Here is a 65,376-nt window from a genome sequence, read left to right on the forward strand (position 1 = left end):
GTGGGGCCTGGGATCGGGGGAAATGGGGACACGGGGGCTGTTCCCCCATCTAGTGCCCCAACGCCCCCTCGGGCTCCTAAAGTCACTGCACGGGGGCAAAGGGACCCAGAGCTGGGGAAGGAACCCAGGAGTCCTGGCTCTCAGCCCCCCCATGTTCTAACCACTCCCCTCCCACTGCCAGGAAAGGGACCCAGGAGTCCTGCCCCGCTCACCGGCGTCCACCTTGGCGGAGGAGATGAATTTGTCAAGCTGGCAGCGCAGAAAGTCCCGCTCCTCCTCCAGGTCCTCGATGCGCTTCTGCAGCCAGGAGTTGCGCTCCAGGGCCATGTGCAGCTGGGTCTTCATGCTGCTCATCAGCGCCAGGGCAGGCGGGGGCGGCTCCGGCAGCTCTGCAGGGGTTGGGGGGAGTGGCATGGGCAGGGAGCACCACCTGACCCCCCCGGAACTCCCCCATCCGAAATGGGACTTTTCCCCATCCCCCCGACAGAGCCCTGACCCTCACTGGCTCCACCCCACCTGCCACTCAACCCACTGACAGGGCCCCACTGCCCCTGGTGGCCTCCCCCCACCACTATGTCCCCTCCTCTCTTCCCTGGCCCCCCAGGCTCTCCTCCTTCCCCAGCCCCCCCCCAAAAAAATAAGCCCTCCAGGCCTGGATTCCACCCCACATCCCAACTGAACCCCCATCCAAACCTAACACCTCCCATCTCCCTGCTCCCCTGGGAGTGAGGGTACAGGGGAGTCTCTGGGGGTGGGGGCATGGGGTAGAGGTGCGGGGGGTCTGCGGTGCAGGGGGGGGCTACCTTCAAAGTTGCTCTGGGGGGGGCTGAGGCTGTAGAAGATCTGGGGCTCTAGATGGGGTGTCTCCTCGAAGGGGATGGAGATCTCGTAGGCCTCATCGTCCTTCTTCACTGCAGGGAGAGACGTGTCATGGGGGACCCCAGAAGCAGCCCTCCACATGGGAAAGCCCCCCGGAGCCCCTGCCACACCCCCCCGCACAGGCTGGACCCCCCCCTCGACAGGCCCGGCCCAGCCCCTACTCCAACAGGGCAAGGACCCCTCCCCACAACAACCCCCCCTCCATACCCTGGGACTCCCCTATCCCCAGAGAAAGGTCACCCCAAAACCTGACTGCAAGCCACTGCTCCTCCGCCCCGATCATATCCCCAACCGGTTCCCCTGCTCCTCCCCCACAGATACCCCCTCAGCTTTGACATGCCCCAGCTCCCTTTCACCCCCAGAAGTCCCTTCCCCTGAGCCCCAGCTCTGATGTGCCCGTCCCCAATACCCCCCTCTCATCCCTAATGCTCCCCAGCTCTATGGGGGCTTGGCTCCGGGGCACCCCCTGCTGCATGCGCCCTACGTACTCGTCCGCCTCCGGTTATTCCTCTCGGTCATTTTCCTTCCGTCCTGGCGCCCCGGCCTGGCGGGCCCCTGGCTGCCCTCTGGGCACCGCACAGGGACGCTGGCGAGAGAGAGAAGGGAGGTTTTAACCCCGGGCAGCCACTACCCGCCCCAGAGAACCGCCACCCATAACCCCCTGGGCCACCCGCTACCCAGGGCTGGCTCCAGCGTTTTTGCTGACGCAAGCGGCAAAAAAACCAAAAAACCTGGCCCCCCACACGGAGGCGGAGTGATGGTGCGACCGAAGAAGAGTCCCCGCCACTGAATTCCCGCCGCCGCTGAGGGCGGATTGCCGCTCCAGAGCCCGACGTCCTGCCGCCCCTTTACGTTTGCCACCCCAGGCACCTGCTTGGTTCGCTGGTGCCTGGAGCCAGCCCTGCCGCCACCCATAACCCCCCGGAGCAGCCGCCACCCGTAACCCCCCGGGGCAGCTGCCACCCGTAACCCCCCAGGGCAGCCGCCACCCGTAATCCCCCGGGGCAACCGCCACCCGTAACCCCCCGGGGCAGCCGCCACCCGTAATCCCCCGGGGCAACCGCCACCCGTAACCCCCCGGGGCAGCCGCCACCCGTAACCCCCCGGGGCAGCCGCCACCCGTAACCCCCCGGGGCAGCCGCCACCCGTAACCCCCCGGGGCAGCCGCCACCCGTAATCCCCCGGGGCAACCACTACTTGCTCTAGAGAGCTCCTACTTACAACCCCCGGGGCAGCCCCCACCCATAACCCTCTGGGGCACCCACTACCCATAGCATCCTGGGGCAGCCCCCACCCATAGCCCCCTGGGGCAACCACTAATTGCTCTAGAGAGCTCCTACCTACAACCCCCTGGGGCAGCCCCCACCCGTAACCCCCCAGGGCAGCTGCTGCCCATAGCCCCCTGGGGCAGCCCCCGCCCATAGCCCCCTGGGGCAACCACTACTTGCTCTAGAGAGTCCCTACTTACAACCCCCGGGGCAGCCCCCACCCATAACCCCCTGGGGCAGCCGCTGCCCATAGCCCCCCGGGGCAGCCTCCGCCCATAGTCCCCCACAGGCAACTGCTACCCATAACCACCCCCGCCCCCATCCCGGGACAGCTCTTACCCATAACCCCCAGGGGCTGCAGCTATCTATAGCCCCGCGGGGCAACCACTACCTGCCCTAGAGAGCCCCTACCCACAACCCTCCGGGGCAGCCGTTACGCATAACCCCCCGGGACAGCTGCCATCCATAACCCCAGAAAGCCCGGACCCATAGCCACCCAGGTCAGTTGTTACCCATAACCCCAGAAAGACCCTACCCATAGCCTCCTGGGACAGGCAGTACCCACAGCCCCTCAGGGCCTCCCCCATCTGAACCCACCATGCCCCAGAGCTACAGTAGCTGCCTCAGGCTGGCTATGCCCAGAACCAGGTGCCAATCACCCACCAGACTTGGGGAGATCCAAGGGGGCAGGCACAGCCTGGCTCCCCACAACAGGCGCTGTGCTGGGAGAGGCTGAGGTTGCTTGAGAGTGATCCCTCATAGTCCCGGTGGGAACTGCCCTTGGACCCTCCCCGCCAGCCAGCCAGGGACCTACCTGAGACGGACAGGCCGTGGGGCAGCCCAGCTCCGAACCCGTCCTGCGCCACCCACCGGCCAGCCCTGGAGGAGGGAGAAGAGATGCACGTGGTCAGGCTGCTTCTCCGGGAGCAGGACTCGAACCTGCCACTTGCTGAGCCATGCAGACACTGCTGCATGGGATCAGAGGGCAAGGCCAGGAGCAAAGCCACTTTGTGGGGATTCGTGAAAGGAAGGGGAGGGCTGGGGGTCAGGACTCCTGAGTTCTATTCCTAGCTCTGAGAGGGAAGTAAGCTCTAGTGGTTAGAGGACGGGGGACTGGGAGCCAGGACTCCTGGGTTCTATCCCTGGCTCTGGAAGGGGAGTGGGGTTCAGTGGTTACAGTGGGGAGTGGGGAGGCTGGGTTCTACTCCTTAGTTCAACACCTAGTCAGCAGTAAACTTCCCAGGAGGAGAGGCAATAGCTCCAGGCACCCTAGCCCCCTAAGCTGGAGGATAACCCCCTCCAACACACACTATGGGTGCTATGAGACATGGATGAGCATGCGTAATCTCAGCTAGCAGAGTCACACATGTAACAACACACATTGCCAAGGACTCCTGGCCTTGACCACCCACATTGTCCAGAACCCCCCAACTTCCCTATCCCCCCCACACCTGGACCCCCAGAGATCAGCAAGAATTTTAGGACATGGGGGATGGGCATTTCCACCTTGAAGCAGCCAACATCACAGCCCCTCCTACTACAAACACCCCCAGTGTTTCTTCAGTCCCATGCCCCCCACCCAAAATTCAAGACCCCATAGCCCCGAAGTCCTGTACATCAAATCCAGGGCCCCCCATAACCCTCCAGTCCTGTACATCAGATCCAGGACCCCCTAAATCCCCCCAGTCCTGTACATCATATCCAGGGCTCACCAGTCCTGTATATCAGATCCAGCCCCCATAACCCCCCAGTCCTGTCCATCAGATCCAGCCCCCACTCCTAGCCACCCCAGTCCTGTACATAAGACCCAGGGCCCGCCACAGCCCCTCCGTCCTGTACATCAGATCCAGGCACCCCCTAGAATCCCCCAGTCCTGTACCTCAGATCTAGGGCCCGCCTGAACCCCCTAGTCCTGTACATAAAATCCAGGGCCCCCCACATCCCCCCAGTCCTGTACATAAAAGCCAAGGGCCCCCACATCCCCCCAGTCCTGTACATCAGATCCTGGGTCCCCCATTGCTCCCCAAACTTTCAGATCGACTATAACCCCCGCCCACCCTCGTCTAAACTCCTGGTCCCAGCCCTCCCCCCTCCCGATTCCGTCGAGCGCCCCAAAATGCGGGGAAATCGCCCTAAAAATGGCTTCTGTTCCCCTCCCCCCGCCGCTGGGTGTTTTGCTGTGAAGCTGTAATAACTCGGCTGCTCCCAGTCCGGATTGCCGCGGGGGGGTTGCAAAGGAGATGGGGCCGGACGCAAAGCCGGGGGGGATACGTAGTATCCCCCATCCACCCCCACCCCTACCCCCCTAAAATGGATACAAAATAGACCCTCAGCAAAAAGACTTTCCCCCCTGGCCCCAGGGCTGGGGGGGATCGGGGGCGCTGCAAAGGGAGACGGTGCACGGGGGTTCCCGGCGGGGTCTGGGGTCTGCAGAGAACAACCCCCCCCCCCATCCCCACTCACCCAGGTCTGCACGCGAACCCCCAGCAACCAGGCTGCAAAGCCAGCCCCCCCCCTCCCCTGGCAGAGCCAGGGAGCGTCTGCAAAGCGCCGCCGGGGGGGATCGCCCACGCACGCAGGGCAGAGACACGCGTGGGGGTGGGCTGTGCCAGAGGGAGCGGCGGGAGAGACACACACCCCACTAGGGCTCAGCCTCTCCCCCAGCAACTTCCCCTGGGGGGACTGACGGGGGGAGTAAGAGGCTTGGAGAGAGAGGGACCCAGACACCTCCATAGACACCCCTCTAACCTCACCAGGCACAGCCATCAGCCACCCCCAAACCCCCTCCATCAGCTACCCCCGAATCCCTCCATCTGCCATCCCCAACCCCATCCATCAGCCACCTCCAAATCCCTCCATCTGCCCTCCCCTAACCCCCTCCATCATCCATCCATCCATCCACCCCAACCCCCTCCATCATCCCTCCCCCAGCCCCCTTCATCAACCATCCACCCCAACCCCCTCCATCAACCATCCACCCCAACCCCCTACATCAGCCAATCCCAAATCCCCTCCATCGTCCGTCCCTCAACCCCCTCCATCAGCCACCCCAACCCCCTCCATCATGCATCTACCCAACCCCTCCATCAGCTACCCCCAAATCCCTTCCATCATCCCTCCCCATCCCCTTCCATCTGCCAACCCCAAACCCCCTCCATCAGCTACCCCCAAATCCCTTCATCCGCCATCCCCAACCCCATCCATCAGCCACCCCCAATCCCTCCATCCGCCATCCCCAACCCCCTCTATCATCCATCTACCCCAACCCCTCCATTAGCTATCCCCAAATCCCTTCAATCATCCCCCTATCCCTCTCCATCAACCACTCCCAAACCCCCCGCCATCATCCATCCCTCAACTCCCTCCATCAGCCACCCCAACCCCCTCCATCATCCATCAATCCACCCCAACACAACCCCCTCCATCATCCCTCCCCTAACCCCCTCCATCATCCATCCACCCCAACCCCCTCCATCAGCCAACCCCAAACTCCCTCCATCATCCCTCCCCAGCCCACTCCATCATCCATCCCTCAACCCCCTCCATCAGCCACCCTCACACTCTCTCCATCAGCCACCCCAACTCCCTCCATCATCCATCCATCCACTCCAACCCCTTCCATCATCTCTCCCCCAGGCCCCGCCATCATCCATCCACCCCAATCCCCTTCATCATCCCTTCCCCAGCCCACTCCATCATCCATCCCCCATCCCCCTCCATCAACCACCCCAACCCCCTCCATCAGCCAACCCCAAACTCCTTCCATCATCCCTCCCCCAGCCCACTCCATCATCCATCCCTCAACCCTCTCCATCAGCCACCCCCAAACCCCCTCCATCAGCCACCCCAACCCCCTCCATCAGCCACCCCCAAACCCCTTCCATCATCCATCCACCCCAGCCCCTTCCATCAGCCACCCCAGCTCTATCTATCATCCTGAGGTCCCTTCCAACCCTGATATTCTATGATTGGTCCATCCATCCCCAACCCCATCTAACCGGGCGATCCTCTATCCGTCCACACGGGCTGTTTCTCACTTCTTCCCCGCTTCCCATGTTACTTTCCGCCACTGGAAAAGCGCGACTCTTCAGCGACGGCCCCTTCAGGCTCCCGCCCCGCCCAGCCACACTGTCAGGGAGCGAGGCGCAGTTCCCCAGCCGGATGGGAGGCGAAGGGAGACGGATCAGAAAGGATGGGGGGGGCTCATGGCTGGAGGGCAGGGGCTGCTGTCACGCTCAGTGAGTTAATATCCCCCAGCTTCTCCCTCGGGGGGGTCTCAGCTGTCTGCCACCCTTCAAAGGGAAAATGGGGGGAGGTGCCCCTAGCTGGGAGTTAGGGAGCATCTGCAAAGTGTGAGATTATTTAGGGAGCAGCCCTGCCGGTGCCCCTCACTCCCGACCTGCAGCCCCTGCCAGCCCAGCCCTGGGCTCCCCCCACAGCTCTGCCAGTGCCCCCTCACTCCTAACCTGCAGCCCCCTGCTAGCCCCCAAAGCACAATCCCTCAATATCTCTCTGGAGCACACCAGCCATGCAAAGGCAAGACCCCCCCCCCACACACACACACACAGGCAGCCCCTCCCCACTGCCCTGGGGGACCCCAGTGGGGGACTCTCCATTTTGCTGGCCAGTTGAGTCACTCATGATGCCGCTCATGATGGCTTCGTGGTGAGGGACCCCCTGAGCCAGCCAGTCCCCACCCTGGAGCCAGATGGGAGCCAGCACCCTCTAGAGGAGAAAGGCCCTGAGCCCCATTCCCCGCCCCCCTGAGCCACCCTGGGGCCAGTCCCTAGTGGGGAAAGGCCCCATTCCCTGCCCAGGGAGTGGGGAAATAGATGCCTTTGTAAAGAGTTTTTGTAGGGACTACTTTATACCAAGAGGCGGCAGAAGACAGCGGTGGTGGGGCCAGGGGCAGGGATTCCAGACCTGCCAGTACAGGCCCCGCAGCGGCGCTGAGCAGACAAATGTGCCATCCCAACCCGTCCTTAGCCACTAAATATAGAGCCGGGGAATCCGCCACCTGCCACTTATCCCGGCGGGTTAGACCGGTCATGTGACCCGCAAAGAACAGTGACCCCCAATTCCCCCTCCAGCCCCCGCACCAGATATCCAGCCCCCGCCCTGCCACCTTGCATCAGCTCGTGCTGGGGTTTGTTATCTGGGGACCTCCTCTCCCGGAGCTGGGATGTGGCCCCTCTGGAGTGGGGCACGGGGCTGGGTATAAGGGGGTTCAGAGTCACTTGCAAGTGCATGTACAATTGGGGCCTCAAACTCCTCACAAATTCTGCCACCCTTTTCAGCACCTTCTGTAGTTCCAAGGCCAAGCCTCTGTATTTAAATGCTGCCCCAAGGAGACCAGTTAGCCCTCATTAGTCAGGGAGCGGATAAAGGGGTGGGGTAAAGGGGTGGGGGGTCCCTAGTTCCCCTGTCTGACAGCCAGAGGCCCCCATCTCGCCAGGAATAAATCAGTAGGGCTGAAAAGTGTGTGTGTGTGTGTTCCCTGCCACTGGAGGGGCTGGGTCCAGCTCTGTGTTTCAGAGAGAGCCATGCTGCACCAATGGCTACAATCAAAACCACGCTCCCCCATCTGTGTCCTGCCCCCTATAGTGCTCCTGGCTGGAGGAGATTCCCCAGCAGCTCACGAGGCTCTCAGGGCAGGTGGATCTCAGCCTGGTGTTGGTAGAAGCTAAGCTGTTATAAAAGATTCAGGACTCCTGGGCTTTATCTCCAGCTCTGGGAGGGGAGTGGGGTCTAGTGGTTAGAGCAGGGGGTGGGGAGCCAGGACTCCTGGGTTCTATCCCCAGCTCTGGGAGGGAGTCGGGGCTAGTGGTTAGGGTGGAGAGCCAGGACTCCTGGGTTCTATCCCCAGCTCTGGGAGGGAGTCGGGGCTAGTGGTTAGGGTGGAGAGCCAGGACTTCTGGGTTGTATCCCCAGCTTTGGGAGAGGAGCAGCATCTGATGGTTAGAGGAGTGGACTGGGCATCAGCATTTCTGTTTCCTGGGGGATGACTTTGGGCATGTCTCTTCCCCATGCCTCAGTTTCCCCATCTCTAGACCGGGGCTCACAATCTTCTGTAAAGTGTTGGGCGGTGTGTGGATGAGCTGGCCTAGGGCTCAGCAAGGTGACTGATTTATTAACTCTCCGGCGTCACTCCATGCGCAGCACCATCCCTCAACCCTGACGCGAGCGTGCAGAATTAAACCAGAGGCTGAGGTTTCCCCCGGGGTCAGGGCCTTCCTCCCACCACACATCGCCAAGTGAACCTTCCATTTCCGATGATGTGGGGAGCTGCAGCAAATCCCGCCGCTTGGGACAGCCAACCGTGGTGGGAAAATTGTTGGCGATTTTGACAAAATCTACTGGTCATTTTTCAGGGGAGGGAACATGGGATTCTTTTGGTCATTTTTTTAACCCACAATATGTTTTTCATTGATGTATCGTTTTTTTTCCTTCCTACTGTTGCCATCTTTAAATGGTCGGGGTTATCGGTAGGCTCAGCATGCCTGATTTCTCATTCCTTCCTCTGCCGGTGGCCGGCTGGGTCAGCCCCTCTGCTGTTCCCTGCCTCAGTTTCTCCATTTGCATACCAGAGCGTAACAATACTAGTCTGACCATCTAAAGGGCTTGGAGGTCTGGGGATGAAATGCGCCGTCAACTAATACAGGATGTGCTTACATTATGACTAGATTCCATCGGTGCCAGGCCCGGGTCTCAGTGGCTAGGGGATAGGGGATGGTTTTCAGCACCCAAGAGCCGTCTTCAAGGTTGAAAGGGATAAAGTTCTTGCCAATGCACAATGTAAAATGAAGGGCATGGAAAAGTTCAAAAGGCACAAAATCAGCCTATCTATCCATCCTCAGCCACCCCCTCTATCTATTGTGACAAAGTTCCTGCTCTACCTTGGTGGGTCTTGCGCTTATTGGCAGATTTACTCGCCTTGGAGCTTCACAACAGCCCTCAGCTTGGCCATTTTTCTGAACCCACAGTCCAGGACAACTCCTCCGGTGTTGGATCAGGAGTTGGGAGGTTTGGGGGGAACCCGGGTCCGCCCTCTACTCCGGGTTCCAGCCCAGGGCCATGTGGAATGCAGCTGTGTAGAGAGCCTCCTGGAACAGCTGTGCGACAGCTACAACTCCCTGGGCTACTTCCCCATGGCCTCCTCCCAACACCTTCTTTATCCTCACCATAGGACCTTCCTCCTGGGGCCTGACAATGCTTGTACACCTCAGTCCTCCAACAGTCCGCGTTCTCACTCTCAGCTCCTAGTGCCTCTTGCTCCCAGCTCCTCACACGCACACCATGAACTGAAGTGAGCTCCTTTTTAAAACCCAGGTGCCCTGATTAGCCTTCCTTAATTGATTCTAGCAGCTTCTTGATTGTTCTAATCAGCCTGTCTTAATTGTCTCCAGAAGGTTCCTGATTGTTCTGGAACCTTTCCTGTTATCTTACCCAGGAAAAAGGGACCTACTTAGCCTGGGGCTAATATATCTGCCTTCTATTACTCTCCTATAGCCATCTGGCCCTACCCTGTCACACTATCTATCTATCTATCTATCTATCTATCTATCTATCCTTATCCACCCCATCTATCTATCTGTCCCCACACCCCCCCCATCTATCTATTTATCTATTTATCTATCCCCTGTCACCCCCTCTATCTCTCTCTCTCTCTCTCCCCATATGCCTCATCGCTCTGTCTCTGTCTCTCTGGGATATTTCCTTATCTCCTAGCATGGAGACCCGGAGACCCTTCCACATAAAACCGTTTCAATCCTTTCAAAAACGATTTGCAAAAAATATTGATTTTTTTCTCAGCAAAACACTTTCTCGCCCCCCCCATTGTCATTTTTCGACGTCCATATTTTTTTCTCCTCCTCCCTCCCTTGGTTTCCATTTAAATTTGCCTTCCCCCACCTCCGTCGCTAGTTCTGATTGGCTGGATCGGTCACATGGTCAGTATTTTTTTTTTTAAATCAACATTCCCCACAAACTCAATTTTTCCATTTTGGGGGGGAGAATTTTCCCCAAAAGTAAATGTAACCAATTGGATTCAAGGTCAAATATTTGCAGAAACATTTTGAAACATGGTCATTTGTGCAAATCCATCACCCAGCCCCAGGGAAATTGCTGGAAAGCTGGACTCAAAGGATGCGCTAGGTTTCAACACCAACATTATTTTCCTAAGTGGTATGGGCGTTTGAGTTATATAAGTGGGAGCAACTTACTCTGAGTCCATAGAGCTCTGACAGTTAACACCAGCTATGGGCTGACTCCCGAGGTTAAAACAGAGAGTGAAAACTGCTTGTCTTTGTGGCTAACGCCCAGGAACCCAGCTGGTTCTGTGTGTGACCCTGGGCAAGTCGCTGCAGCTCCTTACCTCAGTTTCCCCGTCTCTAAAACAGGGAAAATGATCTTTCCATTGTCTGTTTTGTGGATTCTGAGATCTAGGGGGCACGGAATGTCTCTCACTGTGTGTCTGGGCAGCATCCAGCGCAACGGGGTCCCAATCTCGGTGACTCTGTGTCTGGGCAGCTCCTGGTGCGACGGGGCCCCAATATCGGTGACTCTGTGTCTGAGCAGCGTCTGGAGCGACAGGGCCCCGATCTCCGTGACTCTTACCATACACACTGTAAGGAGAGTGATCACCTTGATTATCACTACAAAAGGTTCCCCCCTCCCTGAGCTCCTGCTGGTAATAGCTCACCGCTGGTAATAGCTCACCTTAAGTGATCACTCTCATTACAGTGTGTATGGTAACACCCATTGTTTCATGTTCCCTATGTATATAAATCTCCCCACTGTATTTTCCACTGAATGTATCCGATGAAGTGAGCTGTAGCTCACGAAAGCTTATGCTCAAATAAATTTGTAGTCTCTAAGGTGCCATAAGTACTCCTTTTTTTTTTGCGAATACAGACTAACACAGCTGCTACTCTGAAACCTGTCATTGTGCAAGGCACTGAATTTAGCCGTATGGAGTGGAAATCTATCAACTTCATGAAAAATCTCATACAGATACAGACAGACATCATCTTCCTTTCCAAATGCAAACAGATGGACATCTTACCAAAAGGATTGAAGGTAAAAAATCCATTACAATCTACATACCACACAGACTATGCTGACAGCTTGTGCCACACACTCTCAAAGAAACTGCGGAACCACCTGATCAACATCCTCTACAGCAAACAGGGAAAGATTAAGAATGAGCTCTCAAAACTGGATACTCTCATAAAAAACCAACCTTCCACACAAACTTCCTCGTGGCTGGACTTTACAAAAACTACACAAGCCATTTACAACACACATTTTGCTTCTCTACAAAAGAAAAAGGACACTAAACTATCTAAACTACTACATGCCACAAGGGGCCACAACAGTGGTTCCCTTAACCCACCCAGCAATATTGTTAATCTATCCAACTATACTCTTAGCCCAGCAGAAGAATCTGTCCTATCTCAGGGCCTCTTCTGCCCCTCCACCCCCACGAACATGATATAGTTCTGTGGTGACCTAGAATCCTATTTTCTACGTCTCCGACTCAAGGAATATTTCCAAAACACCTCTGAACAACATACTAACCCACAGAGACCTTCCTACCAAAACTACAAAAAGAAGGATTCTGAGTGGACTCCTCCTGAAGGTTGAAACAACAGACTGGACTTCTACATAGAGTGCTTCCGCCAACGTGCACGGGCTGAAATTGTGGAAAAGCAGCATCATTTGCCCCATAACCTCAGCCGTGCAGAACACAATGCCATCCACAGCCTCAGAAACAACTCTGACATCATAATCAAAAAGGCTGACAAAGGAGGTGCTGTCGTCATCATGAATAGGTCGGAATATGAACAAGAGGCTGTTAGGCAGTTCTCCAACACCACTGTCTACAAGCCATTACCCTCTGATCCCACTGAGGGTTACCAAAAGAAACTATACCATTTGCTCAAGAAAATCCCTGAAAAAGCACAAGAACAAATCTGCACAGACACACCCCTGGAACCCCGACCTGGGGTATTCTATCTGCTTCCCAAGATCCATAAACCTGGAAATCCTGGACGCCCCATCATCTCAGGCATTGGCACCCTGACAGCAGGATTGTCTTGCTATGTAGACTCCCTCCTCAGGCCCTACACTCCCAGCACTCCCAGCTATCTTCGAGACACCACTGACTTCCTGAGGAAACTACAATCCATCGGTGATCTTCCTGAAAACACCCTTCTGGCCACCATGGATGTAGAAGCCTCTACACCAACATTCCACACAAAGATGGACTACAAGCCGTCAGGAACAGTATCCCCGATAATGTCATGGCTAACCTGGTGGCTGAACTTTGTGACTTTGTCCTCACCCATAACTATTTCACATTTGGGGACAATGTATACCTTCAAGTCAGCAGCACTGCGATGGGTACCCGCATGGCCCCACAGTATGCCAACATTTTTATGGTTTCAGAGTAGCAGCCGTGTTAGTCTGTATTCTCAAAAAGAAAAGGAGTACTTGTGGCACCTTAGAGACTAACAAATTTATTAGAGCATAAGCTTTCGTGAGCTACAGCTCACTTCATCGGATGCATTTGGTGGAAAAAACAGAGTAGAGATTTATATACACACACACAGAGAACATGAAACAATGGGTTTATCATACACACTGTAAGGAGAGTGATCACTTAAGATAAGCCATCACCAACAGCAGGGGGGGGAAGGAGGAAAACCTTTCATGGTGACAAGCAGGTAGGCTAATTCCAGCAGTTAACAAGAATATCAGAGGAACAGTGGGGGGTGGGGTGGGAGGGAGAAATACCATGGGGAAATAGTTTTACTTTGTGTAATGACTCATCCATTCCCAGTCTCTATTCAAGCCTAAGTTAATTGTATCCAGTTTGCAAATTAATTCCAATTCAGCAGTCTCTCGTTGGAGTCTGTTTTTGAAGCTTTTTTGTTGAAGTATAGGCATTGGCACCCTGACAGCAGGATTGTCTGGCTATGTAGACTCCCTCCTCAGGCCCTTCGTTACCAGCACTCCCAGCTATCTTCAAGACACCACCGATTTCCTGAGGAAACTACAGTCCATTGGTGATCTTCCTAAAAACACCATCCTAGCCACTATGGATGTAGAAGCCCTCTACACCAATATTCCACACAAAGATGGACTACAAGCCGTCAGGAACAGTATCCCCGATACTGTCACGGCTAACCTGGTGGCAGAACTTTGTGACTTTGTCCTGACCCATAACTATTTCACATTTGGTGACAATGTATACCTTCAAATCAGCGGCACTGCGATGGGTACCCGCATGGCCCCACAGTATGCCAACATTTTTATGGCTGACTTAGAACAACGCTTCCTCAGCTCTCGTTCCCTAATGCCCCTACTCTACTTGCGCTACATTGATGACATCTTCATCATCTGGACCCATGGAAAAGAAGCTCTTGAGGAATTCCACCATGATTTCAACAATTTCCATCCCACCATCAACCTCAGCCTGGACCAGTCCACACAAGAGATCCACTTCCTGGACACTACGGTGCTAATAAGCGATGGTCACATAAACACCACCCTATATCGGAAACCTACTGACCGCTATTCCTACCTACATGCCTCTAGCTTTCATCCAGATCATACCACTCGATCCATTGTCTACAGCCAAGCGCTACGATATAACCGCATTTGCTCCAACCCCTCAGACAGAGACAAACACCTACAAGATCTCTATCATGCATTCCTACAACTACAGTACCCACCTGCTGAAGTGAAGAAACAGATTGACAGAGCCAGAAGAGTACCCAGAAGTCACCTACTACAGGACAGGCCCAACAAAGAAAACAACAGAACGCCACTCGCCATCACCTTCAGCCCCCAACTAAAACCCCTCCAACGCATCATCAAGGATCTACAACCTATCCTGAAGGACGAGCCATCGCTCTCTCAGATCTTGGGAGATAGACCAGTCCTTGCTTACAGACAGCCCCCCAATCTGAAGCAAATACTCACCAGCAACCACACACCACACAACAGAACCACTAACCCAGGAACCTATCCTTGCAACAAAGCCCGTTGCCAACTCTGTCCACATATCTATTCAGGGGATACCATCATAGGGCCTAATCACATCAGCCACACTATCAGAGGCTCCTTCACCTGCGCATCTACCAATGTGATATATGCCATCATGTGCCAGCAATGCCCCTCTGCCATGTACATTGGCCAAACTGGACAGTCTATACGTAAAAGAATGAATGGACACAAATCAGACGTCAAGAATTATAACATTCAAAAACCAGTTGGAGAACACTTCAATCTCTCTGGTCACTCGATCACAGACCTAAGAGTGGCTATACTTCAACAAAAAAGCTTCAAAAACAGACTCCAACGAGAGACTGCTGAATTGGAATTAATTTGCAAACTGGATACAATTAACTTAGGCTTGAATAGAGACTGGGAATGGATGAGTCATTACACAAAGTAAAACTATTTCCCCATGGTATTTCTCCCTCCCACCCCACCCCCCACTGTTCCTCTGATATTCTTGTTAACTGCTGGAATTAGCCTACCTGCTTGTCACCATGAAAGGTTTTCCTCCTTCCCCCCCCTGCTGTTGGTGATGGCTTATCTTAAGTGATCACTCTCCTTACAGTTTTCAGAGTAGCAGCCCTGTTAGTCTGTATTCGCAAAAAGAAAAGGAGTACGTGTGGCACCTTAGAGACTAACAAATTTATTAGAGCATAAGCTTTCGTGAGCTACAGCTCACTTCATCGGATGCAAATGCATCCGATGAAGTGAGCTGTAGCTCACGAAAGCTTATGCTCTAATAAATTTGTTAGTCTCTAAGGTGCCACACGTACTCCTTTTCTCCTTACAGTGTGTATGATAAACCCATTGTTTCATGTTCTCTGTGTGTGTGTATATAAATCTCTACTCTGTTTTTTCCACCAAATGCATCCGATGAAGTGAGCTGTAGCTCACGAAAGCTTATGCTCTAATAAATTTGTTAGTCTCTAAGGTGCCACAAGTACTCCTTTTCTTTTTAACATTTTTATGGCTGACTTAGAACAACGCTTCCTCAGCTCTCGTCCCCTAATGTCCCTACTCTACTTGCGCTACATTGATGACATCTTCATCATCTGGATCCATGGAAAAGAAGCCCTTGAGGAATTCCACCATGATTTCAACAATTTCCATCCCACCATCAACCTCAGCCTGGACCAGTCCACACAAGAGATCCACTTCCTGGACACTATGGTGCTAATAAGCAATGGTCACATAAACACCACCCTATACCAGAAACCTACTGACCGCTATACTTACCTACATGCCTCCAGCTTTCATCCAGACCACACCACACGATCCATTGTCTACAGCCAAGCTCTACAATATAACCGCATTTGTTCCAACACCTCAGACAGAGATAAACACCTACAAGATCTCTATCAAGCATTCTTACAACTACAATACCCACCTGCTGAAGTGAAGAAACAGATTGACAGAGCCAGAAGAGTACCCAGAAGTCACCTACTACAGGACAAGCCCAACAAAGAAAATAACAGAACCCCACTAGCCATCACCTTTAGCCCCCAACTAAAACCTCTCCAACGCATCATCAATGATCTACAACCTATCCTGAAGGACGACCCATCACTCTCACAGATCTTGGGAGACAGGCCAGTCCTTGCTTACAGACAGCCCCTCAACCTGAAGCAAATAGTCACCAGCAACCATACACCACACAACAGAACCACTAACCCAGGAACCTATCCTTGAAACAAAGCCTGTTGCCTACTGTGTCCACATATCTATTCAGGGGACACCATCATAGGGCCTAATCACATCAGCCACACTATCAGAGGCTCGTTCACCTGCGCATCTACCAATGTGATATATGCCATCATGTGCCAGCAATGCCCCTCTGCCATGTACATTGGTCAAACTGGACAGTCTCTATGTAAAAGAATAAATGGACACAAATCAGATGTCAAGAATTATAACATTCAAAAACCAGTCGGAGAACACTTCAATCTCTTTGGTCACTCGATTACAGACCTAAAAGTTGCAATTCTTCAACAAAAAAGCTTCAAAAACAGACTCCAACGAGAGACTGCTGAATTGGAATTAATTTGCAAACTGGATACAATTAACTTAGGCTTGAATAGAGACTGGGAGTGGATGCGTCATTACACAAAGTAAAACTATTTCCCCTTGTTTATTCCCCCCACCCACCCTCCACTGTTCCTCAGATGTTCTTGTCAACTGCTGGAAATGGCCCACCTTGATTATCACTACAAAAGGTCCCCCCCCCCCCCCCCGCTGGTAATAGCTCACCTTAAGTGATCACTCTCATTACAGTGTGTATGGTAACACCCATTGTTTCATGTTCTCTATGTATATAAATCTCTCCACTGTATTTTCCAGTAAATGTGTCCGATGAAGTGAGCTGTAGCTCACGAAAGCTTATGCTCAAATAAATTTGTTAGTCTCTAAGGTGCCACAAGTCCTCCTTTTCTTGTTGCGAATAAAGACTAACACGGCTGCTACTCTGAAACCTCTCAGATTTCTGGAGACCAAAAGCGTAAAGTTAAAAAACAGTGAGAGTTAAACTCTTCGTTATCACGTTATCCAGCAAAGCAGGTGTTGGGGGCGGGCTGGGTGTGGGTTGATGGTGGGAGGGGGTGGGAGTGGTTCCATCCCATAATATCCCCTGTTAATGGTTTAGCTCTGTGAGTTCATGCACCTACAGGTTCTGCTGCATGGAAAAATTGCCAGGAATAGAAGGGTTAAAATCCCACCTGAGCTACCCCGATCCCCCTCTGCTATTCTATGGGTCAGTTCTGTCTGAGTATGGAATGGACCCCAATAGGTCCAGCTCTGGGAGGGGAGTGGGGTCTAGTGGTTAGAGTGGGGGCAGGCTGGGAAGCAGGACTCCTGGGTTCTCTCCCCAGCTCTGGTGGGGGGGGTCGAGAGTCACTCCCTCCCTAAATTCTCCTATGCCAGGGGCACCATGTCCCTCCCTGTCCGTGCCCCCTACCCGGCCCTGCTGCTGCTGCTGCCTATCTGGTCTTTCCCCCAGCCCCTCCCTCCGCCCCCCAGCTGGCAGCACAAAGGGAGCCACCAGGAAAAGCTTCCGATGAGAAACAGGCAGCCGGTGCCCCTCACTCCTGACCCGCAGGCCCCCCCACTCGGCTGGTGCCCCTCCCGACCCACAAGCCCCCCCCCACTGCTTGGCCAGTGCCCCTCACTCCTGACCCCAGCTCCACACCAATGTCTATCTATCTATCCCCAGCCACCCCATCTATCTATCTATCTATCTACCCCATCCACCCCATCTGTCTAATCTATCTATTCCCAGCCACCCCATCTATCTATCTATCTATCCCCAGCCACACCATCTATCTATCTATCTATCTATCTATCTATCTATCTATCCCCATCCACCCCATCTATCTATCTATCTATCTATCTATCTATCTATCTATCTATCTACGTATCTATCCCCAGCCACCCCATCTATCTATCTATCTATCTATCTATCTATCTATCTATCTATCTATCTATCTATCTATCTATCTATCTATCTATCCCCAGCCACCCCATCTATCTAATCTGTCTATCTGCATCCACACCCTCTATCTATCTATCCATCCCCAGCCACCCCTCTATCTATCTGTCTGCAGGGTGTTTCACCAAGGCTGGGGCCCAGCTTGACTCCCAGCTCTGACACACACAGACTTCCTGTGGGACCGCAGGGAAGTCACTGAATCTCTCCATCCAACCCTTTCCAATTGTAAAAGGGGGAGAAAGTCCAAACTCTGTCTATTTAGACCGATGAAGTGAGCTGTAGCTCATGAAAGCTTATGCTCTAATAAATTTGTTAGTCTCTAAGGTGCCGCAAGTACTCCTTTTCTTTTTGTTATTTAGACCACGGATTCTCAAACTGGGGGTCAGGACCCCTGAGGGAGTCATGAGGTTATTACCGAGTGAAGTTATGAGCTCCACCCCAAATCCCGCTTTGCTTCCAGCATTTATAATGGTGGTAAATATAAAAAAGAGTTTTTAATTGATGGGGGGGGTCACACTCAGAAGTTTGCTGTGTGAAAGGGGTCACCAGTACAAAAGCTTGACAACCACTGGTTTAGACTGTGAGATTGGGGTAGTTTGTGTCTGGGCAGCGCCCGGCGAGACGGGGCCCCAATCTCGGTGATTTTGTGTCTGGGCAGCTCCCGGCGCGATGGGGCCCCAGTCTTGGGGACTCTATGTCTGGACAGTGCCCAGCGAGATGGGGCCCCAATCTCGGTGACTCTGTGTCTGGGCAGCGCCCAGCAAGATGGGGCCCCAATCTCGGTGACTCTGTGTCTGGGCAGCGCCCAGCACAACGGGGCCCCAATCTCGGTGACTGTGCATCTTAGGACCCTTAGGACACCGTGGGCACTGGGCAAACCGCACAGAATGGTGAGATCTAAAGCCCCGTGGGGCAGGGAGTGTCTCTTTGTTCTCTCTGTCCAGCACCTGGCACAATGGGGGTCCTGGGCTACAGGTGGGGAGACTTGCGCTGTAACACTACAGAGAACCACGCTCATAACCATCCTCCCTCGGGTCTTCACTCAGGTGTGACTGTTTAACGGTGAGAGTAATGAACCATTGGCACCAGTTCCCTAGGGCTACAGTGGATTCTCCATCACTGGCCATTTTAAAACCAAGACAGGATGGTTTTCTCCAAGATCGGCTCTAGGAATTATTTTGGGGCAGTTCTCTGGCCTGTGTTATATGTAGTGTCAGGCAAGATGATCACAATGGTTCCTCCTGGCCTGAGAATCTATGAATCCTTGAATCTACAGACAATTCCAGACACGGGGAAAGCTAATGGTCATCCCAAGCTAAAGAGAAGGAGCTATTAAACACCCCTTTGTGTAGTGATAACTGTGGATAATCGGAAGCCCCTGCCCAAGGCACCAGGTTGCATGATGAAGCTAAGCAGAACTACAGTGTATGGGCTGAAGGGATGTCCTGGGACAGGTTGCAGGAGCTAGATGATTGGTTGCTTGCAGCAGAGGGTGTCTTCAGTGTGAGAGACACAGAGAGCCAGCTGAGAGACGGAGAGGGTTGCCCTTGGGGGAGGCACAGACACATTGCTGCTTGGGACACAGGACAGGCTGGAAGCAGGCATGGATTGCTGAGTAAGGAAAGTGCCTGGTGCTGATTGGGTCTGTTGTGTTCAGGGAAACAGGCCTGTGGGGCGCTCTCCTTGGTAAATGAATACATACCATAATACAGCTAAAAAATAACGTACAGTGCCTTGCACAATTGGGTGCCAGGCCATCACTGGGGCTTCTGGGCACTACCATAATACACCTAATAGATAACAATTCAGAAATTTTAAAAAAATGTGGTTTCAATCCAGGTCCTTCTCCATCCTCCAAGCACATAAAAGGAGGGAATCAGAGATGTGAGACATTTCAACTGAAAATTTGTGTGTATGTGTGTTTGTGTGTGAAAAATCCTGAGGTGGGGCACCCCAAACACTGAGCGAAGTCACGTCGGCTTTGATGAATGGGTCGTCAGAAAAACCTCAGAAAACTCCAAAAAATGTCAAAAAGTTTTGACGTAAAAATGTTACTTAAAAATCCAATTAAATAGAAAAAAACCTCCCTTTAAGTTCCAAAAAACCACAACATTTCATTGGCCCCCAAATTATTTTTTTTTCCGACTTTTCGGTCAGACAATTGGAAAAAGAATGTGTTCGGGGGAGGGGTGACGGGCTGGACCCTATGATAAATGAAGTGGGGGGTGGGGGGTAGCTCTCTTTGATGGACACCCAGCCAGCCAGTTAGCTATAAAATCCCTGTTAGTAGCTGTTCTCTACTTGCTTTACCTATAAAGGGTTAAAAAGTCTCACTGCAATGCATAGGTAACAGGAAGGGAGTGGGAACCTGGCCAAACGAGCCAATGGGAAGGCTAGAACTTTTTAAAATTGAAACAAGGTTCCCCTTTTGTCTGTCTGTTGTTCTCCTGGGGATAGGCAGACAGGACAGCAGCTATGCTGTAAGAAGCTTGGGCCAGGTATGAAAAGTCAATAGTATCACACCTAGAAACTACACACTTGAAACCCCGGGTATGAAAGTAGATCAGGAAATGTCTAGGAAAATGCAATTAGGTTTATCCCTTTGATTTCTTTATGGCTTGTGGATTCCTCTGTGCTAACCCCAGGTGCTTTTGTTTTGCTTGTAACCTTTAAGCTGGACCTCAAGAAAGCTATTCTTGGGGCTTAATCCTTGGAGTTGCTCTTTTAAAATCTAGCAATAGCCTGAATTTCAAGATGTATTTTCTTTCTTTTTTTAAAATAAAATTTACCTTTTTTAAGAACAAAATTGGTTTTTTGTGTCTTCAGAGGTTTGTGCACATGTTGTTTGATTAGCTGGTGGCAAAGGCTGATTTCCTTTTTTTCTTTCCTTTCTCGGCCCTTCCCCGGAGGGAGGGGAGTGAAAGGGCTTGAGGGCACCCCACAGGAAGGAATTCCCAAGTGCACCTTCCTGGGCTCTCAAAGGGATTCTGCACTTGGCAGCATCTACCCCTCCAAGGTCAGAGAAAAGCTGTAACCTTGGGAGTTTAATACAAGCCTGGAGTGGTCCGTGTTAATTTTTAAAATCCTTGCGGGCCTCCACCTTCTGCACTTGAAGTGCCAAAGTGGGGAATCAGCCTGGGATGTCACCTGGTGAGCTGGGATACCACTGAGTCAGACTATTCTGCCACTCTGGGTCCCCTTTACTTGGTCTTGCTGGGCTAGGTTCCCCAGCCTTTTCCAGCCAAGCACACAGGCAGGGCCACACCCAGCTGCACAGAGAGACAGAGATCCGCTCTGGGAAGGCTCATCTTAAGGGGCTTGCCACAGCACCCAGATATACACCCCCCTGGGAGTACAAACCCAAAATTATATGAAATTTGCCTCTTCCCTCAATGTGAAAGAGGGTATACACAACTTCTCACACACACACCACAATTAGAAATCACACGAACTGGGTATTATTGTAAACCATAAATAAATGTATTAACTATACCAGGTGTATTTTGAGTAGTTAAGGAGGTAGCAGACAGAACAAGGCAGATTACTAAGAAAATAAAGCAGAGCACTCAAACTAACCTTAAAACGGGTTACATGCAAGGCTAAAGAAGTGAGTTACATGCAAGTTCTCACCCTAAATGTGGTTCTAATAAATGTTCTTCACAGGCCAGACACCCTTCCAGCCAGGGCCCAGTTCTTTCTCACAGTTCAGTCTCCGCTGTTTCCAGCCGTCATCTTGGGTGGGGTAGGAGGGGAGAACTGACGACCAGGATTACCTCACTCCCCACCCGTAAATAGGATTTGCATAAGGCAGGAGTCCTTTGTTTCCTAGTTTGACCCCTCTTCGCTTACAGTGGAAAGTTACAAGAAGTCCCAAGTAATGTTTTAGTAGCAGGCGACAAGACCACCTGACTCTGTAGGGCCCCTGTATCAATTCTTCCCAGGCTGACCCACAGGAAGACTAAGCTCTTTTACAGTCCATTGGATCTTGATGATGGACCGTCAGCCCTCTCTGGCTTTTCCATTGTTGTACCTGAAGTGTTAGCAGGGGGTGTCACCCAAAGTCACGTAACTGAAATACAGATACATAGTCACTATTCCTAACTTCAGACTCAGAAATGATCCATTTTTCAGAGTAGCAGCCATGTTAGTCTGTATCCGCAAAAAGAAAAGGAGGACTTGTGGCACCTTAGCGACTAACAAATTTATTTGAGCATAAGCTTTCATGAGCTACAGCTCACTTCTGAGCTGTAGCTCACAAAATCTTATGCTCAAATAAATTTGTTAGTCGCTAAGGTGCCACAAGTACTCCTTTTCTTTTTCTAGAAATGATCCAGGCATACAAATAGGATAATCACATTCAGTAAATCATCACCTTTCCAATCATATCTCACGTGCGCTATCTGGCATAAAGTACATCTCAGTTATGGCATATTTATATCATAAGCATATTTTCAGAAATAATATGGACTGACATGTCACAGGGTGATTTCCCCCACCCTGCAAGTTTTCAGAACTGACAGCGAGCCCAAATGCGGGGCCTTTGTCTGGTTCTAGGGGAACTACAGAGCCAAAACTCAAACACCAAATCCAAGCTCTTGCAGAGCCGAGAGTCACAGCTTCCCAGGGTAGAAGGGAGCAGTTTGATCATGTCTGACCTTGTGTAGAACCTGGGCCGGAGACCTGCCCCACAATAACACCTAGAGCAGATCTCTTCAACTTCCAGCCGTTGGATTGTGTTTGACCTTTGTCTGCTAGGCTGAAGAGACGATTGTTAAATATTTGTTCCTTTTGTAGGTACTTATAGTCAGGGATCAAGGCATCCCTGAACGGTCTCTTTGTTAAGCTCAATAGACTGAGCTCCTGGAGTCTGTCACTCTTCAACCAGTTTTCTGATCCTTTAATCATTCCTGTGACTCTTCTCTGACCCTTCTTGACTCAGCCAGCCTTGCGGAGAAGTGTGGGTGAGAGCAGCCAGCTGGAATAGTGCGATTGAGGGGTACAGCTGGTCAAGGAAGGCCAGGCATTGCAAGAAGGGAGGAAATGTTGTATTGCATCTCAAGAACGTGTACACTTGCTCTGCGATCCAAAGATTGGAGAGAGGCAGAGATGCTGAAATTCTCTGGATGAAGATAAAACGAGGAAGTGGAAACCAGGGCCAATGTGGTGGTAGGGCTGTGCTCTAGCTAGGCAGGGCCAAATTCGATGTTTATTTCGTTATAATGTCAGCGGATTGCATCAACATTTCTTCTTCCCCCCCCCGCCCCTGTTTTTATCTATTTACGTTTTAACAGTTGCAGGAAATGAAGGGGGGGTGTCAGACAACAGGGAGGGTCAGACAATCATGATTTAACAATGGCAGACGCTGAGATTCAAAACGTGAAGCTTTATACTGCCACTGGTCACTAGCCCACGTCGAAATATACGCAGCGACTTATCAAACCCGACCAAGCCCACCAGCAGCAGGGTGCTGACTGGGCCTAGCAGAAACTGCGATGAATATCCATGGAGGTAGCTCTTCCTGGATCCAGGCATGTGTGAGGAAATTGATGTCTACCGACATTTGTTGATATATCCTCCAAGGTCTAGCTACAGGCCACCAAATAAGGAGGCAGGAGAGACATTTTTAGAGCCAATAACAGACGTATCCAAAGCACTGGACTTGTTGGGAACCTGTTGACCCCTCCAGAAGACAACACGGAGCGTACGAGTTCTTGGATGGCATTGGGGACAATTCCTTTGTTTCCCAGGGTAGGGGACAGAAGTGGGGGGGGGGTTCAAGTCTGATGCGCAGGGAGGACCTGGCTGAGAGCCAAACGGTGGACAGGAACGTGATCGCGAAATGATCGGGTGAAAGGCAAAGGCGAGAGCAGCAGAACAAAGACGCGGGATGGGGACGAGCCCGGGGGCCTCGGGGATGCGATTCCACGGGGAAAGGGGGGCTGGCGGCTTCTACAAGAAACAATATTAAAGTTACAAGAGCAAACTACCCCAACGTGGAGGGGAGGAGCCCTGGTGTGTGTGTGATCCCCTGCTACAAGGGCTGGGCCCTGCTCTGTGTGTGTGTGTCGCCCCCTGCTACAGGGGCTGGGCCCTGCTCTGTGTGTGTGTGTGTGTGTGTGTCACTCCCTGCTACAGGGGCTGGGTCCTGCTGTGTGTGTGTGTGTGTGTGTGCGCATGTCACCCCCTGCTACAGGGGCTGGGCCCTGCTCTGTGTGTGTGTGTCGCCCCCTGCTACAGGGGCTGGGCCCTGCTCTGTGTGTGTGTGTGTGTGCGCGTCACCCCCTGCTACAGGGGCTGGGCCCTGCTCTGTGTGTGTGCGTGCGCTTGTCACCCCCTGCTACAGGGGCTGGGCCCTGCTCTGTGTGGGTGTGTGTGCGCATCACCCCCTGCTACAGGGGCTGGGCCCTGCTCTGTGTGGGTGTGTGTGCGCGTCACCCCCTGCTACAGGGGCTGGGCCCTGCTCTGTGTGGGTGTGTGTGCGCGTGTCACCTCCTGCTACAGGGGCTGGGCCCTGCTCTGTGTGGGTGTGTGTGGGTGGGTGGGTGTATCACCCCCGCTACAGGGGCTGGGCCCTGCTCTGTGGGGGGGGTCCGTCCCTGACACCCCCTGCTCAAGGGAATAGACCAATCTCTCGACAAAATCCTTTCCAAGCAACCAACTGCACAAATGAGAGTTTGTTTGGCCCGGACAAATCAGGGCAGGGACTGGCTGGCTGGGGAGAGGGGACAGGGATTGGGGCACAGGGCCTCTCCTCTCTAGGGGGCACTGGCCCCGATCCAGCTCACTGCTCTGCTCTGACAGACACGCCAGCTAGTGAGGTGAATTGGAAAGGACTCAGCACAGGTCCCACTGGGCAGCTGCTGCTCCCCGCAGTGCGGCCAAGTGAGAAAATGCCCTAAAGAGAAAGTGGGGGAAATAGAGATACTTTTGGTTCATTCAACTAGTGGGAAAAGGAGCTGGGGGCCAGGACTCCTGGGTTCTCTCCCTGGCTCTGGGAGGGAAGTGGGGGCCAGTGATTAGAGCAGGGGGGCTGGAGGCCAGGACTCCTGGGTTCTGTCCCCGGCTCTGGGAGGGAAGTGGGGGCCAGTAGTTAGAGCGGGGGGGGGGCTGGGAGCCAAGACTCCTGGGTTCTCTCCCCGGCTCTGGGAGGGGAGAGGGTCCAGTGGCTCGGGAGGTAGGGGGTTGGGAGCCAGGACGCCTGGGTTCTGTCCTTGGCTCTGGGAGGGGAGTGAGTTCTAGTAGTTCGGGGGGGGTTGGGAGCCAGGACGCCTGGGTTCTCTCCTTGGCTCTGGGAGGGGAGTGAGTTCTAGTAGTTCGGGGGGGGGTTGGGAGCCAGGACGCCTGGGTTCTCTCCTTGGCTCTGGGAGGGGAGTGAGTTCTAGTAGTTCGGGGGGGGTTGGGAGCCAGGACGCCTGGGTTCTCTCCTTGGCTCTGGGAGGGGAGTGAGTTCTAGTAGTTTGGGGGGGGGGGTTGGGAGCCAGGACGCCTGGGTTCTCTCCTTGGCTCTGGGAGGGGAGTGAGTTCTAGTAGTTCGGGGGGGGGTTGGGAGCCAGGACGCCTGGGTTCTCTCCTTGGCTCTGGGAGGGGAGTGAGTTCTAGTAGTTCGGGGGGGGTTGGGAGCCAGGACGCCTGGGTTCTCTCCTTGGCTCTGGGAGGGGAGTGAGTTCTAGTAGTTCGGGGGGGGGGGGGTTGGGAGCCAGGACGCCTGGGTTCTCTCCTTGGCTCTGGGAGGGGAGTGAGTTCTAGTAGTTCGGGGGGGGGTTGGGAGCCAGGACGCCTGGGTTCTCTCAGGCGCTGGGCTGTGTATCCAGAGCGATGGACACGGGGAGCTGCCTGGGGTCAGACATTCCCGCCCCCCCCCCGCCTCTCCGGTCAGTCTGTGGCTGGGTTTTCCGGCGGGGGGGTATCTGCCCCCCCCCCCCGCTTCGGAACCCAGGCATCCGGGGCCGGATTGGAGCGCGGCGTTTCCACCCGGTCGCCTTTTGCAGCGACACCGGCTCCTGCTGCGGGTGGAGGGACGGACGGACAGAGACAGACGGGACCCCCCCTTCGCCCCCCCCCCCACGGCGGGGACCCGGGGCCGTCACAGGGCGCCAGAGCCCGCAGGGGGCGGCACATGGCCCCGGGGCGCAGGGGGGCGCCGGGCGCGTAGAGCCTGGACCGGTGCCGCCCCCCCAGCCTGGACCGGACCGGACCGGACCGGTGCCGCGCTCCCAGCTGGGTCCGGATCGGTCTCGCTCCCCCCCGCCCAGCCGGGACCGGACCGGTACCACCAGGCCCAGCCGGGTTTGGACCGCTGCCGCCCCCCCCCTTTGCTACCAGGACAGAGCTGCTGGATCCCTCCCCGGGCCTGGTTCGGAGCCGGCCCCAGCGCTGCCCCCCCGCCCCGCAGGATGAGCTGAGAGCTCCGTGCTCGGCGCTGGCCAGGCCGGCCCTGTGCGCACCAGAGCCGCGATGAGCCCGGAGACGGGACGCTGGGCACAGGTGCCTGGAAAGGTAAATAAACCCCCGGGGGCGGGGTGCCGGTAGCAGGGGTGGGGGGTGTGCCAGGGGTAGGAGGGGGCAGTGGGGGTGAGCTGGGGCAATTGGGTGGTAGTGGGGGGGGGCAGGGGAGCACTGGGGCAGTGAGGGGGTGCCAGGGGCCAGCGGGTGTTGCTGCGGCCATAGGGTGATGTAGGAGGCCACTTCTCCCACTGGGAACTGAGCTGGGATCCAGGGGCCTGACGGGAGTCAGTGCCCCCCCCAGAGGGAAAAGGCCCCATCCGAGCCCTTGGAGACTCCCGTACATGGTGCGGGGTCTATGACACACAGCTGACCGTTCCCCCCTCCCTCCGTCCCCATTTCTCCTTCCAGACGCTCTGAGCCGTTCCCACCAGCGGGGGGCGCTGCCCACCCCATGGATCTCCACCCCTTTGGCCCGCGGCCCCCCAGGGACGGAGCCGCCAACCCCCGGCACCAGCCCCCGGCCCGGGAGGAGCCGTCCGGGCGGCGGCTCAAACTGGAGGAGGACGAGGAGGCAGGCCGGCCGCGTGCCCCCCGGGCCCCGCCCTGGCCCCCCGGGGAGGCCGGGCCGGAGCAGGGCGAGGCCGCGCGCTATGGCCGCTACCTGCTGATCGACAGCCAGGGGCTGCCCTACACGGTGCTGGTGGAGGAGGCGGGTGCGGCGGGCGAGCGGGCGGGGCTGCGGAAGGTGTACTGCTGCCCGGTGTGCTCGCGGACCTTCGAGTACCTCTCCTATCTTCAACGGCACAGCATCACCCACTCGGAGCACAAGCCCCACGTCTGCCGGGCCTGTGGCAAGGCCTTCAAGCGCACGTCCCACCTGGAGCGGCACAAGTACACCCACGCCGGGCGCAAGCCCCACCAGTGCCCCATCTGCCAGCGCAGCTTCCGTGACGCCGGCGAGCTGGCCCACCACCAGCGGGTGCACACGGGTGAGCGCCCCTTCCAGTGCGAGGACTGCCACATGCGCTTCGGTGAGCGCAACACACTCCAGCGGCACATCCGGCGCAAGCACCGGCAGCAGCCACCCACGCCCTGACGGGCACGGGGAGCCCCGCAGCCGGAGCAGCCCACGCCCTGACGGGCACGGGGAGCCCCGCAGCCGGAGCAGCCCACGCCCTGACGGGCACGGGGAGCCCCGCAGCCGGACCGGCGCCGCCCTGACGGGCACGGGGAGCCCCGCAGCCGGACCGGCGCCGCCCTGACGGGCACGGGGAGCACTGGAGCCGGACTGGCAACTCCCCATGGCTTAGCCACATAGCAGCCCTTGTACCCACATGGGTCCCTGTCTCTGGGGGCATGGTGGTCCCTATTGTACCCCCACACCCTGTCTAGGGGAGGGGGTGTGCCCTGTACCCCTATGGGCAGCCCCCTGTACCCCAGCCCAAGGCATTGGCCTCCCCACAGATGCCCCCCATGGTGTTCTAAGACAGAGGGTGCCCCACGCAGATAGGGCAGGGCAGGCTGGACCGGGCCAATCCGAGCCCATGTGGGTCCTGGAGCACTTGGGTAAATACTGGGGTTATGGGTGGTAATTCACTAGGGGGCAGGGAATGGGGCACAGGGCTTTTCCCCTCAAGGGGGCGCCAACTCCTATCCGGCCCCAGGGCAGGAACTGGCTGACTCAGAGGAGCGGGGAATGGGGGCAAGGGGCCTTTCCCCTCTAGGGCACAGATAGCTCAGTCCTACAGCCAGTAGTTGGGGGGGAGGAGGAGGGTTGTCCTGGCCACCCCCATAGAGGGTCATAGTGATTCTACATTCCCTAGTAATAGGCTCATATGGCTCCTGATGGCCCATCTACCCTGGTATCCGGCCTGCTCCTGCTCCCTGGAGCAGCCCCCCTGGCCTATCTAACCTGGTATCCTGCCCCCAGATCAGTCCCAGAGAGCCATCTGCCCCGGTAACCCACTTCAAACAGTGGCCAACAGCTGGGGGCCATCACAAAAGGCCCATCATGCACTGGGACCAATCTTCACATAGTGTTTTTCGGTCTGGCGCCCCCAAATGGCTGTAGGTGGAGGCAGGGGAGCCAGCCCCCTTCCCCCCCCCAAGGACTCCAACCTACTGATCGTCCCGGAGAAGGAAATCCAAGGACAGCACTGGTCCCACGGGCTGCCCAGCCCAGATCACTCCAAGGTGCCTGGCCTGGCCAGCTGCTCCCCCTCCACAGCTCCGATTTACGGTGGAATCTTCGTTCTCTTGGTTTTTTAATTATTATTATTAATTAAAACACTTTTTTGTTGTTGTTTTGGTGTGTGTGGAATGAAGTATCGGGGCTGGGGTTTGAATTCCCACAGGGCAGGGGCTGCGGGTGTGACAGAGTCCAGCCCATTGCTGGAGGGGGTCTCGGGGGCTGGTGTGGTACCAAAAAGTACATCCGGCGAAATACGGCTTTGGGTCCCAAGCGGCTCTTTACCACCCATTTCTCACCCAATTATTTTCCAGCAAAATCTTTTTTTTTTTTTTCACCAGGTGTTTTGACCAAGAAAACTGACATTTTCGGGGGTGAAAATATTCAGGTTTTCATTAGAAGTTTGGGGGTTTGGAGAATCCAACGTTTGTACCAAAAGCAAAAGAAATGGCTGGAGAATGTGGTTTAAAAACCAATTTCTGTGATGATGCATTTTGAAACCCCAGTTTGTTTCAACTGAAACTCATAGTTAAAATCCCTAAACTTTTTATCAGAAAATACATTTTCTAATCTGAAAATAGGTTTGGAAAAAACAGGTTTTGAAACTAAAAGATAGGTGCCATTTTTTTTTTTTACCAGAAACACAAATTTTTCCCAATTTTTTATTCCATTTTTTGTACTGCCATTTTACTAAAAATCATAGACTCATAGAAGATCAGGGCTGGAAGGGACCTCAGGAGGTTCTAGTCCAACCCCCTGCTCAAAGCAGGATCAACCCCAACTAAATCATCCCAGCCAGGGCTTTGTCAAACCGGGCCTTAAAGACTTCTAAGGAAGGAGATTCCAAGTGGTTTCCCAACAGCAAGAAAACTTTTGCTGAAAAACCAGCATGTTCTAACCAACCGTCTTCTTAAAAATAGTTTTCAACCCCAGAGACTTTCCCCAAGCAACAAAAATATTCGAAAGGTGAAACTTGGGGCCACAAACAAATTGTTTGCCCAGTCAATTTTCAAGACCCAAACATTTTGACACCCAGCATTTTTGCATCAGAATTTTTTCTAACCAAGATCCGGTCATTTGCATGAAAGATGGTTTTCAAAGACTGGCCATTTTTTCAAATGCGTGTTGGGTTGTTTTGGTTTTTGGGGGCAGCCCCCTCAAACGTTTTAGCAGGGGCTTTGGTAAAAAGTAGACAGGTTTTCAAAAATTCCTGCCAGAAATGATGGGTTTCGTTATTTGATAGGATGTCCGGCCCAGACCCTCAAACGTCCGTCGAGGGTGTGAGCCAATTAAGGTACGTCTGCACGGCTCTGTGAACCCAGGTCTTTGGGACCTGGTGTGGCCAAGCCCGTGCCTGTGTGTCCACATTGAATTGGAAACCTGGGTTTACGGCTGCTGGCACTGGCTCTCAGCCAGGCTAACGTGTCCACACTGCAGAATGAGAGGGTTTGGACCAGTGGCTCAGGAGAACGTGAGCTCTGCCCCGCCCCCCTAGCAGGGCCCTAGGAGCCAAGGCCCAAGTGTGGGCTGACCCCAGTCTGGCTGATTTGTCTGGGGGCTGCAGCTCAAATGTGAGTCAGAGCCCGGCTGAGTGTGCAGTGTAGACATGCCCTGTGTGTGCGCCAGCCACTAGAGGTGGCCAGAGAACCAGCCTGGCTCATGGGCTGGCCTTAGAGGTGCAGAGCTGAGCTGGGTTTGGATGTCGGTTCTCCCATAGACCCTCTCCCCAAGATCTGCGGGGGTTAGAACAGGGGGGCTTGGAGCCAGGACTTCTGGGTTCTCTCCCCAACTGTGGGAGGGGAGTAGGGTCCAGTGGTTAGAGCAGGATGGGGCTTGGAGCCTGGACTCCTGGGTTCTCTCTCAGGCTCTGGGAGGGGAGTGGGGGCTAGTGGTTAGAGCCAGCAAGGGGGATGGGGCGGGAAGTCAGGACTCCTGGGTTCTCAGCCTCTCGGAGGGGAATGGGGACTAGTGGTTAGAGCGGGGGGGGGGGCTGGGAGGGGGTCAGGACTCCCGGATTCGCCCTTCACAGCCCAACGGGAGGAGGGGGGGTGTATCTGTTCCTTCCCGGTCAGGGAAAGCCCGGAGGGGGTGCTGGGGGGACCTGTCCCCCGCCCCGTCTCTTTAAAGAAAAACAACCCGTTTGTTTTTTTGACCGCAGACAGGAAAGGCCAGACACGAAAATATCCGCTGCCCTCCCCTTTAAATCCCGGGATTTGGGCCCTTAAAGGGGCGGGGCGGCCCGGGGCTAGGGGGAGTCCGGGGGGCGGTGCTGAGCCGGGCCGGGTGAGGGGACAAAGGGGGGGGTGAAGTGCTTGGGGCTGGGGACCCCCCCGGCCACTCGGGGGTTAAATGGGCCGGGGATACCCCAGTTGGGGGGGACCCCTCCCCACCAGGACCCCCCTGCTCCGTGCGGGACCCAGCGCCGAGACCGGGCTGCGGGGGCGGGGGTCTGCCCCGCTACGACGCCCGGCTGCTCCCTGGGACCCCCGGGGGTGGGGGCCCAGCCCCTCCCCCATGCCAGTGCCCCCAAACATCCCACAGGTTCACTTGAAGGGCTGAGAGCCAGCAGGACTCCTGGGTTCTCTCCCTGGCTCTGGGAGGGGAGTGGGGGCCAGTGGTTAGAGCGGGGGGGGGCTGGGAGCCCGGACTCCTGGGTTCTATTCCTATCCCTGTTTGTCTCTCCCTTGTATTTACACCCTTCCTTTCCCTCTTTCCGGCAGGGGTTGGGGGGCTGCCCGGAGACCCCAGCCACCATGAGGGGGCAGCGCAGGCTGGCGGGGGAGCCCCTGGAGACCCAGGTGGTGAGGGTGAAGGAGGAAGAGGAGGAGAAAGGAGCCGGGTGCCCGCGGGTCATGGGCAAGCCATACGTCTCGGAGCCGCTGTGCCAAGAGGGGGCTGGTGGCCTCAGCGCCCACTGCTGCACTTGCCTGGGGCCGCACCCGTTCCTTGCCCAGCCCTCCCTGCTGGCCGCGCCCCCGCGGCCATGTCCTGGCACCGGGCAGGATGCCAGCCCCCTGGCTAAGCCCTACGCCTGCTCTTTCTGCCCCAAGCGTTTCAAGCGTTCCTCGGACCGGCGGGACCACGAGCGGGTGCACACGGGCGAGCGCCCCTACCGCTGCCGGGTGTGCGGCAAGTGCTTCACCCAGTCCTCGGTGCTGACCGGCCACATGCGCATCCACACGGGCGAGTGCCCCTTCCACTGCCCCGTCTGCGGCAAGAGCTTCAACAACGCCTCCAACTTCAAGAAGCACCAGCGCATCCACGCCCAGCCCCCGGGCAGCGAAACCGGCTCCCCTGCAACCTATCCAAGCCAGCGGGACACTGATGGGTGTGCCAAGGACCTGGCGCGAGATGGTGGCGGTGATGCCAAGCGGCCGGTGCTATCTTGGGTGCCCCTCAGGTTTTCTGCCAGGGGCCCTGGGCCTGACTTCCCGGCTAACGGTGCCTGCCCGTCCCTGCCGGCAGTGAGGTTGACAGAAAGCCGGTGCCCTGGGGCATGGCAGCATCTGACAGTGGAGCGAGACCTAGAGCAGGGCTCCCCTGTCCCTGGCACGGGTGCCTGGCTGTCCCCCGGCAACTCAGCCTGCAGGGAAGCTGATAACGGGGGGGGAGTGGCTGAGGAAGAGGAGGGTGGTCGTTCTCGCTGCTTCTTGCTGGAAAAGCTGGACCCATCACCCCAATTGTGCCTGAGCCCTGATGCCCATGAGCTGGGTGTGCCAGTCCATGCCCCGCCCTGGCTTCTGAGCCCTGCTGCTCCTGGACAGGACAAGCCAGTCCACGCCCCTCCCTGGCGTTCGAGCACCAATGCCCGTTCCTCACATGGCATGCTGCCCGCCCCCCTGCCCGCCCGGCAATACATCTGCTTTGTGTGCTCCAAGCGGTTCAAGCGGGCCACGGACCTGAAGGAGTACTTGCGGGTGCACACGGGCGAGCGCCCCTTTGCCTGCGGGGTCTGCGGCAAGCGCTTCACCCAGTCCTCAGCCCTGTCCAGCCACCTGCGCATCCACACGGGCGAGCGCCCCTTCCGGTGCCCCGTCTGCCTCAAGAGCTTCAACAACGCCTCCAACTTTGCCAAGCACCGGCGGGTGCACTCGGGGGAGCGCCCCCACTGCTGCGCCTTGTGTGGAAAGAGCTTCCAGCAGCGCTGGTGGGTGGTCCGGCACCTCCGGGCCATGCACCCGCCGCTGGGGTGAGTGCGGGGTGGGGCCCGCGTCCGGCCCGTGCACCCGCTACTGGACTGAATGAGGATGGGGCCCAGGTTGGGCAGCAGTCATTGGCATGTGGGCGCAGTCGGGGAGGCCGTGGCCTGGCCAGGTGATGGGCACTGGGCTGAGAGTGAAAATGTCTCAGTGAAATCCTCGGCTAACGGAGATCACCCCCCGCTCACACACACATACATACGTCCTGCTGTGGGATGCTACGGACCACTGTCGGGGGAAATGGTCACCCACTCAGTTCTCACCACAGTTTTTCCATCTTTGTGGTATGAATTTTTTTCCAGTTCAAAACCTCAGAAATAACTGGAATGTCCCCCACCCAATATAAAACATTGTGGGGACATTTCCCCTCCACAAGGTGGCAAAAAACCAGCAAAACAAATCAATTTCCCCCCGATTCTCCAGAGATTACAAGTTTGGTTGATAAAGGTCATAGTGTCAATATAATATTTTGATTTGGTACCGCATGACATTTTGACTAAGAAACTAGAATGATGCCTAATGAATGTGGCCCACAATAAATGGCTTAAAAACTGGCTAATTGATAGAGCTCAAAAGGTAACGGTCATTGGGGAAGCATCATTGAGTGGGTGTGTTTCCAGCGGGGTCCCTCTAGGACCCGTTCTCGGCCCGACGTGATTTAACGTTTCTACCAACGGCCTGGGAGAAAACTTAAAATCATCATCCAGCAAGTTTGCAGGTGACCCAAAAATGGCAGGAGTGGCCAGTACCGAAGAAGCCATGTCACTGATCCAGGTCACCGATCTGGATCGCTTGGTAAACTGGGCGCAAGCAAACAAGCTGTGTTTTAATAGGGCTGACTGCCAACGTATCCAGCTAGGAACAGAGATGTCGGCCTTGCGTACGGGCTGGGGGACCCTCTCCTGGGGAGCAGCGACTCTGACAATGATTTGGGGGGTGTGGTGGATAATCAGCAGAACAGGAGCTCCCGGTGCCACGCTGGGGCCAAAAGACCTAATGCCATCATGGGATGCGAAAACGGGGGAATCTCGAGTAAGCGCAGTGCGGTTATTTTACCCCTAGATCTGGGCCTGCGGAGACCGCTGCTGGGACCCCGTGTCCCATTCTGGTGCCCACCATTCAGGAAGGACGGTGATCAATTGGGGAGGGGTCAGGAGAACGTCTAAAGGGTGAGAAAAACCCACCTGAGAGGGAGAGACTCCAGGAGCTTGATCTAGTTAGCTTCACAGAGAGAAGGAACGTCTAACGTCCAATGCCTGGAAGCTAAAGCTAGACAAATTCAGACTGGAAAATAAGGTGTACATTTTTAATGGTGAGTGTAATTAACCATCGGAACAATTTCCCAAGGATCATGGCGGATTCTCCATCACTGACAATTGTTAAATCAAGGTTGGCTGGTTTTCTAACAGATCTGCTCTAGGGATTCTTTCGGGGCAGGTCTCTGGCCTGGGGCTATAAGGGGGGTCAGATATGCTGATCACAGATGTCAATTCTGGTCTTGGAATCTATGAGAACCTCCCCAAGAAAAAGGTGGCCTGGGGTGGGGGGGAAATCACAAAAAAAGTGCGACATGCATGGAAAAAGTTTGCCCTGCTGTGAAAAATTCTCACCAATTTCCCTTCGTTTCAGTGAACACGGATGGGGAACATTGTGCATGGCTGTGGTTTTCTTCCACACACCCCCCCCCCACAAAAAACAAGAAAGAAAAAAATTATTAGCCAAGCTTTAAATGACTTGCCACACTTTGGCCAGCTCTCAAAACTGGATCGCACATAAGGTGAGGCCAGGAGGCGAGAGCAGTTGAAATACCTTGGCGGCTCTGGGCCAAAATCCTTAATTCAGCAGCTAGGACTTGAGTTATCTCAGTGCTCCACAAGTCCAATGACGCGACTTGGCTCCCTCACCATTCGAATTGACCCTGCCTGTAAACTTGATCTTGAGAGCCTCATTCGGGTTCTAGGAGCCTCCCACTTTTGAAAATTTGGGCCTAAGAGTTTTAAAGGATCTGCCCAAGTGCCCCCATCCTTCCCTTCCTCTGGTGCTGGGTTTCAAAGCTTTCTGCTCTTTAGAACCCCCATGGAAGAATGTACACAGGGGTGAGATTTCTGCAACAGAGGGACCCAGTTCAGCAGGGCTGAAGCCAGAGAAATTCAGGCTTAGAAATAAGGGGCACATTTTTCACAGGGCGGGGGAATTAAGCATGGCAGCAGCTCATCAGAGGAGAGGGTGCCATCTTCACCAGAAGGAGGCGTTAAATAAGATGGGGCATTTTTCTAAAAGCTTGGCGCTAGCTCGACCAGATAAGGGCTGGCTGCAGGGAGCTCGGAGTGGAAATTCTCTGGCCTGGGAGGACCCAAGTGGCCCCTACATCTAGGCTGGGAGTTTCTGAAGGCACCATCTCCCACTCCCTTGGGGAGACACCGGGCTTAGCAGAACTCAGCATCGTGTTTGTCACCCAAATCACCAGCTGTTCGTGCCACCATGAAGTCCCTCCCCGGTTCTGCAAAGCCCGACAGCCACGTGCCCCTCGCCTTATCCCATTGTAGCGCATGGGCCTGGAAGCAATGGGGCATCCCCTCGGGCCGTGGAAGGCAGACGCCGCTAGAGGAGTTACCGGTGGCTGTGGGCAGGCAGGGGCCGAATTCACTGGCAGTGGGGGGATCTCAGCTTGTAGCAGGCACCTTGGATAGTTTCAGCCCCACGGATCTGTCCCTCCCCCATCCCCGGAGCCGGGTAAACTCATTTCCCGCCCTTCTATTAAATCCCGATACCAGATCAGACACCATGTCTGTTTCTGCTCGCCAGGGGAGTGGCCTGCAGCGCAAGGGAAAGACATCGGCCGTGAGATGCTCGGGGGTTGAGGGGGAGGGTTGCAGCTGCCTTTGGAGCAGTGGTTTGCTGGCCGGAAGAGGCTCATTGCACCTCACGGGGTGGGGGGGGCAACACGCCAGCCAAATGGGCCATGGGCCCTGGAGCGTCCAAGGTGTCCTGAGTCTCCTACACCTCCAAGCTCCTAGAGCTGGGCCTGGCACCGCGAGGTCGCTAAGCCAGACTAGCTGGGTTCGGGTGCAGGGCCGTGGCTACAAAGCACTCAGCTGATGGCTAGGTTTGGGGGCGGGGAAGGAACACTTTTGGGGGGAGGGTTCGCCTTCCTCTGCAACATGGGGGTGCGTGTCACCTAGTGGCATCAGCTGGGCATCTCTCATCTAATCAATTCCTTGCCACTGCCGGTGCCTTGGGCGTCAGTGGCAGCTTGGTGTCTCACCTGTTCTCTGCTTGTTGCCTCCCGTGAACTAAGATGTTATAGCCTGTAAGGAGAGCAAGGATGGGCGTGATCACCAGCTTTGCTCTCAATGGGCTCAGGTAGGGGAATCTCTGGATGAAATTTGCCCACCCCATCCAGCCTTGGATCTAGCAGACCATAGTCATGGTAAGTCCCACGTGCTGGTGATTTGTGGGGCCCCCCAATACAATCCTGCTGCAGGGGGGTCATCCTTGCTCCATGGCCAGGGGGCCTGGAACCTGGAGCCATGCATGACAAAGGAGAGAAAAGATCTGAAATCGGCCAGCTGAAATTGAACAGAGCCCCGCACAAAGTGCGCCACTTGGGAAGGCAAAATCCGACACCCAGCTCCGCACTGGGGACTAGCAGGCTGGGGGGCACCCGGCTGGAAAGGAGCCGGGGGGCACAGTGGGTCACATGATGCAGCTGCAGAAAAGGCTGCTCTCAGTCGGGGCTGGGTTAACAGCAGCACCGTAGGTCAGACACGGGGGTCCCTGTCCCGCTGCACTCGACAGGAGTCCTGGCTCCAGTTTTGGGCGCTGCCCTTTGGGAACAACAAGGCCAAACTGGAGAGAGGCCAGAGGCGAGCAACCGAAACGATCAAAGGGTTAGACCTGGAAAGGTTAAAACCACTGGGCAGGTTTTGTCTTGAGAGGCCTGAGCGGGGCCCTGAGGCCAGCCGGAGAGTAGGCCAGGGACGGACGGTTCTCTCCGAAGCTTGGACAGGCAGCGAAGGGCTGAATCCACAGCAAGGGGGCATGAGGTTGGATACTTGGGAACTGTCCAGCTCTGGGGGCAGCTCTGCTCCAGAACAGGCTCCAAGGGAGCTGGGGGGGTTCCCATCACCAGAGGGGTTTAGACGGGTCAGGCGAGCCCCTGTCCAGGATGGGCTCGGTGCACTTGGGCCTGCCCCAGTGCGGGGAGCGTATGTCATGACCCCTTGAGGCCCCATCCAGCTCCACATTGCCTGGCTCTAGCCAAGGGGGGGGCTGCGTCCAGGCCCACCAGTGATGCCAACACTTGGGAGTGGCGAAGGGCTGTGAGTGGATGGGGGGGCGGGGAGAAAGGCCTGGCTTCCTGCACCATCCTGGGCCCCCCGAACCTTTGGGAGCCCGAGAGGAGCCGGATCCTTGCAGAGCCCCGCGCAGCCTGAGCCCCGGGGGCCGCACTCTGCTCTTGGCCACCTCACTCTGGGGGCCCCCCATTGGAGGCCCCTGGCGGTGGGGGGCTGCTGATCCCCACAATGCCAGTGGCCAGGGCTCAGGGCACAGGGCCAGGCCCATGTCACCCGCACCGTGCTGGGGGCGGCGGCTGCCCCTCTCCCCAGGGCCCAAGGGCCGTGCTGCAATTCGTGCAACCACAGGAGGCAACCAAGGCCTCGGGGCAGAGCTCAGAAACCTGGCGTGGGCACAGGCGTGTTCTGCACTGCTCCAGGGGAGGGGACCGGCCCCACAGGGAGATGGGGAAGGGAACCCAGGAGTCCGGCCTTCAGGCTCCTTCCCACCTCAGGTCCCACCACTAGACCCCACTCCCCTCCCAGGGCCGGGGATAGAACCCAGAGTCCTGGCTTCCAGCCCCACTGCTGTAACCCTCCAGCCCCCCCATCCCTGCCCAGAGCATGGGGCCCGTCGGGCCAGAACCTCAGGATTCCTTGCAGCTTCCTCCAATGCCCGTTGGGAGCCGGGATACCAGGGTAGACAGGCCCTTGCTATGATTTTCACGTTCCCCAGCCCCAGCTCACCTGTCTTCCCCCAAGCTCTCCCGCCAGCTCCTGTTGCCATCCTTGCGGCCAGCACCCCCAGCCTCCCAGCCCCGGGATCCTTAACCTGCGGCTCGGACCCCTCTCCGGAGCCTCCCAGCCAGGCTGCATTGACGGAGTTCCCTGCAGGACATCTCTGAGATCCCCGTGGCCCATCCTCTCTCCCCAGTGCCTGTCGCCTCGAGGGCCATGATCTCCCAGCCAGCCCTGATGGCAACTGGCTCCAGGAGGCTGCCACAAAGCCGGTTCTCCAAGCCCATCGCTGCCACCGCATCGTCCGCCCCTTGGCACCCTCCTGGCTGCCCCCTTCCCTCGCCTACGCGGGGCACAGGGTCACCGGCTGGGGTAGGTCTTACTCTGGTACGGACCTTGGCTGCCCCAGGGTGCCTCCAGTTCTCAGCCTGGGGCACAGCATGGCTGGGTCTCCAGGGGGCTGGAATCCTTTGGGCTCCTTTTGGCAGCTGGGTTTGGGGAGCAGGCGCTGGGCGCTGACACCGAATCAGAGGCACCTTGGGCCAGAGGGGATCTCATTCAATGCCAGTCCCCTGCACTGAAGCAGGGACAAGCCAACACTTTAGTGCAGCAGCCCCCCCTCCCCTGCAACCACCAGGGGGGCTCCAATGGGGGGACCCCCAAGAGCAGAGCGTGGCCCCCAGGGCTCAGCCTGGGATGCTACAGGAAGCCAGGCCTCCCCTGCAATCTGCTCGCAGCCCCTCCACCGCTGGCTCCGTCTCTTGGTGGGATGGGGCCTGCCCATCCGCTGCGTCTCCCCACTTGGCGTGAGCCAGGCACTGTGGAGCTGGACGGGGCCTCGAGGGGGCATCACACCCCTCCCGCACCCTGCACAGAGGCAGGCCCAAGTGCACCCAGCCCATCCCGGACAGGGGCTCGCCCGACCCGTCTAAACCCCTCCGGTGACGGGGACCCCCCTGGAGCCTGTTCTGGAGCCGAGCTGCCCCCAGAGCCAGAAAGTTCCCAAGTATCCAACCTCACGCTGCCTTGCTGCAGATTCAGCCCTTTGCCACCTCTCCGACCTTCCCCAGCCTCGTCGTACCAGGCCCGGCCTATTCAGGGCAGACTGCGCGGTGCCCCGCCACGACCAGCCCCAAAGCTGCCTCCTCATCCCTCTCCAGGCAGCAGGGACGCTGAGCGCGCCACCAGTAACAGGGCTTGGCCAGGGGGGATCAGCTACCCCGGCCCGGGGTCACCAAATCCGGCACCTTGGTGAAAGGAAACCAGGACAGTCAGTATCCGGCAAGGGGACAGCGTCAGAGCCCTAGGCCTTGCAGGACCTGGTCCAGAACCCTTGTCAACTGAGCAGGGACAGGTGGCCTCCGCTCCCAGCCTGCCCGGGCAGGGCCTTGGGGATCTCAGACCTACCCAGGGTGGGTCCTAGGCTCAACCTGGGGTGTCCCCACTTGCTGATGGCTCCTGGAGGAAGATCTGAGCCGGGACACAGCCCCCCAGGAAGGAAGGCTGTGGGCTCCTGAACCTTGGGGGTGAGCCCACAAGCTGGAGAGGTATGGAGTGGGACCACATGACCCCCAAGGAGATCCGTGCAGCCCTGAATGTAACAGGGGCACAGATGAACCAGAATGAATTAGACCCCTCCTCTCCCCAGAGGGGGAGGGGTGTTTTAAAGACTAGTTGGGGGTGAAATGTTCTGGGAAGCCAGAGGGAAACTGAGGCATGGTGCCTGCACTGCCACTCTGGCCACAAGGGAGCATTGTGGGGGGGCACCTGTCCACAGGGACAAATATCGACCCATTGTTCCCTTCTGCTCCCCCAGCCGCCTGTCGGTCTCCAGCTGGAGTCTCGTCTTATATTGAGACTGTCGGCTCTTCATGGCAAGAACCTTCTCTTTGTTTGGGTTTGTCCAGCTCCTAGGCCATGGCTGGGTGCCCAGAGCTACCGTAATACACCTAATAATGTACAGCACCTAGCGCAGGGGGCTCCTGGGCCATGGCTGGGTGCCCAGAGCTATTGAAATACACCTAATGTACAGCACCTAGCGCAGGGGGCTCCTGGGCCATGGCTGGGCACTTAGAGCTACCATAATACACCTAATAAATACGCATCCACGGTTTTTAATATCAGTTTCATCTGTACAACACCAGGGAAGTTACACGTCAACAGCAGGGGACAGGAGTTGAGTTTGACAGACACACACGCACCCCTCCCCTCCCAAACGGGGCCCATCCAGCCCTGAGCAAGCAGCCCCAAGGTCTCGGCCAGCCCGGGGGGGGGTGAATTTGTGCTGATGGGGGAGAGAGACGGAGACATATTTTTAAGTCATTCCATTGCGGGGGGGGGGGGGGCAGGGCAGCACCAGGTGTGACTGCGGCAGCTCAGCCCTGGCTCTGCCTCTCAGGGGTTAGAAAATTATATATCTATATATTTATATTTATTTATAGAGCTGTGGGGTTATAAAATAAAACAGGAGGGGAGGAGTCGGCAGGGCTGGGCATAGCCAATCTCTGTTAGAAGCCACCCCCTGGTTTGCCTGGAGTCCTGGCCCATGGCTCAAAGCGCAGGGACCCCCACGACCCCCCCTTTTCCCAGGATGCAGCTGCCGGGGTGGGTGTTTGCCCTGCTTGGCGGTTCACTGCTCTGCCCAGAGAGGTGCTGGGGAGATTGAAGGAGCTGCGGGTGCCCTTCCCCACTACCACTGGGCCAGGCCTGACTTCCACCGCCCCCACTCCCTACCCAGAGCCAGGATAGAACCCAGGAGTCCTGGCTCCCAGTCCCCCCCCAACCACTAGATCCCACTCCCCTGCCAGAGCCAGGGCGAGAACCCAGGAGTCAGATAGAGGAGTGTGTACGGGGAGAGACAAAAAGAGCAGTGAGTGGGGTGTTAGAGGGATACTCGACCAGCTTCATTTGTGGACCCCTAAACATTTTGAATGGAGGTGCGGAGCCCTTTGGAAATCCTAGCCATGGTCCGTGGAGCCCCAGGGAGAAAACCACGGAGACAGACAGAGGATGGGTGGGATGGAGCTGTGGATGGAGCAAGGGACAGAGGGATGGATGGGTATGGGGAGGGAGGTGGAAGGAGGGATGGGGATGGATGAAGGGACAGATGGGTGGAGGTGGAGGGACAGAGGGAGGGACAGAGGGAGGGATGGATGGGGATGGAGGGATGGATGGAGTGAGGAACAGATGGATAGATGGGAAGAGAGGGATGGGGATGGATGGAGCAAAGGACAGAGGGATGGATGGAGATGGAGCTGTATGGGGGTGGATGGAGGGAGGAAAGGAGGGAGGGATGGGTGGGGAGGGAGGGATGGAATGAGGGATGGATGGGTATGGGGATGGAGGGAGGGAAGGAGGGAGAGATGGATGGATGGGGATGGAGTGAGGGACAGAGGGATGGATGGGGATGGGGAGGGAGGTTGATGGAGTGAGGGACAGATGGATGGATGGGGATGGAGGGATGGATGGATGGAGCAAGGGAAAGAGGGACGGATGGGGGTGGAGGGAGGGAGGAAGGGTGGGTAGGTAGCTAGCCAGAACTGGGGATATTTGTTGCAGCTCCTGGCATCTGGCCGTGGCTCTGAGCTTCCTGCCTGCATGGGGCTGCTCCACTTGGCTAGTTCAGGTTAGAACAGACCCGCCCTGGGCCATGCACTTACGACCAGCTGGGTTAACCCCCAGATCCAGCCACTAGGACCTGTCTGACCCTTGGAGAGTTCGCTGTGGCAGACACCCCACCCCCCCGGCGGTCTGAACCCCAGGGCTGGCCCCACTCGGGGGAAGGCAGCACCACTGCACAGCCAGCTCCCCCACCACCACCCTGATTACCACCTCCACACGGGAGCCAGGACACCCAAGGGCCCATCCAGCTGTGCTGGGCACTGCAGAGCCGCCTGGGGGCTTTGCCAGCGAATCGTGGCACAGCTCCTCGTCCATCTTGGGCCTGGCCTGCGTCCACCCTGTTAACGGGGAGTTGGGGGAGTCACCAGTCGGCAGGAAAGCAGCCCCACAGCATTAGTCTCCAGCCCCGGGGAGCAGCACGTGGGTGGCCGGAGTCCCCACAGCGTGAGCGACGGGTCCTGCAGAGAGCGCCTCCTTCAGACAGCAATAGGGAGAGCAGACCTAGGCCCCTCTAGCGGGATTTCAGGTCCTGGCCAGCCCCAGCTCCAGGCGGCTGCGTGGGGAGGGAGAAGTCCGGGGTACCCCCGGCCTTTGCTCCCATCTGTGTCAAGCCCTGCCTGGGTGCTGCTGTCCAGATGCTGGCCAGGGGGTCCGTTTGTTGGGCACCGTGCCCACCTCAGTCCGCCAGAATCCCAGCCTGCACCACTGGGCACAGTCAGCTGGCGAGACCCATCAATCTCCCCCCGTCAGTCCAGGGGGGGTAGCTGGATGGGGCCGCGTCTAGGAAAGCATTGGGGGTCTCGCCCCCTTGGCAGCACCAGGTCCAGCATGTTCTGCCCGGTGGGGAGTCCATGGCCCATCAGCGGGGGCGCCGTGGCTGGGTTCGTGGGGGTGGAGGAAGCTCCCTTAAATCGGGAGGGGCCGAGATGTCCTCCAGCGGGGTGGGCGCAGTCACCCAAGGGGGCTGCCAAGTCCTAGTATCCTCCATGGAAACGGGGGGCCACCACAGAGGGTCTCCTCTCAACCTGCCCCCTACCCAGTCGATACGCGGCACTAAGGGATCTGCCCCCAACCTGCCCCCCACCCCAGTGGATACGTGCCCCCTAACCTGCCAGCCTCCCTGGTGGACACATGACACTAAGGGATCTGCCCCCCAACCTGCCACCCTCCCCTGGCAGTTATGTAGCACTTAGGGGTCTGCCCCCCAACCTACCTCCTACCCCAGTGGACACATGGCACTAAAGGGTCTGCCCCCAATCTGCCTCCTACCCCTGGTGGATACGTGGCACTAATGGGTCTACCCCCTAACCTGCCAGCCCACCTGGTGGCCACATGACACTAAGGGATCTGCCCCCCAACCTGCCGCCCTCCCCCGGTGGTTATGTGGCACTAAGGGGTCTGCCCCCAATCCCAGGGGATACGTGGCACTAAGGGGTCTGGCCCCAACCTGCCCCCCACCCCAGTAGATACATGCCCCCTAACCTGCCAGCCCCCCTGGTGGACACATGACACTAAGGGATCTGCCCCCCAACCTGCCGCCCTCCCCCGGTGGTTATGTGGCACTTAGGGGTCTGCCCCCCAACCTACCTCCTACCCCAGTGGATACATGGCACTAAAGGGTCTGCCCCCCACCTGCCTCCTACCCCTGGTGGATACATGGCACTAAGGAATCTCCCCTCCCAGCCTGCCACCCCGTCTCTCTCCCTCAGGGGTCCTTGTGGCCCAGGGCAGCCAGGCGCTCCAGCTTGTGGAGGTGCCGGTGTTTCTTCAGGCCATAGGTGTTGGCGAAGGCCTCACCGCAGGTGCTGCACTTGAAGGGGTGCCCGCCCTGGTGGGTCTGCACGTGCTTGCTGAAGTACTTGGGGTCCTTGAAGAGCTTGAGGCAGGCGGAGCAGCGCAGGTCGCGGCGGGCGTTGTGGGCCCGCTGGTGCCGCAGGATGGACGAGAGGTAGAAGAAGCTCTTGCCGCAGAGGTCGCAGCGGTACACCTTCTCCCCCAGGTGCACGCGCTGGTGCTCCAGCAGGTTGGAGCGGTAGCGGAAGGTCTTGCCGCAGGTCTGGCAGTGCTGGGGCCGGGCCACCACGTGGAGGCGCTGGTGCTCGGCCAGGCTGGAGGACTGGGCGAAGCGCTTGTTGCACAGGGCGCACTTGTAGGCCCGCTCGCCCGTGTGCACCACCTTGTGCTGGCGCAGGTACCAGGAGCGCAGGAAGCCGCGCCCACAGACGGCGCAGCGGTAGGGCCGCTCCTCGGTGTGGCAGCGCTGGTGGCGCATCAGCAGGGCCGCCTCCCAGAAGCGCTTGCCGCAGACGGAGCAGCTGAAGTGGCGCTTCTGCAGGTGGGTGCGGCGGTGCAGCAGCAGGTCGTAGGCGCCGGCAAAGCTGCGCCCGCACACGGCGCAGCCCAGCGTGCGCCTCACCAGGTGCACGTACTTGTGGGTCACCAGCGCCAGGAAGTGCTTGAAGCTCTGCCCGCAGATGCCGCAGGTGAAGCGCTCCCCGCTGGGGATCATGGGGTGCTCCTCGGACGGGGCCACCAGGGAGGCCAGCCCGGCGGCGGCACCGGCCGGCGCCTCCCCGGGGAGCCCGTTCTCCAGGCAGCCGGTGGGCCCCGGAGGCGGGGCAGCCTCGGTGCAGGCCCCCTCCGGCAGCAGCCGCTCGGGCGCCGTCTGGTGCACCAGCTTGTGCCACATGAGGTTCTCAATGAAGCCAAAGCACTTGCCACAGACGTCGCAGGCGTACGGCTTGTCGGCCATGTGGGCCTCCTTGTGGCTCATGACGTGGAAGAGGTCGGGGAAGCGCTCGCCACAGTCGGAGCAGCCGTAGCTCAGCCCCTCGGCGGGCAGGGCGCCGGCGGGCCCCAGGGCGCAGGGCAGCTGCAGCCGGTGGATCTGCTTGTGGCGGGTGAGGCTCTGTGGGTAGCCGAAGACCTTGCCGCACAGCTCACACTTGTAGGGCCGCTCCCGGGTGTGCACCACGTGGTGCTTGGTGAGGTGGAAGGACTCCCGGAACCGCTTGCCGCACACCGAGCACTGGTGCGGCTTCTCACCTGTGTGGATCCGCTCGTGCCGCTTCAGCGTCTCCCGCCGGCCGAAGCCGCGCCCGCAGATGCCGCAGCAGAAGCTCTTGCCGGCCCCCAGCAGCAGCGGGTGGGGACCCAGCAGTGCCGCGTTGCCGAAAGCCGCCTTGGCCTCCCCTTCGGTGTGGGGGGCCTCGTTGGGGAGCAGGAAGGGCCCCTGGTAGGCGGCCGGGGCCGAGTCGGTGGCCGGGGCGTCCTTAGGGAGGGCGGCGGCCCCTTCGTGGAGCTGGCGATGGCGCAATAGGCTCTGGGGCGCGGCGTAGGCCTTGCCGCACACGTCGCACTTGTAGTCAGGGCGTGGGCCAGTGTGGGAGGCCTGGTGTTTGAGCAGGTAGGCGGCGTCCCGGAACTCCTTGCCACAGACGCCGCAGGGCACCCGCAGCAGGGCCGAGTGGGTCTTGACGTGGCGCTTGAGGCTCTCGCGCCGGTTGAAGCTCTTCTCGCAGACAGAGCAGCTGAAGGGCCGCTCGCCGGTGTGGATGATCTGGTGCTGGTGCAGGTGGCTTGGCTTCTTGAAGACCTTCCAGCACAGGGAACAGGTGAAGGGGCCATCGGGGTGGGCCGGGCCGGGGCTGCCTTCCCCGGCCGGCTGGGTGCCCCCGGCGGGGGCCGGCGGTGGTGGTGGGGTGGCGGTGGCTGGGCCGGCCTCGGGCGGCTCCTTGTGGCAGCGCCGGTGGCGGATGAGGCTGGAGATGTGGTTGTAGGTGCGGCCGCAGGTGGAGCACTCGTACGGCCGCTCGCCGGTGTGCACCAGCATGTGCTGCACCAGATGGGACGACTGCTTGAAGGATTTCTGGCACACGCCGCAGGGGAAGCGCCGGTCGATGAAGTACTTCAGCCGCCGGAAATAGTTTTTGTCGTCTTTGCCGGCCGGGCTGTCAGCCGGGGCCGCCGGGGCCGGGGCCGTGCCCACCCCCCGCTTGAGGCTCCCGAAGAGGTGCTGGTGCCCCGAGAGGTCCACGATGCCCCACTGGGGGGCGCCGAAAGCCCCCGCCCCATCGAAGAGCGGCGGGGCGGCGGCGCTGTACTGCTGCGGGGGGCCGGTGCCGGGCTCGGCTTTCTTGGGCTGGGCGGTGCCGGAGGCGGAGGGGGCGGGGCCTTCGGCTTTGAAGTCCTTGGGCTTGGCAGGGGCGGGGCGGTCGAAGTGGGGGGTGCCAGCGGGCGGCGGGGGGTACTCGTAGGGGGGCTGGGGGCAGGGCAGCGAGGCCACGGCCTTGGCATGCTCCTGGTTGTAGGCCTCCATGGGCTCGAAGCGCTGGTGGTTCAGGAACTCCAGGAAGTCGAAGGGGTAGCTCTGGAAATGGACGCCCTCGTCGCTCGCATTCGCTTCCATCTCCTCCGGGGAGGGACGCTGCCGGGAGGGGGGCGGGGAGGGAAGCGGGGAGGGGGGGTTAGAGCACCCGGGCACTCTGAATGTGTGAAATCTGCTTGGGGTGGGGCGGGGGGGGGGCTGGGTATACGGGGACCCCTCGCGCAGCACTGGGATGCAGCCCCTCTGGGGTGGGGCGCAGGGACTGGTTACATGGGGACCCCTCGCCCATTGCAGTGAGGGCTGGTGCTTTATCGCTGTTATTTTATCAGCGGGGACAGAGCATTGGGGGGATACTAGGAAGACGGGTACATAGAGGTGGGAGGTCACTTATCTTTCTCGTGGGGGGGGATTGATGAGGGACAGAGGTGGGGGGAAGGGTAACAAGGGGGTACTGGGGTGGGGAGGGGCTGAGGGGGAAGGAGGTGTGTACGGGTGGGTATATGGGGCTGTATAGGGTGCAGGGGGCACGTATAGGGGTTATACCAGTATCTATGGGTGATCACTCACCTCCAGGGACGGGCTGTGGGGGTGTCTGGGGCACCCACGGGGGGGCTGTGGGGGAGGGGCTGGGGGTGTCTGGGGCACACACGGGGGGCTGTGGGGGAGGGGCTGGGGGGTGTCTGGGGCACACACGGGGGGCTGGGGGTGTCTGGGGCACACACGGGGGGCTGTGGGGGAGGGGAGGGGGTCTGTGGGAGAGGAGTTTGGGGGGGCCTGTGGGGGAGGGGGAGGAGTTCTATGGGGGGAGGGGCTGAGGGGGTCTGTGGGGGAGGGGCGGTCTCTGGGGCACACGGCGGGGGTCGGGGAGGGTCACTCACCTCTCGGGGGCCCCGGGACCGGCTCCGGGCGGGGGGCGCGGGAGGCTCCGGGGGGGCCGGGGGGCTGCGGGCCGGGGGGGGGCCGCTGCTGGATCCCAGCTCGGACAGGCCCGGCCGGAAGCGCCGCCCCCACCGGAGACGGAACCGGCCCCCCCGGCCCAGCCCCACCTCACTGGGGCCGCCCCACTTCCGCCGCCGCCGGGTCCTAGCGGGGGCCGTCTCGGCGCCCCCCCCCCCCGTCAGCGGGGAGAGAACCCAGGCGTCCGGGCTCCCCCGCTCCCCCTGCCGTGTAACCCACCACTCCCCCCCCAGCTCCAGGGAGAGAACCCAGGAGTCCTGGCTCCCCCCCACTCTAACCACTAGACCCCACTCCCCTGCCAGAGCCGGGGGAGAACCCATTTCCCTCTTTCCACCCCCCAAAAACCCCAGTCTCCCCTCCCCCAGCCTGGGGTTCTGTGGGCCCCCCCCATGGAGGGGGCTTTGCAGGCACCACCTTCCCCCATAACAGGCTCCCTGGGGGGTTGCGGGGCTGGGATATCGGGCTACTTGGGGCTCCTGGTCCAGCCTGTCTCTTCTTCCGGGGCTAATACCGCCCCCCCCCCCATTTTTTAATCAAAAGCCCTTTTTTGACAGCAAAAGTTTTCCAAACAAACGTGTTGGGTTTTTTGGGGTTTTTTTTTTTTGCCATTTTTTTGTTGGGGGGGGATTGAATTTTTAAAAATCAAATTTGATCGGAGTTTTTTAATGGCTCGTTTGCTTTGTCGTGCGTGGGTTTCAGGAATAAGGACTTTAAATCGAGAGGGAGATTTCCTACTTTTTGAAGTAATTAAAAAAAAACCCTATCAAAATGCATTTAGAAACCGTGCACCAAATGCAAACCCAGCCCAGATCCCACAGAAGTGCAGGCCTGGCAGAATTCGGGTTTTATTTTGTTCAATGGGCAATATTGACATTTATTTTGAAGCATTTTTATTTATTTCAGCTTTCACAGCGGTGGGGGCTGATGGGGGAGGGTCTCTGACACAGGGAGGGCCAGACAATAATTATTTAGTGGCAGTAGCCGCTGAGATGCAAAAACTTCAAGTGTTATAACCATTAAAATACAAATTGTCAGCATCACATGTCCAACTATACAAAGCAAAGAGCCGTAAGCCAACCTCTAAGCAGTTTTCAAGTGGCGTTTTTCCTACTTTGCGGCTGTAAATTTTGATTATTATCGATGGAAATATTTTCCCTGTGTGTACCTGGTGAAATTGACATTTACTGACCCATAAAAAGCCTAAAGCTTCCAAGCCTACATAAGAGTATGGGAAGGACTTTTAAATATCTCTCTATCCCCATCCCCCCTCTATACCCAGACACCCATCTATCTATCTATCTATCTATCTATCTATCTATCTATCCCCATCCACCCCCTCTATCTATCTCTCTATCTCTATCTATCCCCATCCACCCCCCTCTCTCTATCCCCATCCACCCCCTCTATCTATCTCTCTATCCCCATCCCATCCCCATCCACCCCCTCTATCTATCTCTCTGTCTCTATCTATCCCTATCCACCCCCTCTATCTATCTCTCTCTCTGTCCCCACCCCCCAACCCCATCCCCCCTTCTATCTATCTCTCTATCTAACCCCATCCACCCCCTCTATCTATCTCTCTATCTCTATCTATCCCCATCCACCCCCCCTCTCTCTATCCCCATCCACCCCCTCTATCTATCTCTCTATCCCCATCCACTCCCCATCCCCATCCACCCCCTCTATCTATCTCTCTGTCTCTATCTATCCCTATCCACCCCCTCTATCTATCTCTCTCTCTATCCCCACCCCCCCATCCCCATCCACCCCTTCTATCTATCTCTCTATCTAACCCCATCCACCCCCCCTCTATCCCCATCCACCCCCTCTATCTATCTCTCTGTCTATCTATCGCTATCCACCCCCTCTATCTCTCTATCTATCCCCAACCACCCACCCCCTCTCTCTATCCCCATCCACCCCCTCTATCTATCTATCTAGCTAGCTAGCTTTTTAGATGACAAATCTGAGGAACTGTCCTAGATTGATGTGTTGTCGGAGGCAGTTTTGGAACAAATTGATAAACTAAAACAGTAATAAGTCACCTGACCCAGAGAGTATTCACCCAAGAGTTCTAAAGGAACTCAAATAGGAAACTGCAAAACCACTGAGGTACGTAAACTGTCACATAAATCAGCATCTGTACCAGATGACTGGAGGATAGCTAATTTGACACCAAAAAGGCTCCAGAGGTGATCTTGGCAAACACAGGCCAGTAAGCCTAAATTCAGTGCTAGGCAAATTAGCTGAAACTACAGTAAACAACAGAATTGTCAAGACACATACATGAACATGATTTGTTGGGGAACAGTAAACACAGCTTTTGTAAAGGGAAATCATGCCTCACCAATCTACTAGAATTCTTTGAAGGGGTCAACAAGCATGTGGACAAAGGGGATCTAGTGGATATACTGTAGCAGTTGGACTTTCAGAAAGCTTTTAACAAAGTCCCTCACCAAAGGCTCTTCAGCAAACTAAGCAGTTGTGGGATAAGAGGGAAGGTCCTCTTATGGATTAGTAACTGGTTAAAAGACAGGAAATAAAGGGTAGGAATAAATGGTCAGTTTTCAGAATGGAGAGAGGTAAATAGCGGTGTCCCCAGGGGTCTGTACTGGGCCCAGCCCTATTCACCATAGTCATAAATAATCTGGTAAACAGTGAGGTGACAAAATTTGCTGATAATACACAACTATTCAAGACAGTTACGTCCAAAGCAGACTGCAAAGAGCTACAAAGGGATCTCACCAAACTGGGTGACTGGGCAACAAAATGGCCGATGGAATTCAATGTTGATCAATGCAAATTAATGGACACTGGAAAACATCATCCCAACTCTACAGACAAAATGGGGGTCTCAATTAGCTGTTACCACACTTGAAAGAGATCTTGGAATCATTGTGGAAAGTTCTCTGAAAACAACCACTCCATATACAGAGGCAGTCAAAAAAGCTAAGTGAGTGTTAGGAACCATTAAGAAAGGGACAGATAATAAGACAGAAAATATCCTAATGCCACTATATAAATCCAAGGTACACCCACATCTTGAATACTGTGTGCAATTCTGGTCACCCCAGCTCCCAAAAGGTCCATTAGAATTAGAAAAGCTGCAGAGAAGGGCAACAAAAATGATTAGGGGTATAGAACGGCTTCTGTATGAGGAGAGATTAATAACACTGGGACCATTCAGCTTTTTAAAGAGACGACGAAGGGGGGATATGATGAAGGTCTATAAAATCATGACTGGTGTGGAGAAAGTGAATAAGGAAGTCAAGTATCAAGGGGTAGCCATGTTAGTCTGTACCCACAAAAACAACAAGGAGGCCGGTGGCACCTTAAAGACTAACAGATTTATTTGGGCATAAGATTTTGTGGGTAAAAAACCACTTCAGATGCATGGAGTGAAAATTACAGATGTAGGCATTATATACTGACACATGAAGAGAAGAAGGGAGTTACCTCCCAAGTGGAGAACCAGTGTTGACAGGGCCAATTCGATCAGGGTGGATGTAGTTCACTCCTAATAATTGAATTATTGAATAATTGAATAAGGAAGTGTTATTTACCCCTTCACATAACACAAGAACTAGGGGTCACCCAATCAAATTAATAGGCAGCAGGTTTAAAACAAACAACGGGAAGTATTTCTTCACCCAACGTCCCTTCAATCTGTGGAACTCCTTGCCAGGGGATGTTGTGAGGCCAAAAGTATAACAGGGTTCCAAAAAGAACAAGATAAGTTCTTGGAGGATAGGTCCATCAGGTGACTATTAGCCATGCTGGTCAGCAATGCAACCCAATGCTCGGGATGTCCCTAAATCTCTGACTGCCAGGAGCTGGGACTGGATGTCAGGGGCTGAATCACTCATTAATTGCTCTGTTCTGTTCATTCCCTCCGAAGCCCCTGGCCCCAGGCACTGTCAGACAACAGGATATTGGGCTAGATCAGTGGTTCTCAAAGTTTTGTATTGGTGACCCCTTTCACATATCAAGCCTCTGAGTGTGACTCACCTTATCAATTAAAACACTTTTAAAATATATTTAACACCATTATAAATGCTGGAGGCAAAGCAGGGTTTGGGGTAGAGACTGATAACTCACAACCCCCTGTGTAATAACCTCGCCACCCCCTGCGGGGTCCCAACCTCCAGTTTGAGAACTCCTGGGCTACGTGGACCATTGGTGTGACCCAGTGCGGCAGTTCTTATGTTCTTATTTATACACCTATGCATTCCCATACATCCCCCCCATCTAATCTATCTATCCCCATCCACCCCATCTATCTAATCTATCTGTGCATAGCCATACATCCCCCTATCTAATCTATCTATCCCCATCCACCCCCATCCACTGTATCTATCTATCTATCTATCTATCTATCTATCTATCCCCATCCACCCCATCTAATCCATCTATCTATTTATGCATCCCCATACATGATACATCCCTCTATCTATCTAAAATAAACCACAACATTTATTTAAAACTTTTCCTATGTTAAAAAAAAAGAGAAGTTGACTCTCTTCCCAGATTTAACAGAAAAGACTGGAGTACAGGCCCCATAGAAGGTCGGTTTATTGCTTTGGTTTTCAAACTGGACCCTATTCACCCCCCCTCCCTCCATTTTCCACTGATTTTCTTTTAAAAAGCAAACATATGTTTTTGTTTTTATTTTAAATGAGATCTTCACATAGAAAATGATTTTTTTATAATGTTGGACAAATTCAAATGCCATCCATGGAGTTAAGTCCCATGTGTCCAAACTGACCAATCCAAAGTGGCAGTAAGAAGAAAGGGAAAAAAAACAATAAAAGCCTTGAAGAGATCAAAAATCTTGTGGTTACCAAAAATGTAAATTTTGCAAATTGGAAAATTAGCTATTTAAAAATGTTGGACCAAGTTTTGGGGGGGGAAATGGGCCACCAGGTGACAAAACTGACCAATCCGACGTGGCAATGAGGAAACAACAAAAAACAACAAACAAAACCCTTGAGCTGATTTTTTTTAAATAAAAAATTTTGGAAGCGCAAAAAATTGTAATTTTTCAAAACGGGGTTTTCTAATAGCAAGTGATTTTATTATAAATGTGGAACAAATGCCACAGAGACATTAAACTGACCAACTTCAAACTGCCAATAGAAGAAAATATAACCACCGTGAACTCTTTTTTTTTAAATGTTTCTTTACCAAAAATTGTAATTTTGGAAAATAAAAATGTTATGTTTATTTTATTTTTTTTAGAAAATAATCTTTACATTTTTGGACTAACGCCTCCCTGGGACCAGACTGGCCCATCGGAACTGGCAATGAGAGGGAATAAATGAATAAATAACCCCGCTCTGAAGAGATTTTTTTTTTGTCCACAATTTTTCCATTTGCAAAAACTGTCAGTTTTACACAGAAAAGAATTTATCTGAACATTTTGGAGATTCAACAGAGCAACATAATGTGGTAACGAGCTGAAAACAATAATTATTGTATAGCACCAGTAGATTGCAAAGCACTTCAGAAAAGAGAATTTGGCACAGGGAGAAACTGAGGCACAACAGAACTCAGGTTTGCTGCAGCCCTCCCCAGTGCTCTACCCATTAGACCAGAGTGCTCTGAAGAGAATACACTGTAAGACATGAAGCTGAAGGGGTCAGCATGAGGGTTGTAGGTTGGATCTTAGATCTTTATTTCTCTTTTCTTTTCTGTTTAATAATTCTAATACTTCTGGGGTCTGACCTACCAGCTTCTAATACCTTGTCTTTAAAAAAGGGAACTAAATCCAATTTTTAAATTAAAAATATTCAATTTAAATTTTATTTTTAATTTTATTTCATTCACTTTAAAATGATTAATATTTTAAATCATATTATTTTAATTTACTTTAAAAATGTTAAAATTTTAAATTTTCAATCTTTTATTTTCACTTTTATATTATATTTAAAATGGTTACAATTTTAAATTTTATTTTATTTTCATTTGTTATTTAATTTTAATTTAAACATTATCATTTTAAATCTTATTTGATTTCCATTTTTCATTTTCATTTGCTTTTAAAATGATTAAAACTGTAAATCTTATTTTAATTTATAATTTAGATCATTTACTTTAAATTTATTAAAATTTTAAATCTGATTTTATTTTAATATTAATGGTTTTATTTTGTTCAATTTTAATTTACTTTACAATTATTAAAAGATTAAACATTCAATCATATTTCATTGTAATGTTTTGTTGTGTCTAGTTTAATTTAGTTTAAAAATATTAACATTTTAAATCTTAAATCTTACTTTAATTTTTAGTTTAATTTTACTGTCCTGTACTTATAAAATATTTTATTTTTGATGTGGCCATTGTTTTAAAAGGGATTTTCTTTTGTTAGAACCTCAATTCTATATTAAGAAATATTTTTCGGTCTGGGAATTTTCTTAATTAAATGGTTTATGCCCACAAATCCAACTTCACAAAATTTTTTGTTTGGGAATTTCCTTGCTTCTTGCATTTCTCCCTGGGATGTACCATGTGTAATGAGTTGGGGTGAGGGGTCTCAGCCTTGCCGTGGGTTGGGTCCTTGCCGCGGGATCTATCATGTTCCGTGAGTTGGGTGAGATCTCGCCCCGCCCTGGGGCATGAGTCTCTTCCAGTCATTCCTGGGGGCTCCCAGTGTCCCCAGATTGTAAAATGGGGCTAACTGGGGGCTGGTTTCATGGTCAGCTTTGTGTTCCCTGGAGCGTGATCCCTAGATGCATTTCCAGAAGTGGGGCCACAGCTGGATGAGTCACCCCACCATCCCCAACCACACAGCACCCCTCCCCCTACCACATATTCCCCCCACCATGAACCATCATTCTCCTGCCTTCTCTTATTACCCTTCCCCGCCCCCCTGATCAGACCCACGGGCCCATCTACCCTGGTATCCCGCCCCCTCCCTGATTCTCAGATCAGACCCATGGGCCCATCTACCCTGGTATCCTGCCTCCTCCGTGCCGCCTGGATCAGACCCATGAGCCCATCTACCCTGGTGTCCTGCCCACCCCACCAATGGGCCGCCCCCCAAGGAATTTGCAGACAACCATACAGAGCCAACATCTTTATTGAGTCCGCTGGGTGAGCGCCTGGACAGTGTGCGCCCCCCCGACAATCGTTCCCTTCATGTGCCTCCCCCCAGACACAGTTGTTCCCTCCCCCCCATCCCTGGAGGGATAGTACCAGGTGGGGGAAGGTGGCTCCTCCCCCACCCACTGAATCCCCAGGGGTCATGGCATCACACAGGGCAGTCAGTAGCAGCAGCAGCCCTGACCCCCAGCCTCACTCCATCCCCCAGGGACCCGGCACGATCCAGGGGTCCCTGCCCCCATCTCCCTGGGATCCCAGTGCAGCTGCGGGGGGGCTGACCCCCAGTCTCGCTCCATCCCCAGTGACCCCCATCTCCTAGGGACCCCCAACTTCATTCCATCCCCAATGCCCCCCATCCCCAGGGATCCCAGTGCAGTTGAGGGGGCTGACCCTCAGCCTCGCTCCATCCCTCCTCGCCGCCGGTGCCGTCAGGGGGGCCCCACCTCCTGGCCACCCTCCCCTGCCCACCGGGGCCGGCCCTCGCCCCCGTCGGCCCAGGCACCCAGCCCGGCGCCCTGGTAGCAGGCCTCGCGGGCGTGTTTGCGCTTGGCATGCCGCCGGAGGGTGTTGCGCTCGGTGAAGCGCAGACGGCAGAGCGGGCACTGGTAGGGCTTCTCGCCCGTGTGCACCCGCTGGTGTCGCAGCAGCTCGCCCGACTCCCGGAAGCCCTTCTGGCAGACGGCGCAGCGGAAGGGGCGCTCGCCGGTGTGGATGTGCCGGTGCCGCTGCAGGTGGGAGGCCCGCTTGAAGGCCTTGCCACAGGCCCGGCACAGGTGGGGCTTGTGCTCCGAGTGGCTGATACGGTGCCGCTCCAGGTCCGAGAGGTACAGGAAGGCCCGCCGGCACACGGGGCAGCAGTGCGCCCGCCGGGGGGCTGGGGCCGGCCCCGCCTCCAAGTCCTGCCTGGACACCGTGTAGGGCACGCCCTGGGCGTCGATCAGCAGCAGGTTGTCCTCCAGTGAGCCCTCGGGGGGTGACGGTGAGACGCCCACTCCTGCCGCTTCCGGTGGGAGGAGCCAGCCGGGGCCGGCCAGCCGGCTGCGGTAGGGGCCCCGTGGTTTCGGGGGCGGGGTTCGTGGGGGGTCCCCACCCCGGGGCCACCCCGTCAGGGCCGAGTGCAGCTTGGGACCCCATGTTGCCCTTGGGCCTGCCTTGGGGGGCTCCGGCTGGGCCCACGACACCCCCGGGCCCTCTGGCCGCCTGCCCTGGGCTGCAGCCTCACCCCACTTGGGCGTGGGCTGGGCATAGCGGGCGCTGGCTGGCCAGATCCCCGTCACCTCCAGGTCCTGCCAGGCGTGGCTGCCCGGATGGCCCTCGCCACCCTCTGCCATCTTCGAGGGCGGGCTGCCCCCCTGTGCGCCATCCCACTCCCTCCGCTGGGCTGGCTTCATCCGGCGGCTGTGTCGGCACTCTGGTCGCCTACCCGGCCATCGCTGCGGGGCAAGGGGACAGGGTGAGAGCCAGAGACGCCCCAGCGGGTCCCATCCACTCTGGAGCCAGAGTGGGATCATCCTGCCATCTATCTACTCCCCACCCCTGATAGACACTGTCAGTGATGGAGACTCCACCAGTGGTTAATTACTCTGACCGTTAAAAAGGAATGCCTCGTTTCTGGGCAGAATTTGTCTAGCATTAGCTTCCAGCCATTGGATGGTGTTAGACCTTCCTGTGCTGGATTGAAGAGACGGTTATTATATATTTGTTCCCCAGGGAGGTCCTGATGGGCTGGGGAACAAGTCACCCGTGAACCTTCTCTTTGTGAAGCTAACTAGATCAAGCTCCTGGAGTCTCTCCCTCTCAGGTGGGTTTTCTCACCCTTCAACCATTCTCCTGGCTCTTTTCTCACCCTTCAACCATTCTCCTGACCCCTCCCCGATTGATCACCATCCTTCCTGAATGGTGGGCACCAGAACGGGACATGGGATCCCAGCAGCAGTCGCTGCAGGGCCAGATCCAGGGGTAAAATAACCTCTGTGCCTACTCAAGTTTCCCCCGTTTTCCATGATCGTATTAGGTCTTTTGGCCACAGAGTGGCAACGGGAGCGCCTGTTCTGCTGATTATCCACCCCCACCCCCAAATCTTTGTCAGAGTCGCTGCTCCCCAGAGTTGCTGCTCCCCAGGAGAGATTCCCCCAGCACGTACACACAGCCGACATCTCTGTTCCTAGCTGGATACATTGGCATTTAGCCATATTAAAAGTAGAGCTGTCAAATGATTACAAAAATTAATTGCAGTTTTAATCACACTGTTAAACAATAATAGAATACTAACTGAAATTTATTATAAATATTTGTGCATGTTTCTCTACTTTTTCAAATATGTTGATTTCAATGACAATACAGAATACAAAGTGTACAGTGCTCACTTTATATTCTTATTTTTTATTACAACTATTTGCATCATAAAAGAGTTACAAGAAATAGTGTTTTTCAATTCACTTCACACAAGTACTGTAGTGCAATCTCTTTGTCATGAAAGCCTAACTTACAAATGTAGATTTTTTTGTTACATAACTGCACTCAAAACCAAAACAATGTAAAACTTTAGCACCTACAAGGCCACTCAGTCCTACTTCTTGTTCAGCCAATCGCTCAGACAAACAAGTTTGTTTACATTTGCAGGAAATAATGCTGCCGGCTTCTTATTTACAATCTCACCTGAAAGTGAGAACAGGTGTTCGCATGGCACTGTTGTAGCTGGCGTCGCAAATTATTTACACGCCAGATGCTCTAAGGATTCATATGTCCCTTCATGCCTCAACCACCATTCCAGGGAACATGCGTCCATGCTGATGACGGGTTCTGCTTGATAACAATCCAAATCAGAGCAGCCCAACGCATGTTCATTTTCATCTTCTGAGTCAGATGCCACCAGCAGAAGCTTGATTTTCTTTTTTGGTGGTTTGGGTTCTGTAGTTTCCACATTGGAGTGTTGCTCTTTTAAGACTTCTGAAAGCATGCGCTACACCTCGTCCTGATCAGATTTTGGAAGGCACTTCAGATTCTTAAACCTTGGGTCGAGTGCTGTAGCTACCTTTAGAAATCTCACATTGATACCTTCTTTGCATTTTGTGAAATCTGCAATTAAAGTGTTCTTAAAATGAACAGCATGTGCTGGGTCTTCATCCAAGACTGCTATAACACGAAATATATGGCAGAATGCAGGGAAAACAGAGCAGGGGACATACAATTCTCCCCCAAGAAGCTCAGTCACAAATTTAATTAATGCATTATTTTTTAACAAGCATCATCAGCATGGAAGCATGTCCTCTGGAATGGTAGCCAAAGCATGAAGGGGCATACGAATGTGACTTTAGAATACCTGGCATGTAAATAGCTTGTACAGCTGGCTACAAAAGTGCCATGCGAACACCTGTTCTCACTTTCAGGTGAGATTGTAAATAAGAAACCAGCAGCATTATCTCCCGTGAACGTAAACAGACTTGTTTGTCTGAGCGATTGGCTGAACAAGAAGTAGGACTGAGTGGACTTGTAGGCGCTAAAGTTTTACATTGTTTTGGTTTTGAGTGCAGTTATGTAACAAAAAAATCTACATTTGTAAGTTAGGCTTTCATGGTAAAGAGATTGCGCTACAGTACTTGTGTGAAGTGAACTGAAAAACACTATTTCTTGTAACTCTTTTACAGTGCAAATAGTTGTAATAAAAAATAAGAATATAAAGTGAGCACTGTACACTTTATATTCTGTGTTGTCATTGAAATCGATATATTTGAAACTGTAGAAAAATATCCACAGATATTTATAATACATTTCAATTGATATTGTATTGTTTAACAGTGCAATTAAAACTGCGATTAATCGTGATTAATTTTTTTGTTAATCACGTAAATTAACTGGGATTAATTGCCAGCCCTTATTAAAACGCATCTTGTTTGCTTGCGCCCAGTTTTCCAAGAGATCCAGATTGCTCTGAGTCAGTGACCTGGCTTCTGTGTTATCTCCCATGCCTCCAGTCTTTGTGTCATCTGCAAACCTGAGAGGTAATAATTTTATGTTTTCTGCCAGGCCATTGATAAAAACATTAAATCACGTAGGGCCAAGAACCGGTCCCCGTGGGACCCCACTAGAAACACATGTGATGATTCCCTGCTAAAAGTTGCATTTTGAGCCCTCTCGGTAAGCCAGTTTTTAAGCCATTTATTGTGGGCCACGTTCATTTGATATCTTTCTAGTTTCTTAATCAAAATGTCGTGTGGTACCAAGTCAAATAACTTGCAGAATTCTAAGTATATTACATTGGTATTATTACCTTTAACAACCACTCCCCTTGCAAAGCTGGAGATAGAACCCAGGAGTCCTGGCTCCCAGCCCCCCTGCTGTAACCAGTAGACTCCACCCCACTCCCCTCCCCTCCCCGAGCAGGGGAGAGAACCCAGGAGTCCTGAGTCCCACTCCCAGCAGCTTCCTGCTCCTGTCCTCCAATCCATCTTCCTTCTCCTCCTTCTAATCCCTCCTTCACCCCTCCAGCCCCCCTCAATTCCCCCTTCTCCCCTCTCCCTAACAGTGCCCCCCACACCTGCACTCCCCAGTTCTCTCCGTTCCCTGGACTGTTCCCTCTGGGTGTCCGTCCCTCCAGGGCACAGCTACGCCCCCTGTCCCTAGCCAGTGCCCACTGCCTGTGCCTAGGAAGGTGATCAGGAATGTGCAGCGCCTTGCACCTCCTGACATGCTGTGCTACCCTGCCAGGGGCCAGGAGAGGTGCCTCTCCCTTGGCAGCAGAGCTGGACAAAGGCAGCTTCTGAGACAGCTGTATCAGGCGGAGAGAGAGTTGCGGGTGTAGGGCATCAGAGCCAGGGCCCTCCCCACCTGACAGACGGGGAGGAGGCGGAGATGGAATGGGCATGGGTGTGTCTGTCTGTGCATCCCTGTGTCTGTCTGTGTGTCACTGTGTCTGTCGGTGTGTCCTGTGTGTCCTCTATGTCTGTCTGTGCATCCCTGTGTCTGTCTGTGCGTCCCTATCTGTCTGTGTGTGCGTTCCTGTGCCTGTCTGCCTCTGTGTCCTCTGTCTCTGTGTCCCTGTGTCTGTCTGTGCATCCCTGTGTCTGTCGGTGTGTCCTGTGTGTCCTCTGTCTACGTCTGTCTGTGCATCCCTGTGTCTGTCGGTGTGTTCCTGTGTCTGTCTGTGTGTCGCTGTCACTGTCAGTGTGTCCTGTGTGTCCTCTGTCTACCTCTGTCTGTGCATCCCTGTGTCTGTCTGTGACTCCCTGTGTCTGTCGGTGTGTCCCTGTGTCTGTCTGTGTGTCCTGTGTGTCCTCTGTCTATGTCTGTCTGTGCGTCCCTGTCTGTCTGTCTGTGCGTTCCTGTGCCTGTCTGCCTCTGTGTCCTCTGTCGGTGTGTCCCTGTGTCTGTCTGTGCATCCCTGTGTCTCTTGGTGTGTCCAGTGTGTCCTTGGTCTACGTCTGCCTGTGTATCCCTGTGTCTGTCTGCATGTCCCTGTGTCTGTCTGTGCGTCTTGGTGTCTGTCTGCCTGTGTCCTCTGTCTGTCCACCTGTGCCTGACTGTCTGTGTCCCCATGTCTGTCTGCATGTTCCTGTGTCTGTCTGTCTGTGCATCCCTGTGTCTGTCTGTGTGTCCCTGTGTCTCTCTGTCTGTGTGTCCTTGTGTCTGTCTGTCTGTGCGTCCCTGTGTCCATCTGCGCACCCCTGTGTCCATCTGTCTGTGTGTCCCTCTGTCTGTCTGTGCGTCCCTGTGTCTCTCTGTCAGTGCGTACTTGTGTCTATCTGTCTGTGTGTTCTGTGTCTGTCTGTATGTCCCTGTGTCTGTCAGTGCATCCCAGTGTCTGTCTGTGTGTCTCGGTGTCTGTCGGTGCATCCTCCGTCTGTTTGTCTGTGTGTCCCTGTGTCGCTCAGTCTGTGCATCCCAGTGTCTGTCTGTCTGTCTGTCTGTCTGTGTGCCCTGCGTCTGTCTCTGTGTGCGTCCCTGTGTCCGTCTGTCCGTGTGTCCCGGTGTCTGTCCCCCTTCCGTCCTCAGGCACAGCCCAGACCCCCCTCCCCAGGCTGCCCCAGACCCTTCCCCTCACATTCGCCTCCCCCCGGGCAGGCCGCTGCGGTGCCGGCCGGCGCTGTGCGGGAGCCCGCTAGCCCGTGCGGCTCGCCATGCCGGAGCCGGAGCCGGAGCCGAGCCGGAGCCGGAGCCGGCGGCTGCCCCGGGCGCGGGCGGCGGCGCGGGGCGGGCGAGTCGGTACCTGCTTCTCGTTCTCATCCCGCAGCCGGGCGCAAGGGGCGGGCGCGCTGCGCTCTGCGGCCGGCAGGAACCGCGCTGCCAGGCCCGCTCCCGACAGCCGGCCCGGGCCGGGGCACCGGGACCCAGCAGAGCCCCCGGCCGAGAGCAGGAACCCAGCCCGGCTCCGGAGTCTGCTGGGTCCCAGTGCCCGGCCGGACCATGGCACCAAGGGCCCCCCGCCCCGGGCACAGAGTCACCGAGACCGGGGCCCCGTCGCGCCGGGCGCTGCCCAGACACAGAGTCACCGAGACCGGGGCCCCGTCACGCTGGGCGCTGCCCAGACACACACTCACCGAGACCGGGGCCCCGTCACGCTGGGCGCTGCCCAGACACACACTCACCGAGACCGGGGCCCCGTCGCGCCGGGCGCTGCCCAGAAACACAGACACCGAGACCGGGGCCCCGTCGCGCCGGGCGCTGCCCAGACACACAGTCACCGAGATTCGGGCCCCATCGCGCCTGGCACTGCCCAGACACACAGTCACCGAGACCGGGGCCCCGTCGCGCCGGGCGCTGCCCAGACACAGAGTCACCGAGACCGGGGCCCCCTCGCTCCGGGCGCTGCCCAGACACACAGACACCGAGACCGGGGCCCCGTCGCGCCGGGCGCTGCCCAGACACACAGTCACCGAGACCGGGGCCCCGTCGCGCCGGGCGCTGCCCAGACACACAGTGACCGAGACCGGGGCCCCGTCGCGCCGGGCGCTGCCCAGACACACAGTGACCGAGATCGGGGCCCCGTCGCACCGGGCGCTGCCCAGACACACAGTGACCGAGACCGGGGCCCCGTCGCGCCAGGCGCTGCCCAGACACACAGTCACCGAGACCGGGGCCCCGTCGCGCCAGGCGCTGCCCAGACACACAGTCACCGAGACCGGGGCCCCGTCACGCCAGGCGCTGCCCAGACACACAGACACCGAGACAGGGGCCCCGTCGCGCAGGGCGCTGCCCAGACACACAGTCACCGAGACCGGGGCCCCATCGCGCCGGGCGCTGCCCAGACAAAGAGTCACCGAGACCGGGGCCCCGTCGCGCAGGGCGCTGCCCAGACACACAGTCACCGAGACCGGGCCCCGTCGCGCCGGGCGCTGCCCAGACACACAGACACCGAGACAGGGGCCCCGTCGCGCAGGGCGCTGCCCAGACACACAGTCACCGAGACCGGGGCCCCGTCGCGCCGGGCGCTGCCCAGACACAGAGTCACCGAGACCGGGGCCCCGTCGCGCCGGGCGCTGCCAGACACACAGTCACCGAGACCGGGGCCCCGTCGCGCCGGGCGCTGCCCAGACACACAGTGACCGAGACCGGGGCCCCGTCGCGCCGGGCGCTGCCCAGACACACAGTGACCGAGATCGGGGCCCCGTCGCACCGGGCGCTGCCCAGACACACAGTGACCGAGACCGGGGCCCCGTCGCGCCAGGCGCTGCCCAGACACACAGTCACCGAGACCGGGGCCCCGTCGCGCCGGGCGCTGCCCAGACACACAGTCACCGAGACCGGGGCCCCGTCGCACAGGGCGCTGCCCAGACACACAGACACCGAGACAGGGGCCCCGTCGCGCAGGGCGCTGCCCAGACACACAGTCACCGAGACCGGGGCCCCATCGCGCCGGGCGCTGCCCAGACACAGAGTCACCGAGACCGGGCCCCGTCGCGCCGGGCGCTGCCCAGACACACAGACACCGAGATAGGGGCCCCGTCGCGCAGGGCGCTGCCCAGACACACAGTCACCGAGACCGGGGCCCCGTCGCGCCGGGCGCTGCCCAGACACACACTCACCGAGACCGGGGCCCCGTCGCGCAGGGCGCTGCCCAGACACACAGTCACCGAGACCGGGGCCCCGTCGCGCCGGGCGCTGCCCAGACACAGAGTCACCGAGATCGGGGCCCCGTCGCGCCGGGCACTGCCCAGACACACACTCACCGAGACCGGGGGCCCCGTCGCACCGGGCGCTGCCCAGACACACAGTGACCGAGATCGGGGCCCCGTCGCACCGGGCGCTGCCCAGACACACAGTGACCGAGACCGGGGCCCCGTCGCGCCAGGCGCTGCCCAGACACACAGTCACCGAGACCGGGGCCCCGTCGCGCCAGGCGCTGCCCAGACACACAGTCACCGAGACCGGGGCCCCGTCACGCCGGACGCTGCCCAGACACACAGACACCGAGACAGGGGCCCCGTCGCGCAGGGCGCTGCCCAGACACACAGTCACCGAGACCGGGGCCCCGTCGCGCCGGGCGCTGCCCAGACACAGAGTCACCGAGACCGGGGCCCCGTCGCGCCGGGCGCTGCCCAGACACACAGACACCGAGACAGGGGCCCCGTCGCGCAGGGCGCTGCCCAGACGCACAGTCACCGAGACCGGGGCCCCGTCGCGCCGGGCGCTGCCCAGACACACAGACACCGAGACAGGGGCCCCGTCGCGCAGGGCGCTGCCCAGACACACAGTGACCGAGATCGGGGCCCCGTCGCACCGGGCGCTGCCCAGACACACAGTGACCGAGACCGGGGCCCCGTCGCGCCAGGCGCTGCCCAGACACACAGTCACCGAGACCGGGGCCCCGTCGCGCCAGGCGCTGCCCAGACACACAGTCACCGAGACCGGGGCCCCGTCACGCCAGACGCTTCCCAGACACACAGACACCGAGACAGGGGCCCCGTCGCGCAGGGCGCTGCCCAGACACACAGTCACCGAGACCGGGGCCCCATCGCGCCGGGCGCTGCCCAGACACAGAGTCACCGAGACCGGGGCCCCGTCGCGCCGGGCGCTGCCCAGACACACAGACACCGAGACAGGGGCCCCGTCGCGCAGGGCGCTGCCCAGACACACAGTCACCGAGACCGGGGCCCCGTCGCGCCGGGCGCTGCCCAGACACACAGACACCGAGACAGGGGCCCCGTCGCGCAGGGCGCTGCCCAGACACACAGTCACCGAGACCGGGGCCCCGTCGCGCCGGGCGCTGCCCAGACACAGAGTCACCGAGATTCGGGCCCCATCGCGCCGGGCACTGCCCAGACACACAGTCACCGAGACCGGGGCCCCGTCGCACCGGGCGCTGCCCAGACACACAGTGACCGAGATCGGGGCCCCGTCGCACCGGGCGCTGCCCAGACACACAGTGACCGAGACCGGGGCCCCGTCGCGCCAGGCGCTGCCCAGACACACAGTCACCGAGACCGGGGCCCCGTCGCGCCAGGCGCTGCCCAGACACACAGTCACCGAGACCAGGGCCCCGTCACGCCAGACGCTTCCCAGACACACAGACACCGAGACAGGGGCCCCGTCGCGCAGGGCGCTGCCCAGACACACAGTCACCGAGACCGGGGCCCCATCGCGCCGGGCGCTGCCCAGACACAGAGTCACCGAGACCGGGGCCCCGTCGCGCCGGGCGCTGCCCAGACACACAGACACCGAGACAGGGGCCCCGTCGCGCAGGGCGCTGCCCAGACACACAGTCACCGAGACCGGGGCCCCGTCGCGCCGGGCGCTGCCCAGACACACAGACACCGAGACAGGGGCCCCGTCGCGCAGGGCGCTGCCCAGACACACAGTCACCGAGACCGGGGCCCCGTCGCGCCGGGCGCTGCCCAGACACACAGTCACCGAGATCGGGGCCCCATCGTGCCGGGCACTGCCCAGACACACAGTCACCGAGACCGGGGCCCCGTCGCGCCGGGCGCTGCCCAGACACACAGTCACCGAGACCGGGGCCCCGTCGCGCCGGGCGCTGCCCAGACACACAGTCACCGAGACCGGGGCCCCGTCGCGCCGGGCGCTGCCCAGACACAGAGTCACCGAGACCGGGGCCCCGTCGCGCCGGGCGCTGCCCAGACACAGAGTCACCGAGACCAGGGCCCCCGTCGCGCCGGGCGCTGCCCAGACACACAGTCACCGACACCGGGGCCCCATCGCGCCGGGCGCTGCCCAGACACACACTCACCGAGATCGGGGCCCCGTCGCGCCGGGCGCTGCCCAGACACACAGTCACCGAGACCGGGGCCCCGTCGCGCCGGGCGCTGCCCAGACACACAGTGACCGAGACCGGGGCCTCGTCGCGCCAGGCGCTGCCCAGACACACAGTCACCGAGACCGGGGCCCCGTCGCGCCGGCGCTGCCCAGACACAGAGTCACCGAGACCGGGGCCCCGTCGCGCCGGGCGCTGCCCAGACACACAGTCACCGAGACCGGGGCCCCGTCGCGCCGGGCGCTGCCCAGACACACAGTCACCGAGACCAGGGCCCCGTCGCTCCGGGCGCTGCCCAGACACACAGTCACCGACACCGGGGCCCCATCGCGCCGGGCGCTGCCCAGACACACACTCACCGAGATCGGGGGCCCCGTCGCGCTGGGCGCTGCCCAGACACACACTCACCGAGACCGGGGCCCCGTCGCGCCGGGCGCTGCCCAGACACACAGTGACCGAGACCGGGGCCCCGTCGCGCCAGGCGCTGCCAGACACACAGTCACCGAGACCGGGGCCCCGTCACGCCGGGCGCTGCCCAGACACACAGACACCGAGACCGGGGCCCCGTCGCGACGGGCGCTGCCCAGACACACACTCACCGAGACTAGGATCCCATCGCGCTGGGCGCTGCCCAGACACACAGTCACCGAGACCGGAGCCCCGTCACGCCGGGCGCTGCCCAGACACACAATCACAGAGACCGGGGCCCAGTCGCGCCTGGCGCTGCCCAGACACACAGTCACCGAGACCGGGGCCCCGTCGCGCCGGGCGCTGCCCAGACACACAGTCACCGAGACCGGGGCCCCGTTGCGCTGGGTGCTGCCCAGACACACAGTCACCGAGACCGGGGCCCCGTCGCGCCAGGCGCTGCCCAGACACACAGTCACCGAGACCGGGGCCCCGTCGCGCCGGGCGCTGCCCAGACACACAGTGACCGAGACCGGGGCCCCGTCGCGCCGGGCGCTGCCCAGACACACAGTCACCGAGACCGTGGCCCCGTCGCGCCGGGCAGTGCCCAGACACAGACTCACCGAGACCGGGGCCCCGTCGCGCCAGGCGCTGCCCAGACACACAGTCACAGAGACCGGGGCCCCGTCACGCCGGGCGCTGCCCAGACACAGATTCACCGAGCCGGGGCCCCGTCGCGCCGGGCGCTGCCCAGACACAGAGTCACCGAGATCGGGGCCCCGTCGCGCCGGGCGCTGCCCAGACACACAGTCACAGACACCGGGCCCCATCGCGCCGGGCGCTGCCCAGACACACAGTCACCGAGACCAGGGCCCCCTCGCTCCGGACGCTGCCCAGACACACAGTCACAGACACCGGGGCCCCATCGCGCCGGGCGCTGCCCAGACACACAGTCACCGGGACCGGGGCCCCGTCGCGCCGGGCGCTGCCCAGACACAGAGTCACCGAGACCAGGGCCCCGTCGCGCCGGGCGCTGCCCAGACACACACTCACCGAGACCGGGGCCCCCGTCACGCCGGGCGCTGCCCAGACACACAGTCACCGAGACCGGGGCCCCGTCGCGCCGCGCGCTGCCCAGACACACAGTCACCGAGACCGGGGCCCCGTCGCGCCGGGAGCTGCCCAGACACACACTCACCGAGACCGGGGCCCCT

The 65,376-nt window shown here is 57.0% G+C and overlaps 4 protein-coding genes across 6 annotated transcripts in view; 2 read left to right on the top strand and 2 right to left on the bottom strand.

Annotated features, from left to right (window-relative positions):
- Nucleotides 1-6,204, bottom strand: part of CCDC106 (coiled-coil domain containing 106) — a 10,463-nt gene extending 4,259 nt beyond the window's left edge. Inside the window, exons 1-5 of one of the 3 annotated variants that reach the window (XM_038381156.2) lie at nt 6,146-6,204; nt 2,962-3,026; nt 1,368-1,465; nt 804-911; nt 213-389 (exon numbers count right to left, since the gene is read on the bottom strand). In XM_038381156.2, the coding sequence (XP_038237084.1) occupies nt 213-389; nt 804-911; nt 1,368-1,465; nt 2,962-3,026; nt 6,146-6,202 (505 nt within the window). In that variant the 5' untranslated portion in view covers nt 6,203-6,204. Of the gene's footprint in view, nt 1-212; nt 390-803; nt 912-1,367; nt 1,466-2,961; nt 3,027-4,606; nt 4,904-6,145 lie in introns of those variants that run through there. The other 2 variants (XM_038381157.2, XM_043501208.1) reach the window with 2 other exon arrangements.
- Nucleotides 6,205-25,708: 19,504 nt separating this feature from the next.
- LOC119846939 (zinc finger protein 581-like) lies at nt 25,709-28,442 on the top strand. The gene is made up of 2 exons (XM_038381193.2): nt 25,709-26,190; nt 26,548-28,442. Exon 2 carries the CDS (start codon nt 26,591-26,593, stop codon nt 27,233-27,235), a length of 645 nt encoding a protein of 214 aa, XP_038237121.1. The 5' UTR covers nt 25,709-26,190; nt 26,548-26,590; the 3' UTR covers nt 27,236-28,442.
- Nucleotides 28,443-30,644: 2,202 nt separating this feature from the next.
- LOC119846906 (zinc finger protein 628-like) lies at nt 30,645-33,692 on the top strand. The gene has a single exon (XM_038381142.2). It carries the CDS (start codon nt 31,081-31,083, stop codon nt 32,518-32,520), a length of 1,440 nt encoding a protein of 479 aa, XP_038237070.1. The 5' UTR covers nt 30,645-31,080; the 3' UTR covers nt 32,521-33,692.
- A 7,246-nt stretch (nt 33,693-40,938) lies between these two features.
- Nucleotides 40,939-60,244, bottom strand: ZNF865 (zinc finger protein 865). Its single transcript, XM_043501684.1, has 6 exons — nt 60,228-60,244; nt 59,753-59,921; nt 53,991-54,980; nt 46,368-46,586; nt 42,633-45,588; nt 40,939-42,598 (listed from the first exon to the last, which is right to left on the bottom strand). Exons 1-5 carry the CDS (start codon nt 60,242-60,244, stop codon nt 42,868-42,870), a joined length of 4,116 nt encoding a protein of 1,371 aa, XP_043357619.1. The 3' UTR covers nt 40,939-42,598; nt 42,633-42,867.
- Nucleotides 60,245-65,376: the final 5,132 nt, after the last annotated feature.

Source organism: Dermochelys coriacea, chromosome 23, assembly GCF_009764565.3.
Source record: "Dermochelys coriacea isolate rDerCor1 chromosome 23, rDerCor1.pri.v4, whole genome shotgun sequence".
In the NCBI taxonomy this organism is placed as follows: domain Eukaryota; kingdom Metazoa; phylum Chordata; order Testudines; family Dermochelyidae; genus Dermochelys; species Dermochelys coriacea.

Coding starts and splice junctions, on each gene's coding strand:
- LOC119846939 (XM_038381193.2), top strand. CDS start 26,591: ATGGATCTCCACCCCTTTGGCCCGCGGCCCCCCAGGGACGGAGCCGCC.
- LOC119846906 (XM_038381142.2), top strand. CDS start 31,081: ATGAGGGGGCAGCGCAGGCTGGCGGGGGAGCCCCTGGAGACCCAGGTG.
- ZNF865 (XM_043501684.1), bottom strand. Junction 54,981..59,752: donor GGGATGAGAACGAGAAGCAG/GTACCGACTCGC, acceptor CTTGCCCCGCAG/CGATGGCCGGGTAGGCGACC. Junction 45,589..46,367: donor GGTCCCGGGGCCCCCGAGAG/GTGAGTGACCCT, acceptor CCCTCCCGGCAG/CGTCCCTCCCCGGAGGAGAT.